At 52.1% G+C, this 71445-nt stretch overlaps 1 long non-coding RNA gene across 1 annotated transcript; it reads right to left on the minus strand.

Annotated features, from left to right (window-relative positions):
- Window positions 1-5912: 5912 nt before the first annotated feature.
- LOC123577548 lies at window positions 5913-21185 on the minus strand. Its single transcript, XR_006701920.1, has 3 exons — window positions 21175-21185; window positions 20798-20800; window positions 5913-6033 (listed from the first exon to the last, which is right to left on the minus strand). It is a non-coding gene; the product is annotated as an uncharacterized LOC123577548 (long non-coding RNA).
- Window positions 21186-71445: the final 50260 nt, after the last annotated feature.

Raw genomic sequence — 71445 nt, forward strand, 5'->3', positions numbered from 1 at the left:
TCCGCTGCAGCATCCTGGGACGTTAGAGCCGGGGGACCTATGTGATCCGAGCCCCAACACCTTAGTCCAGACACTGAGCCCCAAGGGAGGCCAGCTGGCCAGCCCACATCACAGAGAGAGCAGAGAGGTTGTGTCTTCATCTCCGATGTCCTGTTTCCACGGAAAAGCCTGCAGATTCACAGGGAGGAGCCACTTGGTCACGAGCACACAGTTATACCGAGCGTTTGCAGCATCACAACCCGCCGCCTCCTAGCGGCTACATCCTGCCCTCTCCATCTGAGGCAACAGCAGCTGCCCCAGGACAATAGGGTCGTGTTCCCGGTCTCACCTCCAGGAGAGACAGAAGGGGCCCTGCCCTCCTATTCCCAGGGCAGGGCCCCCATTCTCAGAGGGCCTGCAGGGTCCCGGAGCAGTGAGCACATGTCGTCAGCCCATGCTGGAAGCCACTCTCAGACACGCTGCTCGTTCCCGAGGGATGTCCGGTGGGGGGAAGGTGCGGCTGTCGAATCCCTTCAGGGCCATCCCGAAGCTGCCTGCAGGTGTGACCCAGGCCTTCTGGAAGCATCTGTCTCTGAATTAGACATCTGTCTCAGGGCACTGGACCTTGTTCTAGTCGCTTCTATTATATTAATTTACCTTCTGACACAGAAATCCTATGAGGAAGAGGTCGCTACCACAGGTGTGTGTCGAGACTTGAACAGGCCACCGGTTTCCAACCCAGGCTGTCAGACTATGGTCTCACACGTTCGCCCCTGCCTCCCCTGAATTCCTCAGTGCGACCTCTATCCTGCTCATATTATGGCTTTTGGATTTGTGGTCCTTTGGCAAAAATCAAAATCAATTATTATTTATGCAAGGGAATATTTTTATTCCAATAAATTGGGATGAAGCCCCAGACTTCAATCAAATGTGCCACACGTGTTTAAAGTCAGCGGGTAAGCTGATTTCACGTTCATTTATCCATTCCTTAGTTTTCAACAGTGAATTGATCAAAACGGATCATGCTATAATGAAGCTAATAGTATATTTGAAACAGATATGCTATTTTAAAATTTGAACCAAAGTAGCTCTCTAAGACCCTAACATTGTTTTCTGGCTGATCAAACAGTTTTGCTAGTTGTAGCTTGATTTAGGAGGCTGTCTTTACTCAGAGATTTACTGATTGTTTTAACATTTCCAGGAGCATTTCGAATATCAGATATTATCTTTCTGGGGCCGTGTTTCAATCAACTCCAAAAGAGATACAGTACTTTCCTTTTGGCAGTGAGAGCTATACAGTAGTAACTCTCTTGCTGGAAACAATTACAAACCTGTGCGTGTGCGTGTGTGCACGTGTGCGTGCGTGTGTGTGCCCACACCTTATTGCTACAAAGAGATGAAGAGCTGTCAGTGTAGCAGGACCCCCAGACTAATGGCTCTTGGGAGGAGGTGAACACAGGAGAAATCCTTCCACCTCCAAGGACAGAAGGGGGGGAGGTGGAGGGATCAGGAGAGGCGGTGTCCGAGCAGAAAGACAACATTGCACCAGGCTGAGGACACATACTCGGAGTTCAGGAAAAGCAAAGTGGCTGAAAATTAAGTGGCTGACAACCAGGGAGGAAAGACTCAGAGAAGGCAGCTAGAAAACCTCCAAACAGCTTCCTTGCAAATTCTCTGCTTTTTTTTTTTTTTTTTTTTTCAGTATCTCCATTCATTTTGAGAGAGAGACGGCGGGGGGAAGGGGGCAGAGGGAGGGGCAGAGAGAGAAGGAGATAGAGACAGGATCCCACGCTGGCTCCGTACCATCAGCGTAGAACCTGATGCGGGGCTCAAACTCATCACCATGAGATCATGACCTGAGTTGAGATCAAGAGTTGGACGCTTAACCTACTGAGCCACCCAGGCGCCCCGTCTGCTAACTTATAGGCTGTATGTGTGCGGGGCAAGATCTCTAGAAGTGAGAGAAAACAGTGGCTGAGAGGTGAAAACACTGAAAGGATTTTCAGCAGCTGTGGAAAGGGAAAGAGGCAGGAGTTCAGCCCTGCCAGGGTCAAGGGCACCCGCAAAACCACAGACATCAGGTAGGAGCTCCAAAGGGCCACATCTGCAGAGTCAGGATCCCACCCTCTGGGCTGTGGAGGAACTGATAGGTGGGCTACAACCAACCCTAAAACTAAGCAGGGGCAGGACCAGCGTGATCTGAGGATGCCCCACCGGCCTGCCAGAAACAAACTCATCCTCTTCGGAGGAAAGAATCATCATCTAGAGCCCCTAAAATTCCCTGTTATGTGCAAAATCTGGGAAGTCTGACACCCAATAAAAAAAGGTGATAAGGCCTGCTAAAAATCAGTACTAAACAACCAGAAACCAGAGAAACAATAGACATTTGAAAGGGACCCACAGAGATTCAGATTTTGAAGTTCCCAGGAACCAACTGGAAAGCAGCTCTGATGGATATAATTAAGAACCTAGAGAAAAGGGTGAAAGCTTTCATCAGACACAGAATCCACCGGAAAACCGCACAGAAGTTCCAGAGCCCAAGTAACCATAAACAACGTTAACATTTTAGCAAATGAGCTTGGTAGGAGAGCAGACACGAATAACCAGGGCATAAGTCACGTGTACAAAGAGGAAGAAGAATGGAAAATGCACAGAAACGTGTAAGACTCGTGTGGGGCACAGCTCAGGGCTCGGGTCCGTGTCTAGGAGTCCCCAGAGGAAAGCAGAGGGAGGGTAAGACTGTAGCAATAGCACACGCTGGCTGTGGGGTTAGTGAGCTCAGACTACCAGAGGGGACGGACCCCAGACCCGGCGGCTGAAGCTGCTCAAGTTCCTCTTGTCACAGTTCTGGAGGCTGGAAGTTCTGGGTCAAGGTTCCAGCAGGGCTGGTGTCTGCTGAGACCTCACCCGTTGGCTTGCAGATGTCACCTTCTCTCCGTGTTCCTATGCGGTTTTCCCTCCACCTGCATGTGGGGAGAGAGGTCACTGGCGTCTCCTCCTCTCATTAAGGCAAAACCACAGACCAACAAGTAAGAGCTCAAAAGGGCCACACCCACACAGTCAGGATCACATCCTCCAGGCACTGGAAGGACTGGGCTGATCATGACCCCAGTTAACCATATTCACCTCCTTACAGGCCATATCCCAAAGGCAGTCACAGTGTGGCTTAGGGCTTCAACATATCGATTTGGGGAGAACACAGCTCAGTCCATAACAGAAGGACATAAAATCTGGTTAAAGATACCACGACACTGTCCAAATCCAAAGCAGGATAAATACAAAGAAAGCCCCACGTAGGCAAATCATTCTTAAATTGCTAGAAAGCAGAGATGAGAAAATCTTAAAGGGAGCCAGAGGGTGGGGGGAAACATCACTACCTTCGGAGGGCCAACAGTGAGACTGAAAGTTGACTTGTCAATGGAACTGAGATCCAAGAGATTATGGAATAATACGTTTTGGAGGCTTTTTATCGAGATGAAATTTCAAACCAGAAATGGTGTAAGAATAATAAATTATGCCCATCTACATTTTACCCCAACTCACCGACTATTTCCACGTCTCCCTTTATCATTTGTGTGTCTTGTCTCTCCCAGTGATTACAGATAACTCCAAGGGTGTATACGCCCATTTGTTCTAATTGAGAAGTAAGTTGCAGGCCTGGTGTCCCTTTATCTCTGAACGCTTTAGTGTGCGTTTCCTTAGGACAAAGGCATCCTGTTACACCACCACAGTGAATTGTCCAAATGAGGAAATTCTGCATTGATTCACCATTACTATCTCATCAGAATCCTTTTTCAACGTTCTGAAGTCCTTCCTATTATGTCCTTTCAACTTATCTTACTTCCTGCAGCCCGAGACCCCAGCCCGATGCGTCTGGAGGCCGGGACTCTGGTTTCTCCTAATCTAGGGCAGCTAGCCCTCCACTTTACATCCACGCTTTGATGTCTTTAAAGAGTGTGGGCAAGTCGTCTCATAAAACGTTCCTCCATGTGGGTTTGTCTGATGTTTCCTCTTCATTAGATTCAGACCCTGCATTTCTGGACAGAAACAGCCTGGAAATGATTTGTGCGCTCATAAGCGAATCTCAGCAGAGTCGAGGATATTGGTGCCTCCTGCTCTAACTCACAGGCAAACAGGGTGACCTCTGTTTCGATCCCAAGTTCCCCTCCACCCAAGGCCAAGAGATGTGAACCCACACATGAAACTTACTTAGAAAACAAACTGACTAGAGTCTCGTATTTGCTTGCTTTTTTTTTTTTTCCCTCCCTTCATAATCAGGCTACAGGCTCAAATTATGGTGTTAAAAGGCCTTTGATTTAGTTTGTTTTTTCCTTTTCGGTGTGCTTGTGTTATCCAATTAAAATAAAAATTGTGTGGGGCGCCTGGGTGGCGCAGTCGGTTAAGCGTCCGACTTCAGCCAGGTCACGATCTCACGGTCCGTGAGTTCTAGCCCCATGTCGGGCTCTGGGCTGATGGCTCAGAGCCTGGAGCCTGTTTCCGATTCTGTGTCTCCCTCTCTCTCTGCCCCTCCCCCGTTCATGCTCTGTCTCTCTCTGTCCCAAAAATAAATAAACGTTGAAAAAAAAATTAAAAAAAAAAATTGTGTGCATTAGTCCCTGCATTCTATTTTAGGGATTTTGAGTATGTAAAACCTTAGCATGGCTCCCAAATTCCAAACTATACAGAAAGGAATACTCACCGAAGCCCATCCCCCCATCCCCACCATTCACCCCATTGCTACACACCCCAGTAGGCAGCTCAGCTCCCCAGTGTCTGGCTCATTATCCCTGTGCTTATTTTTGCAAACCTAAACCAGTAGATATTCTTGCTTGCTCTTTGTACACACCTTATATTTTCACGGAACAACACATCCTGTTATTATCCATCAATAGAACTGCTCCTTAATCTTTGTTTATACCTGCACAATATTCCCTTGCGTGACCACGTCATCCAGCCACCTCCTGTGTCTTGCCATTTGTGACAGGCTCGGAGCGACTTTTCCTCATAGGGCCTGGCCATCCGTGTCTGTGGCTTGCGGGCGACAGGGCTGCTGTGACTCTTGCTTGGCTCCTCCTTTGTAGTTCAAATCAGCCACGGCTCACACGTAAGCTAACAGACATGGCTGTGTGCCAGCAACACTGTGTTTGGAGAGGCTGGAAGCTGGCAGGTGGCACCTAGTTTGCCAAATCCAATATTGTCATTATTCTGCAATCGCAAACAAGGCTGCATGAACAGCTTCGTTCCTCTATGTTTTTGTGTCTTTGAAGGAGGACTTGAGGATAAACTGATCGAAGTGGGGTTGCCGGTCAAAGATAAGTGCACGTGTGGCCTCCACGCTGCCCTTTTTCCCTCCCGGGGGCAGCCCGCTCTCCGCAGCCTCGCCGTCAGCACGCGGACGCAGACTTGCTCGTTTCCGAAAACCTGATGGGTGAGAAGTGGTCTTGGAGAGGTTTTATTCGGCCTCCTCCTGATGGAGATTGTATTATGCTGTCTTCAACAGGTTTAAGTATAAACATGTCATTGCTTCATGAAAAGAATGTTTTCCATTTTTTGAAATTGAAATTCAAGTCAGTTAACATACAGTGTCGTCCTGGCTTCAGTAGAACCCAGTGAATCGTCACTCACATACAGCACCCAGGGCTCATCCCGAGGGCCCTCCTCAATGCCCATCCCCCATTCAGCCCATCCCCCCACCCATTTCTCTCCATCAACCCTCAGTTTGTTCCCTGGGTTTAAGAACCTCTTATGGTTTGCCTCCCTCTCTGCTTTTATCTTATTTTTCCCTCCCTTCCCCTATGTTCATCTGTTGAGTTTCTCAAATTCCACATGAGTGAAATTATAGGATAGTTGTCTTTCTCTGACTTATTTCACTTACCATTATGCTCTCTAGATCCACCCACATCATTGCAAATGGCAGGATTTCTTTCTTCTTGATCACCAAGTAATACTCCATTGTGTATTCCATGTATGTATCACACGTTGTCTTTATCCATTCGTCCATCGATGGACATCTGGGCTCTTTCCGCACTTTGGCCATTGTCAATAGTGCTGTTACTTGCTTTTCATGCCCAGGGAAATTCTGTGGCCCTGGGAATATCTTATCTTTGAGGCTTTAGTATCATCCCCTGTAAAGTTATCAGAACCTCATATTTTTTGTGGGTAGTTCCTTGATAAGTTTCTAACTTCTATAAAAACTTTTCAGTTTAAACTTTCTATTTCCATAGAGCTAATTTCAGAGAATTCTATTTTCATAAGATATTGTCTTTTCCATCCAGATTTTCAAATTTATTTGTAGAGAATCCTGCAAATAGTCTATGATAGTTCTTAATTTTTATTTTGGCAATTGGTTATTACACACGTGTTATTTTCATGTGTATATTTAAATCCCTTTTCCTAATCAAGGCAGCTAGATGTTTGTCTGCTTTGATATGAAAACAATGAATTTTGATTTATTATTAGGACTATTATTTTTCTATTCTCTACTACATTAATTTCTGCTTTTATTTTCTTTGTTGTTTGCTTTTTTGTGTTTTCTTGTGGCTCACTCTTTGTCCTTTTCCTAACGTTTCCCTTTATTAGTGTTTATACTGATGTAGGTATTTAAGGCTACAGGGTTTCCTCTGCTTACTGCTTTCATGAACACTATAATCATGATCTGTTTTTAGAAATTCTGTAATTTCAATTTGCATTTCCCCTTTTAACTAAAAGTTGTCTAATTGAAGGTTTTGTTTGGTTTTGTTTTTAATTTCCGGGCTGAATTAACTTTTTGCTATTTATTTTAGGTATTAGCTTTTAGTTTTACTGCACTGTAATCAGAAACAATTATTTGCCATTGTCTACCTTATGGGATGTATTGATATTTTCTCTGTGAGCTAATAAATGATCAATTCAGGGTAAGTGCTGCATGTGCCAAGGAGTGAATTTCAAACAGTTAGTAAAATCTGTCTTATTGATTATGTTATGTCTTCCAGCTCCTTACTTATTTCTCTTCACTTCTATATTTTGTTATATATTTATGGAGATTTTTACTGTGCCGTTTTCAGCAGAGTGATTCATAACTGCCATCTATTTGTCGTGAATTGTTTTAGCATTAAAACATGCCCTTCTTTGCAATGTTTCTCACTCAGGATGAGAACATATGCTTTCTTTTTTTAATGTTTATTTATTTATTTTGAGAGACACAATGAGAGAGATAAAGAGCAGAGGAGGGGCAGAGAGAGTGGAAGAAAGACCATCCCAAACAGGCATTCTGCTGTCTGTGCAGAGCCCGATGTGGGGCTTGATCTCATGAACGCTGAGATCATGACCTGAATAGAAATCAAGAGTCAGATGCATAGCCGTCTGAGCCACCCAGGCGCCCCTGTTTTTTAGCTTGTCCATATCACTTTGTTTTAGATGTGTCTTGGGCGTGTGGCATAAAGTTAAATCTTGGTTTCTGGAGCAAATTGGGAATGATTTTCTCTTAATAGTTCAGTTAAACTCACTCATGTTATTTATACGGCTGCGTGTTGGGTCTTACCGCAGTTATATCATTTCACGTTACGATCGCTAGAGTTATTCATGTGTATTTGCTATTTCCTTTCCTCCCACGATGGGTCTTCTCCACTCTTATTTACTTTACTTTCTCCTGTCTCTGGTATTTACTCTGACACGTGTTTGTCCTAAGTTTTTTTCTAGTGTGCCTTGCACCATTTTCAAATCCCCTCATCTTTCGTGTTGTTTCTTAGCATTTTGCAGCCTGTTGTTTTAAAATCAAATTTAGCGGTGTCGTTGACACTCCCCTGGGCCCCCCACCACAGTCAAGATGCTCTTCTCTTTTCCCTGTTTGTTTTATGTCTCTTTTTAGATTTGTTACTTCCATCTTGCTGAATATGTAATCCTTGTATATCACTCCTCCACTCCCACCCCCACCTGTATTACGCTGATCTTAAATATTCAATTACATATTTCAAATGGTCATCATCAGTCTTTTTGCCCAAGTTTCTCCAGTTGTGTTTTGGATGGATGAAGTTCATCCTCCCGCAGGTCCCTTAGGAAGGCTTCACAAAAGCTGTGCTTTGCTGTGGTCAGAGTAGCTGTTCTCGAGCCTGGCCATGGGACCAGTTCTGCCTGAGACTAAATCCTTGGTTCACGTATTCATTACTCAAATATAGTGAAAATCTTTTGCTATTTTTGCCTGGAGATGTCTGATGCCAGACTAATTTTTCTTGCTCTTGTAGGTTATTTTATATTTTTTGCTCTGAGGGTTTGTTCATGTTTAGCTCTTAAAGCCCTACTGGTCTTACTGGGGTAAGATCCGAGGGTTGATCATTCTCAGTAAATTTTCTCCAGTCCCTGTAGGCCATTTATTTATTTATTTATTTATTTTTTCAACGTTTATTTATTTTTGGGACAGAGAGAGACAGAGCATGAACGGGGGAGGGGCAGAGAGAGGGAGACACAGAATCGGAAACAGGCTCCAGGCTCTGAGCCATCAGCCCAGAGCCCGATGCGGGGCTCGAACTCATGGACTGCGAGATCATGACCTGGCTGAAGTCGGACGCTTAACCGACTGCGCCACCCAGGCGCCCCTGCATTTAAAAGTGTAGTCTTATGTATTTTATTTCTGGAAAATATCTATCAACTATGGATTTAAGTATCAGTTATGATCTTTTGTTTAGCTGTTTCTTTTTTGGAAACTCCGATTATATGTGTGTTGGATTTTGGTTTCCCTCATCCATCGCCCATTTCAACCACTTTACCCTAATCCTTTCTATTTCTCTCTTTCTTTTATTTTCCTCTCCAAGTTATCCTGACTTGCCTCTGTGACGTTTAATAGATTTCCATCTACATCTATCCTTCTTAGGGCAAGTTTGTAGGTTTTCCTTCATTTCTGATATGACAGGATCTTTTCTTTTATTTCTTTCTGAGCTCAATAACTGCCATTGGATTTCTTCCCCCTTTTGTGTATTTTTAAGTTTAGTTCCTGAATCTGTGATATCCTCAAATGTTTGCATGAGGACATTTAATTTACTCTGGAGCTTGTGTTAGTTTTGGTCTTCATTCATTGTTTTTGGTGGGTGGATTCATCAGCTTAAGTGCTATGACTTAATTTTTTGTTTATTATTTATGTGGGTGAATATACAGATGCTTCATACAGATGAAGACTGCATATGTCTGTTCACATTGTGATGGTCCGGAGGCTAAGTTTTATATCCTGAGATCAACTTCTGTCATGGTGGCCACGGTTGCTTCTGTAACTGTTTTGGGGGTGAGGGGTGGAAGGTCTGTGTAGCCTTCAATGTGTTGGGATCTATTTTATCTCACAGGATTCTAAATTTTGTTTCTTGCTTTTCCCTTTTCCCTTCCACCACCCAGTCTCCAAGGGTGCCATCCCCTCAACTTTCAGCCTCTTGTCCCCCAGAGACAATGCTTTCTGAGTCCCACTCGATTTAAGGATCTTTCCTTAGTGTACTGATCAAATAGGATGCCTCTTAGATTATTCACATTTAGGGCTGACTCTGTTTCAGGGACATTTTAGTCCTTTTGATTTCCTCTTTCCTTCCTGCTCATTCCCCAAACCCCATTAGATTTCCACAGAGACATTTCCAGCAAAGACGGGTCAGTAATTCTCCAATAGCAGGAGACTGAAGTTTGGGGTGTCCTTTGCCTGTCTGTTATGTGGAGGATGCTTTGTTTCTTTTTGTTTTTCCGCACACTAGTATGGAGAGAGAGATTCTCCATATGAGAGTATGTATGGAGAGATCCAGATTCCCATGATCACTTCAGCTTCCTGGAGAGTCTAGGGTGGCATCTACTGAGTGCCGGGAGAGAAATACCTCCAACCGGGACGTCGATGCCCACTAACTTGTTGTTCAAAAGTGAGGGTGAAGAACTGGGGGCAACACTAATCTATGTGAAGAGGTGAGTGATAAACACAATCTGCAACATTTGCACGATGGGATACTGGGTGTAACACTGACGGGAAACTACTGTTTCAACCATGACTGGCCCCAAGAGCAGTGGCTGTGTGCCAGGAGCCAGACATGGAAGAGGGAATGCTTTGTGGTCCTGTTCATGAGAGATTCTAGAACAGATAAAACTAACATTGTGTTGGAGAGCCTGGGGCTAGATGAATGGTGGCCAGGAAACCCAAATCAAAGGGGCATGAGAGGCTTTCTGAGTGGAGGAAATGCTGCATATCTGGATGGTCGTGGTGGACGGATGGGTACTTTCATCAAAAGTTACTCAACTATTACTCGATACGAGTGTTTTTTTATTACATACAAATTATACCCCACAGTTGATCTTTTTAAAAGCTAAAAAAGGTATTTTTCATAAAGGAAAAACCTGGGAGAATTTATTTCCATGAGAAATGCATTACAAAGTTCCCCACAAAGTAAAGGGAATTTTCAAGACTCTGGGAAGTTGCCCCAGACGGGAGCCTGCGTGTGTGGGAAGGGATGGAGAACCGTCCTCTGGGGCCATGGTCCCCTCTGGCCACCACAGAGATGGTCTCTTGCAGGACACGTCCTCCTCAGAGCAGGCCATGGGAAGAGATGCCTTGGGAGCAGCCCTTCCCTCTAGAGCCACTGTGGGTCAAGCTGGGGCATTTGACCCCATCGTCACTACCGCGACTACCCCAAGCAAGGTGTTGGTCGTAATAGAGTAGGCTGGTGGTTATATAGCACTTTGCAAGTTTACCCATTTTTAACTTGTTATGGAACATTTTAGTTGTCAGTTTAAGAGAATAGTGATAAGTGGAGGAAATATCCCTGAATATGCGTGCAATGAAGGATGTGTTGGTGTGCAGCATTGAATCACACCAGCAGCCCAACTCTTAAGTGTGACAGAGCTCAAGGAATATTGCAACTATACATCCTCTTGAAATATCTACTTGACAACTGAATTTTGAAAACCAGGAGATGAATAAAAATAAAGCTCTCAGGAATGGAAAATGTGTGGTGTGAGGGCTTGTGGTGAGCACAGACCCGTTTATACACAACGCTGATGGGAACGCCCTCCCAGAACAGCCTGTCATACAAACCTTGGCGGTAACAGTCGGGGTAACACCACGAGCTCCCACAAAGCTGGATGGAGGGGAGGAGTGAGTGGGTAACACTCTACACCTTTGAGATGTTTCTCCGGAAAATGAGCCCATCGTTACTGAGCAACACGAAAGCTTTATCTAAACAAAGGACTGAGATCTCCATCTTTTCCATCGTTGTTTTCATTCTTTAACTCTCAGAGGGACCCTGTATGGAATAAAACATAAAGCGAAAAGAGATATTTATCTAAAGCCCAGCAATTTCCTGAGCTTTCGTTTCATTCTGGTAAAACCAATCCTGATGCTTTATTAAACACTAAGGTGGATTGTGATTCTATTATAGGAAATCTCGTTCTCCCTCACCCGTCGTTTCTATGGGTAAAAAAAACTCTGCATTGATGTCAATATAATACTAATAAAGGTTATTATTAGGAGGGAAGATTTGGGGATTTTTTTTTTACCCTTTAAAAGTATTTTTTGCATTTTTACAACAGTAATGAGACTAACAGCAGAGTGTTGTTTAGGGCACCTTGCACTCCAGAGGATGTTCCTGCCACCCTCTGTGGTTAAGCTCCATGACCCTCAGAACAACCCTACCGACTGTACCCTGCTTCGTGGATTAGGAGATCAAGGGACGGACAGGTGTGTCATCTGAGGTCATCGGCAGAGCCTGTGGGTGGGCCTGGGCATCCTGGCTCTGGGACCTGAGCTCCTGCCCACCGCGCCCACCCACCAGGCTTTACCCTCTCAGCAGCCATGGGAGGCTCTGCTCCAGTTGGCACTGGTCAGGAGGCAGCAACGGCGCCAGCTACTAACCAGAGATAATTTACTTATGAGGTCGCTTGTTGGGTGCCCGGCCAGTAGAAGACACTGAAGTGTCCTGGAGGCTGTCGCTTCTGAAGCAGCCACCGTAGGAGAATCAAGGGAGCGGCTGGGTCACTACAACTTTGAGGGAGAAAGTGGCCCCTCAGAGCTGGTCGTAGAGTGGGTGCTGGCCTCCAGGGCCTGGGCTGTGACCCGAGCAGGGCCGCGGGCCGCGGGGCCAGACTGACTGCTGGTTCGGGGAAGCTGCTGGCTGGACCGGCCACCAGGAAGAGGGGCCCCGCGGGGCGAGGACAGGACAACACACCGCCACGGTTCGTGGCTGGCAGCCGCCGCTCTTGACCAGGAGTGGGAAGCAAACAGGGTAACAGGAGGGAGCGGGCCCCTTCCCCATCCCCCAGCCCAGCAGCCTCTCTCGGGTGTCTCCCCCTGGCGAGCCCGCCTCGGGGCCCGCCTGGAGACAGAAGTGGGGTTCTCAGAGCGCAGGCCACGGGGTCACGGAGCAATGGGGAGTGGGGAGAGCGGTGTGACCACGGGCGCAGCACGGCCCTGGCTCCCTGGGCGCTTCCCCATGATGTTAATGGGTCTGAGCTTCCGGCTCACGGCCCTTCGTGGGAACAGAGGTGCTCCCACAGTCCCCGTGCTGCGCAGAACCCTGCTGTCAGCCTGTGTGCTCATGTCAGGGACGCAGGCAGGTGTACTGTCCATCCTGGGCTTGTGCCCACACCCCCCAGTAGTGACAGGCACACAACACCCCAGGACCTCCGATAAGTGACCTGGAGTCCGTGCACGCTGTTTGCAGGGAGGGGCTCCGAGGGCTGTGCGGTCCCCAGTGTTGGCTGGGCCTGTGGAGGCCCAGGCCGGCAGATGCTGTCATGGCCACCAGGGAGGCTGTCGGCCGACTGTCCCTCGCGGCTCAGGCTGGCGATCAGGGCTCTCAGCGATACTGCTCTCCCCATGGAAACCCTGTGGCAGGGACCTTCACAAGACAATGACATCACCTGCAGGAGGGCTGGGAGGGGGAGGCGAGCTCTGCACCCGTCACCCCCACCTCCTGTGCTGCCCCTCCTTCACGGGAATTGAACTCGCTTCCAGGCTCAGCCAAGCCGGTCCCCTAAACCCTGACCCCACTTTGGTTCACGCCTCCTCAGTGCTTGCTCTGCCCTCTCCCGCCCCCAACGACTGAAACCACATCGCTCCAGCAAACCAACACACCTCCTCCAAGAAGTCTCCCTGGATCGACCGGCTTCACTTGCAGTGTGTTGTTTCTCTCCCCCAGAACGTGGCTGCACGTGCACTTGCTTCTGTGACGCTTAGCCGGCCTCATCCAGCTTTCATTCACTTTTGTCCTTGAGCGTTATCTGACTGCAGAGGTAACTCTATGCGCTTTAGGGACACTCCCACGGTATTTATTTCCCACAAACGATGGGGGTGCTGTCGGGGACACCCCCTGGATTAAAGTCAAATGAAGTGACATTCCTCACCTGCAGACACAGTGACAGAACTCAAAATCAGTGGGGCATGAAGATTCTCAGAGAGGAGCCTGGGTGTCTGGGACGAATCGCCAGGTGCCCCCAGACCTTAGCTTTTGTGACTTAGACACAGGGACGCTGCTCCTGGTCCCTCCCTTGCAAAGGACCGCTTGGGTTTGCACACGTCCCGCCGGCTGGCATGGCCAGAAAGAAGGGCTGTTTGATGTGCACTGTTACCTCTGACAAACGCTCGCCTTCTGATTCTTCAGTAGGGCAGATCCTGACACGAGCCGTCTACAGAGTACGCTCGGAGAGCTTTCTCACGGACACTGACCAGCATCCCCAAGTTCCCAATGCCGGTGGCTCTCCAAGTGCGATCCCCCTTGGTCCTGAAAACAGGACAAGATCCCCGAGCGAAACAGCCGGACTTGCTGGGGTGAGATGTGGGCTGCTCACCTTGCAGACGCAGGACGGGCACGTCAGCCGCGGGTGTGCAGGCGGGAACAGGATCCGCCACGCTAGGACCACCGGCGAGGGTCCCTCTGTCGGATCACGCCTCCAAATGAAGCACACGGTTTTATTTTTTGGACCTGGTGACTGCAACCCAAGACCGACTACAAGCTACGACCTCAACCGGAACGGCACTCGAACGTCCCCATCCCATTTCTAGCTGCCGTTATTTTAAGGCCCCAGACCTCAGGCGTTGTGGCCTGAGAAACCACGTGTACACACACACGCTGCTCCCAGTCTGCAGATTGCAACTGGGAGCCACGCAAAGATGATACGCAGCCAGTGGTAACCGGGTCCAGCAGGGTGGGCGGGATCAATACCCCTTCCTCCAGCGTTCACACGGCCAGGTCATGGGGGCGGACGGTGGTCTTGTTGGGGACGACCGAGCAGGCCAGGTGGCGAGACACGGGGCAGTCACACGTGTGCGGGCATGTGGGTGAAGGTACAGACGACTGGGCGCCTGGTGATCAAGGCCCCAGGGGGTCCGACTGTTCTGCCTCCCTCAGTAACACCCAGAAAATTGACGGTGATCAGGCCGAGGCAGGCCGGGAGGCCTTGCCCGTTTTCACCTTCATCTTCTCTGAGCCTATTCCTGAACCTTCTCCTGAGGCTGCCAGCTGCCTGCCCCCTCCATCCCTGGGTCCTGCTTTCACGGCAGCCTGGGCCTGTCCTGTAGGGCTCTGCATGGAAGCCTTGTGTCTCCAACAAGGAAGAAAGATACAGGTGTGTATCTATGTCCCTGTACTAAAATTTCCACCTGCAGAAGAGTCTGGAAGGCTAATGCAAACGGATGGCCCCACATGGGACCCTCAGCTGGAAGGCCTGTGTGGGGGCGACGTCCCCAGAAAGCATCCCGTGGACAATCCAGGGGCGTGGCCGGGAGTGAGGGGTGAAACGGTCGCCGCCCTAGGGTTGAGGTGTCGTTCTGGTCCTGGCTGTGCTTCTGGTGGTTCCCAAGCCAGTCAGCTCCCCGAGCTGCCATGTCTGCCGGAGCTGAGGTGGGCTTCGTGTGTGCTACCGACTGTTCACACACATTCTGAGCCCTACCTGGGAGAGGCGTCACCTTCCCACAGACTGACCCGCGCCGGCCGACAGCCCGTGTGTCCCGGCAGCGAGAGCCAGTGTCTCGGCATGCTTCCCTCCGTGTCCTCTTGTCCCCTGCCACTGCAGCCGGCGATGGTCCCAGGCCCTCGAGCGGGGATGGTGTCGACCCTCCTCGGACACGCAGCATAAACTCTTGCAAACCCCTGGCGCACGCGGGATGCTCGTTACCGCAGCACCGACGGGACTGTCCTGACTGATGCACGTGTCCTTCCTTAATGGGGCCGAGACTCCAGGGATCCATGGTCTGAAGTTTCTGGGCCTGGGGTCCAGGCTGTAATCACAGAGACTTGCACTTTCTCATCTGTTAAGAGAAGCAAGTGAAAGGAAGTATCTAATTCAAGGAGACAACAAGATTCAGAAGAAACAAAAGTGATGCCCGGTTTTTAAGGGTTCGGAGGAAATGCAATGTGCCTGTATCCTTTTCCCCACTTTGGTTGGAAGTTAGACAGCAGACGGGACGCTTTACAGATTCCTACTGACAGACGAGAGGCGCTTATCACAGGTATAGTTTTCTGCCAAGCGGGATGGGAACACGGTCTTATTTACATGGGGCAAGGCCGCCAGAGGAGTCTGGGGTTGGGGACACTGCTGTCAGTCATCACAACGAAAGAGACGACCTGAGGGGGGACGTTCCTCCTGGGGTCTCAGGGAACCACCTGAGGATCATGGGGCCTGGAGAGCGAGAATGATTGGCAGCATTGGTACAGGTGGAACAGGTGAGCAGAGGGCTCAAGACACAGAGTTGGGGGCACCAGGAGGCGGGGACTGAGGACGTGAAGCCCCGGGAGTCCACCTGGGGATAATGCTGTCTGGTGCAGGTTGTCACGTCCTGGAGAGTGACAGGCGAGGACGGACCCCTACCCGGGAGAAAGCCCATCATAGGAGAAGGACTGAGTCCTAGGGATTCAGGGCGCTGACCCAGTTTCTGGAACTGGGCTTCTTGCTGGTGGCTCATCCAGCAGAACAAGGCGAGGGACCGGCAAGGGGACCCCGGGTTAGGGGGCAGGCCATCAGCTGGGGTCTCCTAAGGGGGTAGGCAGAGTGGAACTCGTGGAAGGGTGGCCAGCAGGAGCCGCTGGGGTCCCTTCTCAGCCCGGTTTTCCTCACGCGCAACAGGGCGGGAATCGCCCGATGCCATAGTGCAGAAGTCTGACAGAAATTGCTCAGTAATTGTTACTCATAATTGGTCAGTGATTCTCATGCTCTAATTCCGACCCTTGTCCTCCAAATGGGGGCAGGGTGGTGGCAGGAAGCACATACAAGTCATCAGGACAGACACTGGTTCGCGTCCAGCATTTCAAGAAGAGGCTCTCTGATCTCACGTGGGCTCCGTGGAAGCACGTTGCTTGGGTTCAGTAACCTCCACGTGACACACACAGTCTGCACTCCGAGCCCAGCATGTGGTACCCAATCAAATCCAAGAAGCGATGTCTCTTGGCGATCAGAAGTGCTCGGTTCAAATACAGGTTGCACCTCACTAGCTGTGTGATCTGGGAGCCGCCTAACACCCCTCGTCTCACCGCCCACGTTGTTAGAAGGGGATCTGATACTCGGGTCCACTGTGGGGAGGGCTCGAGTAGGGCAGGACAGCGGATTCAGGACAACGACAGGCTCGTGGCCAGGATTCAGCATAGGCTGATTTTTTTTTTAATTTTTTAAGTTTATTGATTTATTTTGAGAGAGAGAGAAGACAGAATGCATAAGCGGGGGAGGGGCACAGGGAAGGGGACGGGGAATTTCTGCACTGATGGCACACAGCCTGACGTGGGGCTTGAACCCACGAACCGTGAGATCATGACCTGAGCCAAGATTAAGAGTCAGATGCTTGGCTTGAACCCACGAACCGTAAGATCATGACCTGAGCCAAGATTAAGAGTCAGATGCTTGGCTTGAACCCACGAACCGTGAGATCATGACCTGAGCCAAGATTAAGAGTCAGATGCTTGGCTTGAACCCACGAACCGTGAGATCATGACCTGAGCCAAGATTAAGAGTCGGATGCTTGGGGCTTGAACCCGCGAACCGTGAGATCATGACCTGAGCCAAGATTAAGAGTCGGATGCTTGGGGCTTGAACCCGCGAACCGTGAGATCATGACCTGAGCCAAGATTAAGAGTCGGATGCTCAGGGTGCCTGGGTGGCTCATTTGGTTGAGCGTCAGACTTTGGCTCAGATCATGATCTCGTGGTTCATGGGTTCAAGCCCTACATCATCAGGCTCTGTGCTGACAGCCCAGAGCCTGGAGCCTGCTTCTGATTCTGCGTCCCCCTCTCTCTGCCCCTCTCGTGCTCTGTCTGTCTCTGACTCTCAACAAATAAATAAATGTTAATAAAAATTTTTTTTAAAGAGTCAGATGCTTAACGAGCCGAGCCCCCCGGGGGCAGCACAAGCTAATTCTTACTCTTGGATTCCCTTCTCTCTGTAAAGTAAAACCTTTGTATAACATAAAGAGCTGCCCCAGTGTTCTGCTGTTTGAACTGAAAAAGGGACAACGGGTAGTAGAGAACCACGTAATTGCCACCATTTATGAAGCTCTTAAACGTGCAAGATTCACTTCCTTTCCTTCTGAGTGTGACGCCCGGCGCCCTAGCTCCCATGCCTCACTTTGTCACGGATAAAAATGTTGGCTTGAGGGCTCCCACCTGCTGGAGTGTTAGACATTGGAGTCAATAATTTGTGCTGAGACCAAGCCCAGAGCAGGCATCCAGTGGGTTATTATTGCTGTTCCTGCCATGACCCTGAGCCCCGAACACTGTCTTACAGGAAGAAGACGCTTCGCGTTTCCGAAGCAGCGACGAGGTTGCAGGGTCCACACCACTGGCTCTTGGCCGGGCTTGAGCTGAAGGACCACGGCTGCCCAGCGCTCGATCCGGACGGGGCTTCAGACGACTCTGTCCGGCGTCGGGACCCAACGTGGTAACGAGGAGCTGCCAATTCCTCCGTCCTTGCGGGATTTGACGCTCCAGAAAGACGAGGGGTCCAGATGCTGTTTTTGCCGGCTTATGACCCTCTGTCCGTGCGTGCGTGAGATGTTGGTGTGAACCAAACCACGAGCAGCTGCTGTGAGGCTGCTGTCAGGAACGCTGGGCCAGCAGGAGCCCACGGCCGCCCACGCCTGGTGCCCCTGTGTCCGCCGTGGCCGGGGGACGCGGGGTGGGAGACCCCGCACTCCGGGTCAGGTGCCGGGGGGTGGGGCGTGGGCCATGGGTGACGGTCACCGCCCCCAGGTCAGCTTCGGGCTCCACGCCTTCCACGCAGTGGCTGGCTGCCCCTGAGGCCGCACAGAGATGAGCCCACGGGAGCTGCGTGCAGGACATCAGGACAGATTGACACCAGCTGCTTGGACAGAGGGCTCGAGAACTCCTCTGGACGGGAGCATGAATCTGCGTCTGAGGCAAGTGACCGTGATGCAGCGTTAGGCTGTGTCGGTGCGAACTCCACGTGAGCAGGTGTGGGCTGCCATCACAGACAGGCAGCCAGGCCCACAGCCAGGGGAGGACATGTGGCAGAACGTGATTTATTTCCCCTGCTTCGGGTCCCCTGCCCTTCCCCATAGGTTCTGTTTGCACGGCCCAGAGGGAGGATTTAGGGAACAACTTAGAATGTCCCGTTCTTCTCTTGCCGCAGGGCGGGCAGAGGTGGCCTTGCCAAAGTGAGCAGAGGGAGGGCCGCCTTCCAGGCCTGGCGCTCGTTCCCGGCACAGCACAGCCACCGCCAGACAGGACAGAGCGTGACACCCAGACCCAGAGAACGAGAGGGAACGTTTGCATCTCAACATCAAGGGTTCACCTTCTGAAGTGTATTTCTTTGCATGCACTGAACATATTTAAAACAAATTGTTTTAATGAGAGAGAGAGAGAGAGAGAGAGAGACAGAGCAGGAGTTGGGGAGGGGCAGAGAGAGGGAGACAGAATCCGAAGCAGTCTCCAGGCTCCGAGCTGTTAGCACGGAGCCCGATGCGGGGCTCGAACTCACGAGCTGTGAGATCATGACCTGAGCCGAAATCGGTTGCTTCACCGACTGAGGCCCCCAGGTGCCACGCACTGAACACATTTTAAAGGGAACATAAATACAGTTTTCCACTGTTCAATGGAAGACATCTGTAGGTTCTTTTCAAGGGGATCACGGGGGACGTCACTTTGCATTACAGCGTCTTCCTTAGAAGCGGTTAACCTAGGCTCATGTCTCTACCCGCCCCCCCATTCCCTGATGCAGCCCACACTGCCATCTGCTCCTGCCTTGAGGGACACAGGTCTCTTCTGGCTTTTCCCAATGACACTTCTCAAAGCAGGGACACAGGAGATCCTTGTGACCAGGAGCTGCGGCCTCACTGGCACTGTGTCCACACACAGAACCTCCGTGTCTCTGTCTGCTGCCCTGTTGGCCTGGGCTGGCCTCCCCTCACCCACTGGTCTGTCTGGAAAACATCCACCTCCCTCCCTTTGATCCAGCTCATTGCCCTGGGGTCCCCTCAACCCCTCCCGGGGGTCATGGCTCCAGGTGGGTGACTGCAGGCGGCTGGCCAGGCACTGTGCACGGGTCGGTTAGGGTGATCAGTTCACTTCAGTGGCATCTTTGCCCAGGGGGTCCCTGCACCTGCAGCCCACCCCTGTCCCACCCTGTGCCTTTGGGAAGTGCTGCAGGGACATCCTAGCAACCGGCCAGCCCGTCAGTTACGGTGCATTATTCTCCAATCCAACTCACCTCTGCTCGGTGCATTGATTCTGGGTGGTGCATGGTGAGGGTCACATTGGGAAAAAATGCAGGTTTTCTCTGGGAGCTTTCTGCTCAAGGAGGACTGTCCATCAAGGGGGACTGTCCCATCTGCTGAGTTCTCTGCAGTAATGGCCACATCATTAAGGGCGGGGTGGCCCCAGCCTTGTCATGGAGAGAGAGCATGACCCACTGAGGGGCTGGGGTGCCTGGTGCAAAATGTTGCCTTTACCTTAAGTAATGAATTGGGATTCATTTGTAATCATGAAAATCAGAAGCCACAGAAATATCTGGCAGGTGACAGTTAAGACTATGGTCCAGCCACAGACGGTACAGGAAGTGTCCAAACAGGAGGAGCTCGCGGAGGCTGGGAGGTGGCAGAAGGGTTCCCGTTAAGTGAACACAGCACCCTGTGCACACTGGGTCACATGAGAGTGAGTCTGTGCATTAAAAAATGCTAACGAAGAATAAACTACCACTAGAAGTTAATCCTTATGATGCACAGAACAGCGGGTTAATTAACGCGGTCGTTTTGATGACATACAGAGTAGTAGTTGTTAAAACACAAAAACTCCACAAACAATTCAGTTAAAAAATGGGCAAAGCACCTGAATAGACACTTCTCCAAAGAAGACATCCAGACGGCCAACCGACACACAAAAACATGTTCAACATCACTCACCATCAGGGAAAGACCAATCAAAACCGCAATGAGATACCGCCTCACACCGGTCAGAGTGGCTAAAATCAACAACTCAGGAAACAACGAATGTTGGTAAGGATGCGGAGAAAAAGGGACCCTCATGCGTGTTGGTGGGAACACAAACGGGTGCAGCCGCTGTGGGAGACGGTGTGGAGGTTCCTCAAAAAGTTAAGAATTGGGGCGCCTGGGTGGCGCAGTTGGTTAAGCGTCCGACTTCAGCCAGGTCACGATCTCGCGGTCCGTGAGTTCGAGCCCCGCGTCGGGCTCTGGGCTGATGGCTCAGAGCCTGGAGCCTGTTTCCGATTCTGTGTCTCCCTCTCTCTCTGCCCCTCCCCCGTTCATGCTCTGTCTCTCTCTGTCCCCAAAATAAATAAACGTTGAAAAAAAAAAAAAAAAAGTTAAGAATAGGACTACCGTCCAATCCAGTAATTCCACTACTGGGTATTTATCCAAAGGTAATTAAAACACTAACTCAAAAAGATACATGCACGCTGACGTTTACGGCATTATCTACAGTAGCCGGGGTATGGAAACAGCCATGTGTCCTTGGACTGATGAATGAAGAAAGAAGATGAGGCACATACATGTGAGGGAACATCTTCAGCCATGGAAAGGTTGAGATCTTGTCGTTTGCAACAGCATGGATGGACCCAGGGAGTATGACACTAAGTGAAACAAGTCACTGGGAGAAAGACAAATACCGTGTGATCTCACTCATGTGTAATCTTAACACACAAAACCGACACAGAGAACAGATCGGTCGTTGCCAGAGGCAGAAGGGGGGGGCGGGGGCAGACAGGTGAAGGGTTTCAAAGGTACAAACCTGCAGTTATACCCTAAAGCACACATAGGGATGTGCAGCACGGTATGGTCACCAGAGCTGATAACGCTGTGCCGCAGAGTTGAGAGTGGCTAAGAGAGCACATCTTAAAGGTTCTCATCACACGAAAAAATTGCGGCCGTGTGTGGTGACGAACGCTAACTGGACTCACCGTGGCTGTCACCTCCCGGTTCACCAAATACCTAGTCGTGTGCTGCCCCTGGAAGTAACACAGCAAAGAGAAACAGAGGAGGCAAGTATTGTGCAGCCACACGGTAACACGAAGTGTGACCTCACAAGCGGGAACCTACGGCAAGAGAGTCCTCCTAACAGACCGCACGCCACCCCAAATGCTTTCTCAATGTCCTCTTACTTTTAGGTAGAGAATGCTTTTATTTATTTATTTTTTGACAGGGTGAGAGGGACACACACACACACACACACAGGGAGAGAGAGAGAGAGAGAGAGAGAGAGAGAATCTTACACAGGCTCCACCACGCTCAGTGCAGAGTCTGACGTGGGGCTTGATCTTACGACCTTCGGGTCTTGACCTGAGCTGAAAGCAAGAGTTGGACGCTCAACCGACCGAGCCACCCAGGCTCCCAGTAGACAAGGCTTTAGTAGAACAGTCCAACATGAGGCTTAATTCATATACGCTAACCATAGCTATAACATACAATAACTATATACAGTTAACATGATAGCATATAATAAACTATAACATATATAACTAATAGACGTGCTTAAAATCATTTATGAGCAGAGCTAGACTTTTTAAGACGACCAGCACTCAGGTACATCTGGTAGGTCACTGTCATCCATAATATTCTATTTCCTTGTCTAATCCTACCTGGTTTCCCCTGAGTGGTGTTTGCACACTTAGACGCATTCTGGATCTTTTTCCTCAAGTACAGTGTATTTGTTTGCCCGCCTAAAGCTCTTGTGTATATTTAATTTCCGTAAATAATCCACTGCCGAAGGAAGAAGCCGAACATTTTCCCTTCTGACCAGTTCCCGTGAAGGTGTCGTAATAGGCGTCTGGGCAGACGGCCCTGGTGGCAGCGGTGGTGACGGTGGTGACGGCCACGGCAGCTGGGGCTCCCTGCCCCCTCCCGCTATCCCCACACCAGCCTCCCTCCCTTATCTGTTTCTGTCCCCTCCTGCCTCCTTTGAATCTAAACTGGTGGCGGTGCAACCCTGCAGCTGCAGAGGGGAAACTGTTTCATCCTTCTCGCTCCCTTTGCTTCCCCGTCCGATCAACGACCTCTTCTGACTAACGTTGCTTCCCGAGTTGACCCAAGCCTCATCGTCTCCCTGGCTCTGGGCTCCGTGGTGTTTATGGCCACGGCCTCGATCAGTCTCCCCGCCTCCAGCCTCTCCCGGCTCCAATCAGTTCTCTGTGCTTCCCTCGGTGTGTCCAGAAGAAGTATTGTTTCACCCCCCAGTGTGCACTCTGGCAGTTTTCCTCCCGCCACAGCATAAAGGCCAGTCTTCTCCGGGAGACACGCAGGCCTTTGCACCTGACTCCAGCTTGCTTTCTGGTTTCATCTCTTGCCAGAACACATGGGGGCCCCGGCTTGGCAGACACAGTAACCAGACTCTGCCCCAGGGGCACGTGCCTCTGCCCTTCAAACACGGGCACACAGACACTCTTGTCCACGACTCTCCCCGCCCAGAACCCCCTGCTCCTGCCCCGGGTCTGGAAAATGTTGATTCAACCATCAGGACTCAGCTCAACCTACACTTCTTCCAAGAAGCCTTCCCTGAAATCCCTGGAGGAGTTTGGGCGGCTGGCCCTGGGCTGTGTTACTTTCTGCTTTCCCTCCGGGCTCTGGAAAACCCAGGGCCAGGCCTCACCTCGCTCAGCCTTTCTCCCCTCTCTGACACTGAACTTGGCATGCAGTAGCCATTCCATAATGTTTTCCTAAATGAAATGTGGACAAAACACTCTCCATTTGAAGCTTCTGTTTGTTTGTTTTTTGTTTTTCTTTTAAGCTTGTTTATTTATTTTGAGAGAGAGAATCACGGAGAGGGAGAGAGAGAGAGAGAGAAGGAGAGGAGGGCAGAAAGAGGGAGAGAGAGAATCCCAAGCAGGCTCCACACCATCAGCGCAGAGCCCAACATGGGGCTCGAACCCAGGAACCGAAAGATAGTGACCTGAGCCAAAACCAAGAGCTGGACACCTAACGGACTGAGCCATCACGCACATCTAACTCGGGAACACTAATGTGAGAGGAGGTATTCACACAGTCTTCCCTGGGAAGACATGACTTCTAACTTGGGACTGAACTAAAACCAAATTAGAACCAGTATCTATGTGGGACTTGGTCTTTGTCCAAGAATATAAGCCATGATGTGGATGAAAATGAACTCATATCTCTTAGAATAAAAAGCTCATATCCTTTCAAAAGGGAGGCATGTGTGAGCAGGTGAGTGGTGCCAGCGTAAGGCTAATCACAGAATTTTTAATGAGTACTGGCATGTTATCGATGAAGGATAGCACACTGCTTCGGTTTCCCACTCCACACTGTTGCGCCATTTCTGAGAATAGTATCTTAATTGGAGAAACAAACTGTGATAAAGAAAGGAACATACATGGGCCTTCCATTCCCTAGTTATTTATATGATCAGTTGTTCAGGAAAGAGTAACCTTTATTCAGCATGCACTATGAGTTATTGCTCTGAGGCTGGAGGTGAGGAGAAGGATAAAGACACAAGACACACGTCTCTTTATCAAAGGTTATGTGGAATGTGCAACGGAGTGTTAGTGCAGTGGGGGGTAACTGTCCAAATATTTGAGTCTTGCCTGGTCTAGCCAAGAGTGGTTTCTGTTTGAGTGTTTGATACAGTCCAGAAGCCACCTGGAATTTAGATCCTGGTTTTCACTTTTCCTAAAAAGTAAAATCCAGTGGGCATGCTTTACTATTTTTGAAGGCTCTGGGTCTTATACCTGGAGTCACCCGAAATGAGTTATCATCATAGTAATCTTGCAGGAGATGTTCATTTGTAGAACTTCACGGTGAGCCGAGTACCTCTGCTGCCAGGGACCCAGAGATGAGGAGGCGGGGGAGAGTATGACACATGACACACACCTGCAGGAAGCTCGGGGCTCCAGGAAGACAGTTGCCAATGATGTGAGACCATGTGGGAACACGAGCTGGGATTTTCTCACTTTTCAGACTCATGCTGAAGCCCGGGAAGTCACCTTGACTGGACTCAGGTGCTTGGACACCTCCTACCTGGTTCCAAAGGGGTGCCCATCGATACCCCCTCACCCTATCTGGGGCCCATACTCTGGCCCCCATTCTCGACATTTCTGGCCTAAAAAATAAGATACACCTCTTCCATCAAGATGATTTCAGCAGTTTCCTGATGGGTCTTGACCTGGCACACTGTCGCTAGAATTCTCATTGAAAAATGAAAATCTCATCCTTTGTTCTTCTACTTAACCCCCTGAGAAGACCCTCCGCCATCTCTGAGATGAATCTGAACCCCTGAACATGACACAGGATGCTTCAGGCCAGCAGGATTACCTTCTGCCACCTTCCTTGAACTCCTCCCTGTTCTATACCCCATGGCATTGAGCTCTTGGCACTCCTGAGCGAGCCGTGCTCTCCCGAAGTCCCCACTGTTGTCCCTGCTAGTCCTTCTCCCCTCCCTTGGGAGCCTGGGAACACGTACCGCTTCAACCAAATATGTCACTGGCCAGCCAGGTCCCAACCCCTGCTGAGGTCTGCCTCCATACCCAAGTGTACTGCTTCCCAAACATCCAGCCTCTGTCTCTTGTCCCTTCTCCATCCCAGGGTGGGATCTGCTTCCTGACAGTATGGCTTCTGTGATACTCAGCATTTCCTGTTTGCCCTTCCAGCCCTCCACTACCTGGAAAAGGAGTCTTCATGTGACGTTCTCCCTGCTACAGTACCTTCTCCTGACTGGAAACTGGCTGATTTACAAATGGTCACCGGGAGTGGCCTTGGGAAACACACACTCAAAATGGTATCTGGGGGTTCTTCTGGTCATGTCCTTAGATTTGAACGCGTGGCTGAGTTCCTTGCAAATGGGAAATAGGACAGTAGCACCAAAGCATGCACCAGCATCATTATTAAGTTATCAGCTGCAGTTGATGGGTGTGAAGTGGTTATGGAAAAAGCACATTTGAAGGACTCTAGTGGCATTAAGGATGTCTACAAGGGCTGGGGAGTAGATAATTGCTGCTCCTGAGGGCCAGGAAGTGCTTCTAGAAAGAAGGTGACAAACTTGACTTTTAAACTCTCAGGTCAAGTCATGGCCAGAGTAAAGCAGAACTCTGGTTGCTGTATGGGAAGCTTCTAATCCACCTGGTTGCAGGGCTGACCTCTCTCAGAATCAGAGGCCGTATGAGCTGTGTAAGCTGCAGAATTACAGTGTAGGTTGAATTCACAGCCTCAGCAAATCATGCGTGTAAATTGGGGTATTGATGGAGCAGGAGGGGACCCTGAGACCTGGAATGGGGGTGCATGGGCAGATACAAACGCAGCTGAGAACCTTGAACCCATAAACAACCCCAAGACTCCTTTGCCGGTAAAAGCATCCCAACTACCCTGCCACATGTCTAAGGATACCACCAACCTTTGATTAAATACCCTGACGTAACCTAATCTGGGACAGTTGCCATGGAAGCACATGCCTGGTTCACTGAGTCCCCGACCAGCTCCGGCTGCCCCTAAACGAGCAAGCAGGGCAGATCTGGGCATGTGCCTGGGAGAACACACGGTCTGACTCAGGGAGAGGCCGCTCATCCTCTACAAGGAAGATAAATGTTTGTTAATTTATATTGCAGAACCCCCAGATATGTGTATAGTGGTGCATTCTAAGATATTAACCCAAAGGAGACAGACTCCAACACGAGGAGGCAGGTGGATTCACGTGAGAGTGCTCCCCAGAGAGGCTGCGCGGGATGAGGTGGCTTGTGTGGTTGAAGGTGGCGTCCCCAGCTTATTAACAGAAACTCCAATCAACTACACTGCATACAGTGAAGTTGGGGTGTTAGAACTCTCCTGGTGTTTTATGAATGTCTACATGGATCACAACTTTGGAGGGTACTCACGTGGGAAGGGATTTATTCACGAGTATTCTGCACAACCACACACCTGGACAAAGCCTGCGGAAAGAGTGTTGTCCTAGAGCATTGAGAAATGCCTTTGTGAGGGAAGCAGCATGGTCCTGGCTGTCCTTGTAGGCTGGCAACCACAGTGGGGGTTCTGCCACAGAGCCCCGCTCCCCCCATCTTGTTGGGGTGGGGTGGGGTGGGGTCCTCAGCAGCAGAGGCCAAGTGGCTTCTCTGCCAGAAACGAGGTGCTTGTATTTGCCGTAATGGGCGTCAGGAACAAGGTGGTGTTCCGAATGGTTTAACCCAGGGGGCGTTTGGGCCGTGTCTAATGGCTCACGGAGTCCCTGGGAATGAAGAAGAGAAGAAGGTCGCCAAAATGTCACCTGATTTATAGCCACATGGCAGGAAGAACCCCAGGCTGGTGGCCAGAAACCAAGTTGAGGTGGTATGTGGAGAAGTACTTCCAGATTCTAGAACTAAACCAGCTCACAGATGCAGCAACCTTGAGGAACTGGGGGGCTCAGGGTACCTGAGGAAGGACCCCACAACGCTGCCACCACTGTCTTCCTCACAGCTGTTCTGAATGGGCCTGTGATCATTAACTGAGGTGGCTGTGTTCTGGGGGAAAAACGCCCAGTCGCTTCAGGAGTTTCTAGATGACGTCTAAGAATCTATACCGCTCCTAGAGATCCTCTTTCCCCTGCAAAAAAACCTTTGTGATCTTACCATTCACAAAGTGGTTAATGGCAGTCAGGTGGTAGGCAGTGTTTTGGCCCAAGTTTGAATCCTTATGGTCCCAATGGATTATATACCACCCTGAGATCATTTTCCCAAGCTCTAGAATTTATAAGTAGAATGGACATAATTCACAGTGGAAGGATCCCCATACCAGCCCCTGACCCACGAAGAGAGGGCTATTCGTGACAGCAGTGGACACGTAGAAGACCCTGAGAAACCCCCCATCTACCAGAAAATGAAACAGAAGCAACACAACATCCTTTCAGGAGTTAGAGATTGGATCATCACCGAAGCCTTGAAAGATACAGAGTGGAGACCGCATTCTGCACTCCTGTAACAACCTGTTCTGACCTGTGCAGAAGCAGGCGGAGCTCAGGGACTAACCCCGCATTATTATAGATCCAGTCGACTGGTAACTTGAATTGTAGCCGCTGTTCTACGTAGTTCTCTTTACTGGAGTAAAGCAACACAGCCCGGAACACGGTTGGTAGGTGTTATTTTTCCTCCACGCCATTTGCAATTGCTCCCTCCTGGAAGGTTTGCATTACCTGGCAGGGACAGCCACACACCCGTGAGCCCTGGCTCAGAGCTACCTCTTTTCTCCTGTTCTCTGCAAGGTCGTCCTTGGCGATCCAATTACTGGACATTCCAAAGCAGCTGGCACTGGCTCTCTGGGTGGTAAAATCACGCAATGGGACCTGGTGAACAGGAAGAGGTAGATACTTTCGATGCCTCAGGAAGACGAGAGGTGAGAGAAAATCCCAGGGAAGTGTAGAGGTCCACCACATGCTGATGTTTGGAGGAGATATGCGCACAAACAGAAGACAGGAACGCCATCACATGCCACACGCTCTCGCCCATTTCCTGAACAGCCTGTGAGACTGTGTGTTTGAGTGGGAGCAACAGCGATTTTGAAGGAGTCCAGGCTCTAGTGTAGACAGACCTGCTGGAGACAGAGACACACGGACCGTCTGCAGCACGCAGGGCTGCGATCTAGCGCCCCTGGCCCACACAGATTGGACTTTCCTCGAAGGCAGTGCTTGTAAGTTGTAGCAAGTGTAAAACTCACCTGGAAGGCTTGTTTGAACACAGGCTGCTGGGTCCCACCCCTGAGCTTCCGACTCAGTGATCTGCGGTGGGGCTGAGAAGTTACGTTTCTCGCAGGCTCCCAGAGGCTCCTGCTGCCAGTGCCCGATCTGCGTACCGAGAAGCCTGCTGTGATGTTTTAGGGTAAAGATATTCTTTCTTTTGAAGATAACTGTTTTCCTTTGGATAAATGCTCTGGGATTTGTCAGGCTGCCTTAACAAGGTACCGCAAAGCGGGGAGGGGGGAGTTAAAACCAGATACATTTATTGTCTCACAGTTCTGGAGGCCAGAAGCCTGAAATCAAGGGGGAGGCAGGGCCATCCTCCCTCTGAGACCCACAAGAGAGTCCTTCCTTGCCTCTTCCCATCTACTCGACTGTATTCTTCCTCTAAGTTGACACAAATAACTCATGGGAGTTTCTTTTTTTTTTTTTTTTTTTTTAATTTTTTTTTTTCAACGTTTATTTTTTTTGGGACAGAGAGAGACAGAGAATGAACGGGGGAGGGGCAGGGAGAGAGGGAGACACAGAATCAGAAACAGGCTCCAGGCTCTGAGCCATCAGCCCAGAGCCCGACGCGGGGCTCGAACTCACGGACCGCGAGATCGTGACCTGGCTGAAGTCGGACGCTTAACCGACTGCGCCACCCAGGCGCCCTCATGGGAGTTTCTTATGGCCATTGACTGGGGAAGGAGAGCTAGCTCATCCCTGGGTTACAGATGGTCCTGCCTGCAATGCTGACCCCAACCAGAAGAGGACCACCAGAGGCCGATACACAGAAGTCACAGTCTGCGGGACCTTCCAGTGTGCGGACATTTGAGCTCACTGAGTATTGACTCAGAGATGTCCAGAAGGACGACTCAGCACTCATCATGGATGCTTGCTAAGGATTTTCCTGGATGGCCCTGGATTTAGAAAGAATATAATTGGAATATTGATGACAAGGAGTTTTGGGGAAGAGGCAGGGAGATGCTATTCTTGGAAAGGACACAGAGTATAAAGATATTTGTGTCCCAGTGTATGCTCACAAAAGTGTATCCACTGCAGAGTTGGTTATCAGTAGATAAGCAGGTGATGTGACTCATTCTGTAGATCTTAGAGACTGAAATGTTACTATATAGTGATCATGGTGATGGTGGGGGGTGGCTAGGGCTGGGCCCAACAACACGGACGTGCCCTGCTCAGGATGGCCTGGCCATGTTGCCAGTGGGTGCCTAACCAGCCAATAGCCCCATGGGCACCAGCTCTTGGGGCAGTTGCACATTGACTATAGCAAACCACCTCTGTTCTTGAAAGGTAGAAATCGTCCTCACCGATAGACACATCTTCCAGATCTGGGTTTGCATTCCCTGACTGCGGTGCTTTCTCTGGCACCCCATGTGTGCTGTACTCACTGCCACAGTTTCTGCACAAGTTTGCTTGTGACAACGGACTCACATCCCTGACATTCAGAGGGTTTACCATGCATGGCATCACCCAGGTCTATTAGAAAGATTTAATGAGCAACAAAAAACTCAAAGCACTATTTCCTAGACAATATCCTGAATGGATGGAGTTTTATATTATACACTTGTACATATAACAGTGCATATATAGATCATACTTGTGTATATAATGGTGGGTGGAACCATTTCTCCTGGAGCCAACACACATTGGTGGAGGAATCAAGCAGTGGAAGTAGAAATTGCTCCTTTTGATGTTATACCTATAAAAATACCTATAGATTTTTTTTTTTAATCTTCTTGTCCCTGTAAATTTGAGTTTTGCTGGTTTGGAAGTCTTGAATCCCCTTGATGAGAAAGCTGCCATCAGGGAATGTAGCAGTGGTTCCAGTGAGTTGGAAGGTGAGCCTGCCACCTGACCATTTGGGATTTTCTATGACATCAGCATGACATAACATCAGCAAAAGGGGGGATACTCCTCAAGTTAAGCTGGTCAGTATCCACAGAGGGGAGACTGGGTTGGCAGGTGCACCATGAGTGCGGGAGGCCTTACTCCTGGAACCAGGGACCTTTCTGGGGCATCTGTTAGTACTTAGTTCTGCCCAACAGCAGAAGTTAATGGCAAACTATAACAATAGAAGAAGATGATGAAGCAGTAGTGAGGGCTGCTGAACGTCCACACTCTTCAGGAATGAAGGTTTTTGTCACCCGTGGAGTAGAGCACACACCCCCCCAGTAGTTGAGGGGGGGTGAAGAGTCGTGGAATGGGCAGTGGAAGAAGGAAGAAATAACGACAAACCATGGCATCAATTACAGAAAGGAAGCCCGTCAACTAGACATCACATCTCCTCTGCTTCTTTTGTAATCAAGAATCCCTCCACTGCTGTCTTAGAAGAGCCTTTGTGACAATATTGGGTCTGCCTGGAAAATCCAGGCTACTCCCCCTGTCTCAAGATTCTTAACTCAGTCACATCTGCAAAGTCCCTGTGCCAGTAAAGAAACATGCACAGGTTCCGGGGTTGGCATATGGACCTCTTCAGGACTGTTATCTGCTGACCACATGTACTCTGAGATGTGGTTGGCATGATATGAAGAAAAATGGAAGTGGCTTCTAAAATTTAAGAAAGGCAAGGAAGCAGAAATGTTGCTGAGTCTTCCAGAAGACTTTCCCACACCTTGATTTCAGACTCCTTACCCCAAGACCTGTAAGGGAAAAAGGTGTTGTTTTCAGTCACTAAGTTTATGGTTATTTGTTTCAACATCCACAGAAAAGTCACATAGACAGATAATGCGAATGTCTTCTAGGTGATTCCTGGGACTCCACGTCCCCTCATTTTGGGACCAGAATAAGAGCATCTTTGTGTGGAGGTTGGTCGTATTTAGTGAGAAAAAGCTCCCCATTGCTGACATTGTATGGAGGTCCCAATACGCATAAGCGTAAACTTACTGGATGGTCAAGGGGTGGACTGTGCCGATTACCAGTTTATGGTCTCCCAGTTTCAAATGCACTTCTTTTTTTTTAAGTTTTTTCTTTTTTTTTAATTTTGAGAGGGAGAGAGAGAGAGAGAGAGAATTTTAAGGAGGCTCCACCCTCAGTGTAGAGTTTGAATCAGGGCTCGATACCATGACCCTGGGATCATGACCTGAGCAGAAACCAAGAGTTGGATGCTCAACTGCCTGAGCTACCCAGGCGCCCCCCCCCCCAAATGCACTTCTAAACTATGCTTTGGAAGCTGCAGTTGGAGCTCTGCAAATCATCTTTCTGTGTGCCAGTTGCTCCCCACCAGCCATCTGGGATCCACAAGGTGGGAGGGAGACAAGATGTGAGCCTTCCCACTTTGCTTCCTGTTGTTGTCAGGCCAGCTGGGCGCTGACCCTCCTCCCTGGTGGCTAGTTTTAGTAGCCACTGCAGGCTCTAGCTTGCTTGTATTATTCCTTCACTCCCAGAATTCACCACGTGAAGATGCCAGCCCCAGCTGACAGCACCTCTTCTTTGGTTATCAGAGTCTCAGAAACTTGAGCCCCTGGGGTATCAGCACCAGCTGAATGACACCCATTCTCTGAGAACCATCTCCATGGACTTCCCCAGAGTTCTAAGTTTGATGACCCTGATATCCACCCTTCATCATCCCAGCTCTTGCTGCCTCTTTAATTTACCTTCTGTGCCACCTCAGTTTCCTTTTTGCTTTCCTAGTTCTCCAAAATCTAGTTTAACATTATTTAATTTATCTCTACTAAATAACGGTGCGACTCTTGTTTTTTGACTGGACCCTGACCGAGACACTCAGTTTTCTGCAGAGTGTCGATGATAACCCTCAAGGACACTGACACAGAGCCCCTGGGGATGCTGAGTTGGCACACAGTTCTCTGCAGCATGACCCATGGCCATGGCAGCTGATGGCTGTTAACAGCTCACGTTCATACTAGAGCTTCCGGTGAACACCAAGCATTGTTATCACTGCTTCCAGAGGTCGTGAGCAATGCGTTCATGCTCACTGGCCACTGCTGGAAGATGCCAAGCCAACTGCCCATGCAATAAACCCCAGTTACAGTGATGGTCATCCACGATAGACACACAGCTGATGATTTTATTAAAGTGACTAGGAGACACCAGATTGCATGAGGGAAGATGTGAAAATTGTCTTTTGCTCAGTCACAACCAAGAGCAGATTTAGACAGGGACAACGACTTGGTTTTTGTTTCTGAGCTCAGCTGCAGTTTTTGAAACACACCGATATCTAACATAGACCGCGGCCACCGTGTCCTCCTATGGTGATTACGCGGCTTCGGTATTCAACAACCACAAGAATAATGAGACATTTAGTGCTATCTTCAAAAGCAAAGTAAGTTATTATATGAAATGTATTCAGAATTCAACTCTCATTTTTTAATAAAATGAAATCATTTCTATTGCATCATAGGCTGTTGATACTTTCAAATATCCTTATACCGACTTGATGCACCGATGGCTGATCACTTCCTGGGAAGAGTCGAGTGTCTTTGAAAGATCATCCCTAGGGATAAGAACACACAGATCCAGTGACACAAATTGTCCACTGGGGACAAAGCCTTCACAGTTTGCTTAATATTCTTACAAACTGTAGAAGAGAGAAAAGTTATCTGAGTTTTTAAGAGATGAATTTGAGAAATTCCCATGTTATATTAAAGAAAAATGATCCCTTTACCTCCTTCAATTGAAGGGGTAGAGAGAAAAATTCTTCAAGTCTGTGTTTAGTCTCAAATCATAACTGGATTATTTGTACTAATTTAAACACAGCCTAAATGTAACACTCCATAGGTGCATCTCTTTAGAAATCATCATTTCTACCTCTGCGAGCATAACATGAGACCGGGCATACCTTAAACGTGTGTTCTATTCTCTTCTTCACTTTAATGTTACCTGGGAATAATGTTTGCTCTGTCCTGGAGAGAAACGGCCCAATAGATCTGGAGGAGGAGCCCAAGGGATAGGCTTCCTGCTGGGCTATGGGGCTCATCGATGGTTGTTTTATGTCCTTTGAAAACAGGGCATTGAGGTTTAACATGTGGCTGATGTCCCTCGATAAACACAGATCTACTGTGGGTAAGCTTCTCTCTCCAGATGGATGGTGTTTTGCCTTTATCTAAACAGTCTCTATTTATAAATCTCTTTTATTCATTTTACTAAGCCATACAGTGTGACTTCCAGGCAGGAACGCCAAAGTAAAACCTGAGGTGGAAAAGCGGACACCAATGCCCACGGGGACACGCTGTGTTAATCACATTTTACTGAGAATGTCTGAGAGAGACGTAACGTTGTACAGAATTACCGACACCATTAGTAGCATATTAACTAGAAGGTGAAGGAAGGTGTACTACTAAGGTAAGAAAAACCCAGGGTGGTCCTAGACTGAATTCTGATTTGCACTCTTGGGTTTACCAAGTTCCAAGAGCCGGCATTCCTTCTGTACATTAAACAGCCCCCTTGCTCCCAGTGGTGTCAACCAGCCGTATTCTTTCATCCACATGCACACACCTTCCCTCAACCCCCTCACGACACCTAAGCGTGTCTCCTGTGCTGGGTAGAAGGGCGGAGAGATTTGTAGGTAACGGTAGTGATTTTCTTGTTCACTTTTATAGCTTCCTTAATGAGCACGTTTTCTCGGTTATGTTGCCTTGATGTTTTCCTCCCCTGTACTGGAAGCTGCTGTCTTGGATATGAAAACTCGGAAGCTGATAAATCTCATTTCACATCGAGAGCAATCTAAATTTCTAGCAGAGCGGACATCAATATAATGTTCATTGCCACAGGCAAAGCTCTTTCCTAAGGCATTTAAAGATTCTTCTTTTCTCCCCGTAAAAAAAGGAAATCTTGACACACGTCAACTTATGCTCAGCTGAGATGTCTGACTTCACAATTATTCAAGAAACCTAAATGTCGTATTACTCCAGCAGACTTAGTGCCTTACCACATGCCCCCTCCCGCTTAGCCTTGTGCCCTGGGGTCCGGGTGAGCAAACCCCCCCGGTCTGACAGAGAAGCGTGGCTCTCTGGTCGAGTAGAGGCGAGTAGAGGACGCCGCAGCATGGGGAAGCGTCCCGGCTTGCACCACGGCTAACGCTGCCTGTCTTCCCGCTTGGATTTCCCCCTTGCTCCTTCCTCCCAGTGTCCTTTGCTTGCTCAGATGGTTACACTGACGCCAGGATTCCACAGAGAAGCTATTTTCAGCTGTCGTGGTCACGAAGAGTCCTTCAGCACACAGTCCTCTCCTCTCCCTGTGACTGCGATCTTTCGCCAACAGCCCGACCACAGCGCTCACGGAGTCGGCCTGTCCTGCTACCACGCAGGGCGCCGCCTCCCAGGCCCGCGCTCAACTCACGGAGTCTCAGCCGTGCTGACGGTCCTGTGGTCCCCGTGCCATTGGAAGGATGTGCCCTTCTCCAGTGCGTGGTCATTGTCCTGGCTCCATCGGGAGAGCAGTGACTACCCTGGGTCGCTTGGCCGTCCACGTACAGCAAGTGAGCACCAGAGGACAGTCGTGGCGCCGGTGGCTGGACTGAGCCAGTGTGGTAGCCACGACCCCGGGGCGCAGAGCAGGGGCCCGGGCGGGTAGGCAGGTCTCCACGCCACCTCATCCCGGTGGAAACGCTCCACTCGTTTCCCCACGTTCCCTCAGCTCATCCTCAAACCCTGAATTCTTTACGCTCTATGTTGTCCGTGCCTCCTCCACAATTGCCCTACTTTTTACTTATCTCAGTGAAGGTGCATTGACCTCTGTATGACCTGTATAGATTTTGTTCTACAAATTATATGGAATCACTCTTCTGTATTTCACCAATGCCGCTACGTGCTTTGGATAAATGTGTCTGTTTTCTGCTCCTGACCACTCCCTTCCAAGTATCGCTAGGATATTGACACGATTTATTCCTTATAGCTTCCATTTCTTCCTCTGAGCATATAAAAATGACCCAGTTTTTATTGTAAAATATAGTAGGAGGGATAAACAGTCTTCAAATTCCACTTATTCCACTCGGAGACAATCATTTGTGACAAACTTCTCTACTCACAAATTGGTATTTTTCCGTGTTTTCTTATAATAAAATAGAAAGCAATTTCACAGCCCCAACAGGTTATAAGCAGCAATGTTTTGGCACAATGAGGGAAGTCGTTCAAAGAATCACGTAGTTTTAGCCAAACCGCACAGGTGGCAATCCATAGCGACAGCACCCAGCGCATTTGCAGAAACATTTCCAAGGGTATTAGCCCACAGTCTGAGAGCTTTTTCAGGCTAGCGCGAAGGTCCGTGCTGTGTGTGATCGTGAGTCCGCATCTCCTGTCCTGGGAAGCCCTTTCCTTCCTGTCGTCTCCGAGAAATAGTATCACAACCGTGTAATTTTGTCCGATCAAGCCACATACTGAAAGGAGGCACTGAGAAAAATAATCAGTCATGTGATCTGGCACTAATGTGGTTCTCAACGACACAGGAAGTAAGGGCTGGGGGGAGAGGGGGGTCCTTGGGTCTTACCTACGTGGGCCTTGATCTCTGAGGAGGCCAGAGAGGGAGAAGGGGCCTGGCCAAGGTCGAAGGTCATTAGGGGAAGCACAGGGAAGGTGGCCGGAAATTTGAGACCACCTTCTTACACTGCACTTCCTGTCCCGGAGTGGACCCAGAGACCCCGGCCTGTGAGGCCATCCTTTGGGAGGACGGCCATCGGGAAACTGAGTGCTATCACCTTCTAGATTTCCAAGTCACTGGGGACCCAGGGAAGGAGACAGAGGCTAGGGGACCTGGGCCAGCAGCCATAGCATTGGTGCGGTGTCTGCACACAGGACTCCCTGACCAGGGGAGGCGAGCACCAGCCGCGGGCACCGCTCAGCTCCCTGCTCCCACTGTGCTCGTGGAGACGGCCTCGGTCTCCCCCGGCCCTCGTGGGTATGGCCAGAGGCAGTGCCAGTGAATACCGCTGGACTTCTGGGAGACAATTAAAATGGCTGCACAGCAGAGTTTGGGGGCCTGGGCTCAGCAGTCAGACATCAGACAGAGGTCTGGGTAAGTGATTCAGGCTCTCAGAGCTTCCTTTCTTGTTTGTCGGGTGCTCGGCACGGGGTCTGGCTAATTAGCTCTCAAACAACATCAATTAGCATGATTATGCTTACGTGGGAGGCTTTTCTGGTGCATTTAGGGTGTTTGGAGATTTTGGTTTGAAGAAATTGTAATGTGTGAGGAGGGTGGGGAAGGAGAGGGAGACTGCAGGAAGCAGTCACTCTGCTCCTCCCCTGAGGTCCGTGCTCCTGGACGTCCTCCCCAGGGCCTCCCCCGGGGTGCTGCACAAGCGTCCTGTTTCCCGGCCCTTTGTGATGGTTTTAGGGAGAAAGGCCAGGTGAGCAGCCCTGGGTTTGTGTCTGAGTAACCACCGCCCCCCCCCTGCCGCCGGCTGCCTTGTTGCAGGGTGACCCTGACCTGTGGGCTCCCCGGGAGCCCTGTCCGCCCGTTAGATGCGATGAATGAGGGAGCAAAAAGTGAGCGAAGTTGTGAATTCTAAAGCCAAGTGCTGACACCTCAGGGTCCCTTGGGACGGGGTGGGGGCTCCTGCTGTTTCCTTATTGCTGCACCAGGCGAGCCAGCAAAGCAGGAGGGTTTTAAAACCAACCAACCAACCAACCAACAAACAAACAAACACTCCCCAAATCAGTCTGTAACAGAACGCGGGTCCGTCTGCCAGGTCGGCAGCAAAGCCCTCCACGGAGGCAGGGAGACCACAGGAAGGTAAGGGCTTGTTCAAGAGGCAGCCAGGCGAGCGGGAGGGAGGGTGACCCGTGTCCCCGAAGGGGGAGGGAACAAGTTTTCTGTAATCACGGGGGCTGAGGTCACATACATGTTGGTGAAAGGGCGGGGAAGTGGGACTGTTTGTGAGGAAAGAGGGGGCACACACATGGCACGCATGTACGGAACACACATCCCGCGTTCACTTTGGTGTGGAGCCCACCCCAGGATGAGGCAAAATCCCGCCCCTGACGTCGGGAGGAGGGGCTGCGGGTGTGCTCCCAGGGCTGGTGTAAGCCGGGTGGGGTCTTGGGCTCCTTACTTTAGGAAAGGAACACGGGGCCCTGCTCGTCCTCAGGCTGGACCAGAGCCGCAGACCTGGAGTCTAGGCCTCTGTAGACACAGCAGGTGGCTTTGTTGGTGGGGTCTGAAAAGACACAACAGCTGCTTAGGGGGAAGCAGTTCTCTAGAAAACAAGCTTTACATTTTCTGCTGGTTCAAACCACATAAACCCGATGGGGCTCAGTTTCAAGCACAAGCTGGGCCAGTGCCAGAGGGGGCTGGGGGGTGTCTGACTCAACGGGGTCTTAAAGTCTGGTTTTAACAAACATGCACACTTCAAAATATCCAGTTCTAAGAAAGGGAAAGAAAAGTTCGTATCTGGTTCTTCAGCGGGCCCCAAGCTAGGAAATCGTGCCCCTAGAACCGAGTGAAGGGGCCGTAAGGAGCAACAGAGCATGTGAGGTGGGGGCCCTCCTCCCGGCGGGTCTGCGAAGACCGGAGACCCGGCTCCGAGACCTTGCTCTCTCCACCGGCCACACGTCCTCGTCCCGTGCGTGAGTGCATCCGTGGGTGAACGCACGGCTAGGATCCGAGTCCCGAGTCTGCCTTGAGCGACACGGGAGCAGATGTCCAAACTCAGAGCCTCGATTTGTGAAATGGGAAACCGTCAAGCACCGTTAGAGCCGCTCACGTTAGGTGGGCAGCACGTGGCAGGTGTCTCTGGAGCACCTGACGTTGGGCGGGGCTGGGAGACTTGCTTCTTCTCCATTGAAAGCCCTCTCTCTGCCACTGCTGACTCTCCAAGCCAGAAGTGATGCATCCGTCCGGAGCCCGTGAAAAGGGCACACGCGTTATCGCCAGACTCCCGCCGGCTTCTCCCCTGTCGGGGAGCACACGTTCGTGTCTCTCCTCCTGTGCACTCGCGAGACTCGGGATGGCGGCCACCACACGCTCCCCTCACGTGTCCCCCCTGCACACTGGTCCCCAGGCCTGCACAGTGGCCTAGATTGGCCTCAGTTTCCAGGCATGCTGGCCTGGCTGCGGGGTGAATGGAAGATGACGCCAAAGCCACCAACTCAGGTTCCCGGGAGGGACCGAGGGGTCTGTGTGTGCGTCGCACACAAATGATTGAGACGTGCCGCCCCTCGCCGTGTACAGATTCGGGTCCGCCCAGTGCCGGCTGGTCTGAGAAACGGCAGCCACAGAACACAGGCCGAGGCCAAACTGCGGTGTAGCTGTGTGGGCTCCTTGGCTTTGAGTCACCAGGGTTAGTGCCTTTACTTACTCTTTTAAAAGAGAGAGAGAGGGTGGGGGAAGGGGGAGAGAGAGAGAGAGAGAGAGAGGACCCCCAGCAGGCTCCACACTCAGCTTGGAGCCCAACACGGGGCTCAATCCCACAACCCTGGGATCATGCCCTGAACGGAAATCAAGAGTTGGACACTCAACCGACTGAGCCACCCAGGCGCCCCCTCCTAAAGTATATTTTTACGTTTTTAGTTTGCTTTTATCTTACAGAAGAAGGCAAGATGTTGAAAGCAGCCTTGACTTGGTATTTGAATTGGAAGCCGTACCCTCCCATGCATCAGCGGCTGTAACGCGTCCACTCTGAGCACCCTCTCGCCCTGTCCTCCTCCAGGGAGGGCCCTCTGCCTCTCGTCCACCATCGTCCGTGAGGCTCTGCGGGCCAGTGTTGACCAAGTCTCCCCAGGTGTGCAAAGGTCCTGGATGCCGTGGGCCAGGCAGGAGCCCTGTGGGACGGTCGGGTGTGTGTCTGCAGTTTCAGGAGATAATTGCAAACCGTTTCAAAGCGGATGTTTTGTGGGAGAGGCCGGGGGAGCTCCACTCGTGTGACGCCCTGTGAGCTCAGGCGTTTCTGCAGCGGGCTGGGGACAAGCCCTGTGCCCTGCGGTCCGGTCAGCGTCCCCTGGCCCCGGTGAGGGCAGCGGGGCCTCCCTGACCTGCTCCCACGTGCTTTTCGTCTCCCGCTAAGCATCGGCTGTGCCCACTCTTCTGGGAGGTTTGTGTTTTCCTTATTGATTTGTGGGAGTTCCTGACTTACTCTTGACATAAAGCCTTTGCCAACGTTGTGAGTAATTTCTCCCAGGTTGTAACTTGTCTTTGCGTTTTCTTATTTCAGAAACTTAAAAATCAATTCCATGTGCGCTGTAAATTGTGTGGAGCTCATTTTACCCGATTGTGATTCCTGGCGGGAGGGCAGGGTGGCCACGTGTGTACTTGTTCTCACAGCCCCGAGGGGCCCCGGGAACACCCGGCTGTCACCTCCCCACCGGCTCTCCGCAGAGGGCAGGGAGGGCAGTGTCAGAGGCAGGGACTCACAGTGGGCTCTACGGAGGTGTCAGGTGCAGGGACTCACAGCGGGCTCTACAGAGGGTGGTGTCAGGTGCAGGGACACATGCTGGGCTCCTTGGGGGTGGGGGTCTGTATGGAAGTTGTTGTTGTAATTTGTTACGCATTCCTGCCCCGAGCCACGCACACACAGTCATGGGGGCTTAGTTGGCTTGTGCTCCGTATCTGCCCTCAGGATCAGAACTGGCCCTGTTGTTCCTGAATACAAGAGGGATTAATGTGCCTCAGTTGCTCCTGGAGGGGACAGGCTGGCCCCCTGGGATGGATCAGGGAGGGAAGAGGAGTTTGCAGACGCCCAGGCTGCTGAGATTGTAAGAGAAACCGAGAAAAACCAGCGCTTAGGCTGACTTAACGACCGACCAGAGATCACACCCGGGCAGTGGATGGCGGAAGTAGCTAGTGGGAAGTCCCACGTGAGGGGAAGACTGTGCCCTGGACCCTTAGTCGGGACCTCAGCCGGGCTGTTCACCGCGGGGCTTCCGCAGCTGGGAGGCTGGGTGTTGTGAGCACCCGACTTGATGTGTGAACCTTCTTTTATTAAATTAATAAAATTTTCCTCCACAAAACTGGAAGTGAGGCTATCGTGAATTACTATTATTCAGAGCAGGAGGGCAGGGAGGGCAGGGTCAGGTGCAGGGACACTCCGTGGGCTCTGCAGAGGGCAGGGAGGGCAGAGTCAGGCCCGTGGGCTGGAACCCCTCCTGGAGGTCATCTCCGTCCTCCCTGGAGCCTGCAGTCCTCAGCAGTGCAGGGCCTCTACTCAGAGACCTTGGGTGCCCACCTTGGGGGCCACCGACTGTCTCCACGTAGCACATGGCACAGAACTCTGGACCAGAGGGCTCAGGTCAGCACCACGACCTGTCGTCACCTGAAGTTACACTGCAGACCAGCCCTGCAGAAACTTCCTGGGACCCTGGGTGCCTCTGCTCTCACAGTAAGACTGAGGGACATGTCCACAGCCCCTCACGGCTCCTCAGCACTCCCTCCGGCCACGAGGTGGAGGGAGGAACCCCGTGGGGTGCAGCCTCCTTCCTCATGGTCCGGGGACCTACATCTGACAGCCTCCAGGCCGTCTGGGCGGCTCCCTGGGAGAGTGCCCCTGAGCGTGTGTGCATGTTCGTGCGTGTGTGTGTGTGCATGTGCATACATGTGTGTGTTCGTGCATACGTGTGTGTGCGTGTGTGCACGTGAGTGTGTAGGTATGTGGGTACAGGTACATGAGTATGTGCACATGTGGGTGTGTGGGTACGTGCATGTGGGTGCTGTGTGTGCCTATGGTCCTGTGCAGACATCTTTATGTGGATGTGTGTGTGTGCATGCATGGGTGTCCGTGTGTGTGCGTGCATGTGCTTTCATGAGTATGCGTGTGTGTGTGCATGCACTTATGTGGGTATGTGCTCACGTGAGAGACGTGCACGTGCATACATCTGCATACGTGCCTGTCACCCCAAGGGGCGAGGGGCTCCTGAGGACGTGATCACCCAGTTCCAAGCGTGAGGAGAACAGAACTCGAGTGTCCATGGAGCACGCTGAGGTCACAGACAAGCCCCGAGGCTGGTGACGCCGCAGCCCTGGATGAGCCTCACTCAGGATGTTTCCACCTGCTGTTCACTTTGGGTGACACGGACTCTTCTGGGCAGCAAGGCAGGGGCGTGTGCTGGCAGCGTGCTGAGGCCACGGCTGAGTGTGGACTCGGGGATCACTGGCCCTGGGGAGCACTCCCCTTCTGGAGCACCTGCTCTTGGGACCCCCGTCCCTGGGGAGCACTGACCCTCAGGAGCACCCGCCCTGGGGAGCACTCGCCTTCTGGAGCACCTGCTCTTGGGACCCCCGTCCCTGGGGAGCACTGACCCTCAGGAGCACCCTCCCTGGGAGCACTCACCTTCTGGAGCGACTGCTCTTGGGACCCCCGTTCCTGGGGAGCACTGACCCTCAGGAGCACCCGCCCTGGGGAGCACTCACCTTCTGGAGCGACTGCTCTTGGGACCCCCGTTCCTGGGGAGCACTGACCCTCAGGAGCACCCGCCCTGGGGAGCACTCGCCTTCTGGAGCGCCTACTCTTGGGACCCCCGTTCCTGGGGAGCACTGACCCTCAGGAGCACCCGCCCTGGGGAGCACTCGCCTTCTGGAGCGCCTGCTCTTGGGACCACCGTCCCTGGGGACCACTGGCCCTCGGGAGCACAGACCCATGGGTCCTGCCGGGGGCTGAGAAACGTGCCCCTGGCTGGTGCAGAGTCACCGAAAGCAGTTCTGCCCCCATGCTCCAGGCTGCCCTCTGCAGAGCGCAAGCCCTGGGCTGGTTCCTCCTGCAGCCAGTGCCCTGGGGCAGCGAGGTCCCTTCCCTGCCCTGTGAGGGGATGTGGAGGGAGGGGCTCGGCCCGGAAGCACGTGCCTGGTGGTTGGTAGATTCTGAGATTTCATAATGAAAATATAAGCTAGCCCTTAACTTAGCATCTGTCTAAATAACAGACTAAAAATCATACTAAAGAAGATGTATCTAAATGATTCCTAAGCCATTATAACTCAAGTAATAACCATACATTATGTGCTGAGGAGAAATAACACAGTCCCACACCCCGTGGCCACTGCAGCGTTTCATCTTTCCATATTATTTGCTTCCTGCACTGATAATTCACTATGTACCACGATGGGCACCAGCCCGGCCGCTGCCTCTGTGCCTGCTCCCTCCCAAAGCGCAGCGGGTGTGAGAGCCGGGGCCGGGGACCCCTGGGGTACCCCCAGTCGCCCTCAGCCTGCATCGCCTTAGGAAGCCAAAAAAGTCTCCTGCTGAAACAAAATGATCCAGGGCCCCCCTCTACATCCTTGTTTCTCACTGAATTCCTCTTGTCCTTAGCAGTCAGAGAAGGTGGAAAACATCAGACCACGCTCCGTCACAGTGTGGCCAAACCCGGTGGTGGGGACAGGGAACCAGGCCAAACCCAGGTGGTGGGGACAGGGAACCAGGGCACAGACAGCACAGAGGAGCTGCCCTTGGGGTGCTCCCAGGCTTCCATGGCCACTGTGGCTTCCTGTTCTGACAGTGGGGTCTGCTTGGCTCACTCTAAGCAGAAAACGTCCCACAAAAAGTGGGTCCCTCTCACCCTCAGTCTGCATGGAAGGTCCCGACCACAGTGCCAGGCCCTGGTGCGCCTCACACACGCATGGCTGAGCCGTGGTTCAGGGTCTGTGCTCTCATCTCCCGGCTCATGCTCCCCTGCTCCCCTGGCAGGCGCCCTGCCCTGCCACGTGCCCTGTGGCCCCACCCGGCCCTTGGGAGTCATCCTGTAGCGTCTTCAACCAGTGGTCTACCTCCTCACTGTGAAGTACAAGCTCAGCGAGGATGAAGTTCATCACGTTAGCTCTACTCGTACTGGGTGCTAGAACTGGGCCCGGCACACAGTAGGCAGCTCGGTGAAGGCCATCACATTAGCTCCACTTGAGTCGATCCTAGAACTGGGCCCGGCACACAGTAGGCAGCTCGGTGAAGGCCATCACATTAGCTCCACTTGAGTCGATCCTAGAACTGGGCCCGGCACACAGTAGGCAGCTCGGTGAAGGCCATCACATTAGCTCCACTTGAGTCGATCCTAGAACTGGGCCAGGCACACAGTAGGCAGCTCGATGAAGGCCATCACATTAGCTCCACTTGAGTCGATCCTAGAACTAGGCCAGGCACACAGTAGGCAGCTCGATGAAGGCCATCACATTAGCTCCACTTGAGTCGATCCTAGAACTAGGCCAGGCACACAGTAGGCAGCTCGATGAAGGCCATCACATTAGCTCCACTTGAGTCGATCCTAGAACTGGGCCAGGCACACAGTAGGCAGCTCGGTGAAGGCCATCACATTAGCTCCACTTGAGTCGATCCTAGAACTGGGCCCGGCACACAGTAGGCAGCTCGGTGAAGGCCATCACATTGACTCTACTTGTACTGGGTCCTAGAACTCAGCAGAACACACAGTAGGCAGCTCGATAAAACATTATTGAATGAATGAGGGAGGGACAGATGAATAACTGAATAGACATTCCTGCCCATGTTCCACAGGGTGGGGGGATGAAGGGACACCCATGGTCCCGGTGGTGAATTAAAGATGGTGGACAAGCCAGTTAGAGTAGAGGCTGCAGTGCACGGGGCTCTCAGCGGCCCTGGACCTTCTGCAGGGTTCTCTGCTTCACTGAGCTGTGCTTAGGGAGATGCCACTCAGGTCAACTGCAGAATAAAGCACGAGGACCTCCCAGGGACGGCTTCCACCGCACACTCTATTTCCTGGTTGAAGTAGGGTGTTCGGGCTCCCAGAGATGGCTCCGTGATGCGGTGTTGGAGTCCCGTCATCAGGCCTGGGCGGGGGGGGGGGGGGGGGGGGCGGTGCTGGTGCTCAGTGTCTTCGGTAGGACTGCCCACTCCCAGGATGCCCAGACTCAGCGAGGGTTGGAAGGCAGGTGCTACTACCCAGGCCTGGAGATGCCACAGGCGGGGTGGTGGCTCTGATGGTCCTGTTCCGCCCGCTCTGTGCGACCCCAGCCGGCTGTCCCCTCCGTGGCTGATGTGAGTGCTCCTTCGCCTCAGCTCCCTGACAGATCCCCGCCCGCCTGGAGCGGTGACGGGCATCAGGGGTGCACGTCCTGGTGCCAGCTCTGCCACTAAGGATGAGAATGGGGGGGGGTGCACGGCCGCTGTGACAAGCTGTCAGTACTAACCCCTTGGTTTTGACGGACATCCCACGGTCACCTCAGCGGCCGTTACTAGGAGAAGCTGTGCGACGGGTGTGTCGGCACCACCCGCATTATTTTCACAACTTTGTATAAATTCGCAACTACTCCCAAATAAAAACTCTGTTAAAAATAAAGGAGTGTGTGAGCACATTCAGTGGGGGGGCGGCGGACCGTGACGGTGGTTCGTATGCTGCTGCTTTTTCTAGATCGGGCACGTCGGCGCTTTCACGCTGGCCGCGAGTCTGGCGGCGACGGCGTGCTCAGTCCCACACCACGCTGCTCGGTGTCCCGGCGGGGCCAGCGTGCCCTTGCTCGGAACCTGAGGTGTGAGTCCTGGGCAGGAAGGAGCTGTGTCTGCTGGCCGGGCAGCAAGTGCGCTCCGGGTCCCCAGGGCCCAGTGCATCTTATTAAAGTGGAGGAAGTTCAGGGGCCTCCACGAAAATGGCCTTCGATTAACACGCTCGCCTAAGGGGCTGAGGAAAGACACAGTCCGCCACAGGCTGCGGACGGATGTCAGCGCGGATCCCGCCAACTCGATCCAGCCCCGCAGCGGCTTCGGCTGAGCCTCCAGAATGTTTGCAGGAACCACAAGAACAACTCTACACGATAAAAAGGATCGGTGCTCTGTCGAAACTTGGTTTCTCCTTATGACTATTCCCGCTCGGGAATATTACTTCTCCTATCTGCCACTGATTAAATAAAGCTTTTTTTTTTTTTTTTTTTTTTCCTAAGCATTTCAAAGTTTTCTTTTAAAGCTGTTCTCTGGCTAACGGATGGCTGTGTTTACGCAACGTGACGTTTTTGTGGGTCAGTTCTTAAACTGGACAGATGTCTGGTAGTATTGAGAACCAAGTAAATATTTGCATGCTCTGGTTTCTGTAGAAATAGCATGAGCTAAATGAAAAACTCTCTCTTGCAGATGCCAGAAAAAGACTCAAACCAGTCATTCTCTCTGCCTTCCCTTTATCTGCCTTTCCCTCTGACATCAGTCAATCTGGGCCGTTTCTGGAAAAAGTACAAAGCGGAATGGGGGCAAGGATATTTTTCTTGGCTGACGGGAGCTGACGACTGTGTCTCTTTCCTTCCCCCCAGATGTGGAGGGCCAGGAGCCCAGGTTTTGGATCACAGACTCCCTGCAGATGCTGGAAAGGAGTCTTTTCGGCTTTGGGCATCGAGGCAACCCCTCGGGGTAGGCGGCCCCTGGTGGGGGAGGCAGAATTGTTGCCGTGGCAGAGAAAATGTATTCGGTTTTTGCTCATAAGCCACAATCATGGAGACTGGAACAAGCCGTCTTCATCATGTCAGGGCAGAGGAGGAAAGGAAAGGAGCCACATTAGTAATGAGGGGCTCACAGGGCAGGGCAAGGGGCCGGAAAAATCACCTTTGGTGGGAATCTTCATCACTTTGGGTCTAGATGTGGTCTGTGAGATGCTGACAGCTACAAGGGCGGGGCAATGGATGGAATCCAGGAACCGACAGGACCCTGGTGGCTGCAGGAACCAGGACCTCCGTGCTTTCTGCTTTTCTGTGCCCTGGGATTCGTTTCTCAGCTCAAGGGAGGTCTCTGCTCCTCCTTCCCATCATGCCTGGGGCTCCTGATGGGGCCGCTGTCCTCAGCCTGTGTCTCTCTCTGCAGCTGTTGTGATGAACTCGGGCTGGGGATCAGCGAGCCCAGGACTCTGCGAGCCACATCTTCAATGCCACGCCGGGGTCATGAGTCAGGCGATGGGAATGTTTGTTTCCCTTTGGCCACGTGCCAACAAATCGCGCTCACCTTCCCCAGGTCTCAGGTGGCCACTGGCCCCTGCAAGAAGACACTTGGAATTGCCTCCTGTGTGCAATTCCAGCCCAAAGAGCTGATCTGCCCCCCGTTTTTGTCATTCTTCATTATATGAATATAATCTTTGTATTCATTCCTCAGAGAATTCCCAGCGTGGCAGGACTGAAAATATGGCTGTGTCCTAGCGCAAACAAAGGTCTTTGCAAGATTGAGCCACTCCCGGACGGAGTGCAAGGCCCTCTTTCGGCCGATGGGCTCTGCCCGTTTGCGTGTCTCATCCCTTGTGGGGAAGGCGCTGGGTCCTTGGTGGCCGTGAGAAAGGTGTGGAAGGAAGGTGACTGATACTGTGTTTTCAAACAAGCACAGCTGGGCGGTTGGTCATAAGCCTTTCTTCGCAGTAAATACAAGCCAAGGTGTCCACGGATTCTCAAAAGGTACACCTATACCTTGACAGGAGTTGTACATCACCGATTTAAGGAAAAAAAGGGACAAATCCCCAGCCCCGAACACCCCTAAGGACTGAGTGAGTGTTCCCAGGAGTCCCCGTTACCGTGATGGAGCTCGAGGCGACTTTTGGTGTCGCACACCAAAGTTTGGAGGCCACGGACAGAGCACAGGGAATTAAAAACGCCTGGTGGTGAAACTCATAACTTGCGTTTGATGAAAAGATGCAACTTTTCAGAAAACCTAGCTCACTGCCGGGAGAGGCCCAGTGCCTTGGCTGGGCCGTGCGCACCCTGGCCCGAATGGAAACCCCGAGCGGGGTCCGTGCTGGGAGAGGTGCGCGTGTTCCGAGAACAAGACGTGGGCAAAGCAGCCCGGGAGCTGGGGCTCCACACCAGGGAGGGCGCCCGCTCCTCCTGTCCCATGGGGAGTGGTCCACGCGGACTGTCACCAGCCTCAGGCTTGCGGGGCTCAGACCACAGGTCACTGGACAACGATTCAATGCGCTCGCCAAGCACGGTGCAGAGTGAGACTCTACCCCTGCCTCCGTGAGCGCAGTCTAGGGATGATTTTACTGAAATGCTCTGAAACTACAAGCCCACCTGGCCCCTCCCTGCACGGTGGCTCTGTTCACAGACACCTCCCCTCTCCAGTGTTGCTCTCTTCACTCGGCTGCCCCGCTGAGCAGTCCAGCGAGGGGACAGCGGGGGCTGCACTCTGACCACCGGTGGCAGGGGACACATTTCAGGCACAGGCAGCAGTGAGAGAGCATCCAGGGATGTGAACCTGGGATCCACTCAGCACGCAACGAGGCGTGTCTGCTGGAGCCCAAGTTTGTGGCCAGGAGGGGGGAAGGGGCGTTTGGGGAAAGTGACCGAGACAACACGTGGAGGCCCGCACGTGGCCATCGGGAGCCACGGGAGGCTTTAGAGAAGCAGGCTGCTTCGGGTCCGATGAGCGTTAGCATACTCAATCTGCTTTCCCGGGACAGTGGCACGTCCCTGCCACCCGCCCCGAGAGGGCTCAGGGCCGGGCCTCCCGGTGCCTTGGCCACTTGTCACAGCAGCCTCTCTCGGGCATTCCTGCTGTGTCCCGACCGTCACTGCCTCCCGCTGGTCGCCGTGCAGGGAGCTCTGTGCCCAGAGCCTTGGGTCTGCCCATTACATATACTGCACTTGAAAAGATCTTGTACTCAGAAGCAGTTTTTATTTTCAGTCTTAGCACATGAACCAATGATAAAAGGCCTTCAGGCCTCTGCTCCACCAGCACGAATGTGATCCTATGTTTTCATTTTCGCGTGTGATGACAGATGTCTGTGGTATGACTTGAGTTACAAAAATGAAGCTGTATTCTACTAATTGCAATTGCGTGTAAGGGAAACTCAAATCTTAGCACTCTTTGGAGGGATGCTACGGCTGCATGCGGAATGGGGCTTTGGGTTAAGACATGAGATCTCTTTTTGCTTTCTCTGTCATGCGCAGGAGCACAGTGAGATTCTCCCGGTCTCCAGGAAGCCTCGTGTATGCCCCCTCCAGCTCTGGGGACTGGACACGATCAGGAGGCCCACCAGGGTCAGAGCTGGGGACAGGAGAGCCTCACACCGTCCTCGGACCGACAGACGGGGCCACGGGGGCAGTGAGCCAGCATGCAGAGGCCAGCCTGGGGGGCCTCGCTGCCATGGATCTGAGGCTCACGGGCCAGAGGTCAGCCCACCCTCCCTGCAGGCTGAGAAAGACCCAGAGACGTCTCAAGACCCAGCCAGACTCCCTTGTGGCCAGCAGCGGTGGTCCCTGACAGCACAGCAGCAGGAGAGGCTCCGTGTGAAGCTCTCACTGGGCCACCTTTCTCACGAGCTCTCCTGGCGACGCCTGAGCCCCGCGGGGTCCGGCTGTGCCCTCCTGGAGGCATCTTCCCCAGTGTGTGTCTGAACCAAGGGCTGAACGGCCAGCAGGGAGGATGCACTGGAAAGTACCCCTGTTTATCCCAGGGTACTGACAGGCTGGGGAGGGGGCTCCCAGCCAACAGAGGGGGTTTGGTCCAGTGAGGGCTCAGGTCACTGAAGGGCACCAGGCCAGGGGTGTTGGCAGGGGAGGGTGGCTGTGTCCCACCGGCTCAGAGAGGTCTCCCTGGCCACAAGCTAGCAGAGCCTCTCCAGACCCTGGGGACACACAGCCTCTTCATCAACGCTCTCCATGATCCACACGACCTTCCTGCTCACCCTCTATGCTCTGGGTGTCCCCTCAGCCCGGCCAGCGCCCGGTCTTGCCCACCTCTGCCTGCGGGACGAGGGTGGGGCCCGAGTGAGCAGGACTGGGGGTCTCCACGTTGGCCCCTGACACCCACGCCCGCCGGCATTGTCCAGGCACCCCCTCCCCAGTGTGCACACAGGCATCGCTGTCTAATCTAGTCCCTGACCAGGCTCCATAAACCACTACATTTTCATTGCTGTAAGTCATAAATCCCAGGGTTCTACCCCTGGGGCCAATAGGGTTTCTGCGTTTAGAGTAAGAGGTAAACACATTTGAACAGAGATGTTTCTTTGCTCTAAGGGTTTTAAAACCATTTTTAGAGCGATAGTCATCATGACTGAGGTTCCACAAAGGATTTCCAAATCCCAAGCAGCTTTAGTTCCCACCGAAGGCAGGTCGGCCTGGGAGCCCGCAGGGCACGGAGGTTTTGTTCTAAAGGGAGGGTAAGGGCCTCGGGCCGCGACTTAAGCCGGGGTTCTCAGCTCAGGCTGCGTAAACCGCCTAGCAGCCTTCAAAAATGCCCACACCCACCTCTCCTTCCAGGCCAATTAAATCCATCACTGGGGTGAGGCCGGGGCATCCGGTGGTTGAGAAAGTTCCTCAGCCACTTCCAGAGTAAAGCCAGGGTTTAGGACTGTAGCTTTAGGAGTGGTCTTTCCCACGGGCCTGGAGGAGACGGGGGAGGTGAGGTCGGAGGCCAGGTCTGGAGGTCTCGGCTTGTACTCAGAGTTCAGGCTGCAGGAAATGGTGGGCCACGGCTGGGTGGGTGTGGAGGCTGGCCGGACACCGGAGGCCCTTCAGGAAAGTCCCAGGAGCACCAAGGCACAGTAGAGGCCGGCTTAGAAATAGCCGAGGCGCATTTCCAGGCCAAAGGGCTGAGTTAGTGACCCTCAGGCATATTCCCTATGTCTCTAGTGGAGGGTGGGGGGCTCAGTAATTCTCACCTGCCACATATTGGGGGTGGGGGGGGGAGGGCTGCCATGGAGAGCAGGAGCGGGGGCGGGGGGCAGTCCTGGCAGTGCTGGGACCTGCCCGTTCGGCCAGAAGAGCTGCCAACAGGAAAGCTCCCGGAACAGGGGAGAGACGGGAACACGTTCTGGATGGAAGCCGAGGGCGGAGTGGACAGCAACCAGCCCCGCTCTGGTGATCCGGAGAAACACACACACCCCCACCGTACCCCTATGGCTGGGAGCGGCCCCCACCAAGATCTGACACCTGGGAGCCACCCCCGCAGAGACCCTGTGCCCGGGAGCGACCCCCTACCACGGCCCTGTGCCTGGGACACAGAAGACACAGCTCTGAAGAGGCAGAATCAACCTGAGGAGCACTCTTCCATATGCTGGGAGAGTCACCAACACCTTTCTTAGGGAAGATTATTTTAGTTCTGGTCCCTTCCTGCCACTGGCTACGATGGGGGCCCATGAGCAAGCTGAGAACCGTCCCAAGAACAAAGAAGGGTCTTACACACTCTCACTCCCCCTCATCGATGGTGTTCCTCAAATGTGTTCCAGGGACCTGACCACCCACATCGGCATTCGTGTGCAGGCCAGGTGAAAATGCAGATTCTCAGGACTGGAGTCCCTCGGGATGGGGTGTGTAAATCGGCCTCTCAACAGGGGGTTTGCAGGCGGGCAACTTGCACACGGTTGCGGTGACCCGGGAACTGCAGCACCCTGGACTCGTGAGGAGGGTCTCTAACCCCCGGCATCGGGCCGTGCCCGCGACTGCACCATCTGAATGTCGGGGCAGAACCAGGCGTCCACCAGCATTTTCAAAACTCCCCAGGTGATGTTGACGCGCAGCCGAGGTCGAGAATCCGCCCTCCGCTTCAGGGCCTCTCAGACGTCCCGGGCTCGCAGAGCACCTGCCGGTCCTGATAAAATGCAGATCCCGGGGGCGCCTGGGTGGCGCAGTCGGTTAAGCGTCCGACTTCAGCCAGGTCACGATCTTGCGGTCCGGGAGTTCGAGCCCCGCGTCAGGCTCTGGGCTGATGGCTCAGAGCCTGGAGCCTGTTTCCGATTCTGTGTCTCCCTCTCTCTCTGCCCCTCCCCCGTTCATGCTCTGTCTCTCTCTGTCCCAAAAGTAAATAAACGTTGGAAAAAAAAAAAAAAACAACAACAACAAAAAAACGCAGATCCCGGCTCAGTGGGTCCTGGGCGGGGGGCGTGAGTGCTCCCTCCACCAAGCTCCAGGGTGGCTGCTGCTGTGCTCCTTCAGGGCTCTGCAGACCACCGTACAAGCAGCAGGTGGCCCTTGCTTCGGACAACAAGCTCTTGGGAGAGTCCCTCGCTAGGAGCTGATTAGGACCCACAGATGGGGACAGTCTTTGTAAATGATCAAGGACAATCAGGGTGAGGTCCTCACGTCTGGGTTCCAGGGTCTGAGCCGGGGCCCATGAGAGGCCATCAGGACCGACGTGCACAAGGACGTGCCCCCTGTGCGCCCCTCTTTGTGCTGATGACCGACTCCGTGGGCTCGTTGGTGGGCGAAGCAGGAAGCCTCCATACCCCGCTGGTGTTTATTCGCTCCTTCTCAATGTTCCCTTGCTGGCTTTTCAGGCTCTGAGAAATCTGATTCCCACTGGGAAAAAGATATTCTGATTTTAGGAAAATAGTCAGTGGCCAGTTTTCAGATTCTGTGACCGAGGAGTCTTGAATTTTCTTCTGTGCTCAGAGACCCTGCAAACGGCTGGTGTTTTTGTACGCTCGGCAGGATTTGTTCCCAGAAGCAAGTGGCTGTGAGCTTTGAAGTGAGTAGATGCACGGATCGGGGGGTGGGGTGGGGGGCTGAGACTATCTGTGAGCTGGGGAACAGATGAACCCATGGCGTTATGAACAGAGAAGTGCTTCAGGAAATGGCTTTACAGACTTCCTTTTGCATGCACTTGCAAACAAAGAGGAGGTGGCCACAATAATGGATTCCGTCTTTTCTGGAAATATGCTTCATTTCTATGGGACCCCCGAGTCTCTGTGTGCCACACAGAATCAATTTAGTTAAGAATTCTGCTACCACGTCCTGATACTATCAGGTAAAACTACGTTGTTTTGCAAGTCGGGTTGCAAGGCGAGTGTTCCAGTCTTTCCTCTGTCCAAGCTTGCACGGGTCCTTCTGCACAATCTGCCATGGCTGATGACTTCCGTTCGGATTTATCAGCCCAGGCTCCTCTGTCCTCCCGGCTGCTCCTCTCCGAGGGATAGCCCAAGCCGTTTGGAGGGGAATCCTGCAGCGAAGGCTGGACGACGGATGGCCTCACAGCCGATTTTATAGCCGGCACAGGAATGTCTTCAAGGGTGACACTAAGTTTCCCGTCCTTGGGTGTCGTAAAGGGAAGCCTCTTCCCCCACTTGTGCTGGGGTGGGTCCCATGCTGCCACTTGAACTTAGCTTCTTACCAGATTGTGGAACTTCCGGTAAAGCAGCAGATCTGTGGGCTGGCCTCGTCTGAAGGTGGCTCGGCCGGGAGGGAGCTCATTTTCTTTTCATTGTGCCTCTTTGGTTTCCCTTAAATGCTTTCTTTCAGCAGGAAGCACGTGGAGGCCACCTTGAGGACCACCTCTGTGTGATGTGCATAATTGCGGATCAGGCGGGGGGCCCTCCATTCGCCTCTGGGATGAGCCTGGCTTTCTGGCACCGGGAGTTGGAGGCAACTCAGGCAGAGGTGTGTTATTTACGGTCGTGGGTCCTCTCTCAGCCTGCGGAAACTCCTGAGAGTGCAGCCTCCTCGCTGGTTCCTGGACGATCTCCGCACGGACGCTGAGATGGCTTTGCGGGGATGCCCGGGGGCAGCGGCTCGTCGAAGAGCTGACCAGGCCTGCCCTTGGCCTTTGGGAAAGACTTTTCCCAGGAACACTGGCTGATGAGCTGCAAACCCTTGATATAAATTCTGTAGCTCCTCTCAGGCTGAGACGGCTCTCGGGGCTCAATTCCTCCCTAAGGCAATGCAAGCTTTGCATAACACGGGGAGATAGAAATGATTTTTAAAAAGGGCATTTTCCAAATTCTGCAGTTTCTCTAGATTGGCAAAAATGACAAAAGCGAAGAATGAAATGATGATATGAGGGGGACAACAGCCTTCTGATCACGGAGGCAGGGCGGTGGGCGGAATCACTTTCCACTGTGAAGTCACAGACCTGTGACGTCTGTGACACTTACTGGCATTTCTTGTATTAAAAATGACCTCGATCAAAGCCCCTGACCTGGAGGGACGTACAAGTCAGCGGCCACAGTTCTGAGATCCGTCTCGGCCTCCGCCATCCCATTTCCATTTTCTTGAGGTTACATCCTCTGGGGACCTGCTCTCTGCTAGGATTTCTAGCACTTTTCCTGGCTTTACCTGCATCGGAAATAGAAAGCAGATACCATTTTTGGCAACCATTTTCTACGGGGATTTTTAAGTCCTGAACATACCTTGAGCCCAAACAAGCCAGTCTGTAGTAGGATTTGGGAGATCGTGAACGTAAGAGCCAGCTCTTTACACATGAACTCCTGAGGGACGACGAGTCGGAAAGCATGAACTTTGCTGAGGTTCATTTTAGTGCTCAAATGGCTGGTTTTCTGCACCAACGCCATTCTGTCATAAATCAACTTCGTATCACAGTTGGTTAAGACAATCTCTTAAGCAACTACGTCGGGGGGATTTGTCTGCTGGAGAAGGCTTTGAAACAACAGTTCGCAAAGCACGGTGACGTGATGAAAACACGTGAGTCTCCAGTCCGTGATGGGCAGTATGACTTTATCGTCCTCTAGTCTCCGGGATGAGGGCTCCTGTTCCGTTAGGAGGCTGCCCCGGCTTCCACGCAGGGGACATGACACGTCAGCTTCTGGGCCCACGGATCTCCCACTTGCAGCTCGATAGCTCTGCCCCCCTCACCCTGGCTTTTCACACCCTTTAAAGCCAGGCTTTCCCTGAGCTGCTGACTCCTCCCCGATGACCTCAAGTGCTCCAGCCAGAAGCCCGCACTTCCCATCCTCTGAAAGTAAACTGGTAAACTGGGGATACAATATCCTGGGGCAGGACCGGCCCTCCCTCTGTCCGGGCTCCAAACTCTGAGCACATCCCCAGCCGCTGGACCACGGGCTCCCCGACCCAAGTCAGTCCTCTCCATTGTGACCGTGCTGGGCCGCGCCCCCTGGGCTCCCGCTCTGGGGGACCCCTCTGTTCCACGGAAGGTAACCCCAGCCGTTCTGTCCCCGGTGGCCTCTCTTGCATACGGCTCACCTGCACAGGCCAGAGCCAGGCAGAGCCTGCTTCCCTGCAGGTGTCTCATGGGGATGGAGCTGCAGGGGGGTCAGGGCAGGACAGAGGAAGGGGGGACTGTAGGGGGCCCCCTCCCCAGTCTAATTCCAGCAGTGCCTCTTCCTGGCCGGTGAGGCTTCTGCAGCCTGGCTTGGTGCTTCTCCTGGAACCCACCTTCCTCCCTCCGCTGCCTGATGCTGCGCCTGCCGCCGTCACCCCTGCTGTACCTGCCCCCCTCACCCCTGCTGTGCCTGCCTCCTTCACCCCTGCTGTGCTTTCCGTCCTCACCCCTGCTGCGCCTGCCCCCCCTCACCCCTGCTGCACCTGTCCCTCTCACCCTTGCTGCTGTGCCTGCCGCCCTCACCCCTGCTGTGCCTTCTGTCCTCACCCCTGCTGCTGCGCCTGCCCCCCTCACCCCTGCTGTGCCTGCCCCCCTCACCCCTGCTGCAACTGTCCCTCTCACCCTTGCTGCTGTGCCTGGCCCCCTTATCCCTGCTGCTGTGCCTGCCCCCCTCACCCTTGCTGTGCCTGCCCCCCTCACCCCTGCTGCACCTGTCCCTCTCACCCTTGCTGCTGTGCCTGGCCCCCTTATCCTTGCTGCTGCACCTGCCCCCCTCACCCCTGCTGTGCCTGCCTCCCCTCACCCCTGCTACACCTGTCCCCCTCACCCCTACTGTGCCTGCCCCCCTCACCCCTGCTGCACCTGTCCCTCTCGCCCTTGCTGCTGTGCCTGGCCCCCTTATCCTTGCTGCTGCACCTGCCCCCCTCACCCCTGCTGTGCCTGCCTCCCCTCACCCCTGCTGCACCTGTCCCCCTCACCCCTGCTGCGCCTGAGCTGACTTGGATGCTTATATTCATCATGGGCTCCAGGCATTCAGGACCGATTCCACAGGGGTTAGCCTGACAGTGACCCTATCCCCACACCCCACAGCCTGGCTCTGCTCCCTGCCCCAGTCTCAGTTCTCAGCTGTGACTCCTGCCAGGGCCATGGCAGGCTGCCTGGATCCCCCGCTGGCCGGCCCCCTTCCCAGGATCTAGGAGTCAGGACGCCAGACGCCCGGCTGGTCCACGATGCACAAAGAGTGAGGGAGACGTACATTTCTGTTGTCTGAATCCCCAATACCTAGGACTGCTAGTTCCTGCCTCGGAAGTTGGCCTCCTCTGACCGAGACCCTCTCCAGAATCAGCCGTCAGGGGGTTTGGGCTCACGAGTCTCAGCCTTCCCTCTGAGAGGCCACTGGGCACCCAAGACAGACAGCCCTTCCGTCGTGGACCGAAGGACCTGGACAGGACAGAGCAGGGCCCCTGACATCCGGGAGCTCCCAGTCTGACTGCGAAGCTCCCGCAGGGGAAGTACTGACTCCTGTCGAGGCCGGGAGACCATGACCGGGAAGCGTGTGACTGACGGCTATGGAAAGGCCGCAGATGTGCCGTGTTCGGGGATCCGTGGAGCGGAGCAGTAAAACCTGGATGACAAGCGTCGCTCCTCACCCGCTGTTCTGGGCAAACGCCGTCCCGTGGACCCAGGAGGCGTCCCGCGCTGAGTTTCAGGCCCCACATTCCAGTGGCTGCACCATCTACCGCCTGAGGATTTGGCCACGTTGTCAAGCCTTCTGGCAGGTGCTTTCTTCGGTCCGCGGGATGGCGGGGAATAGGCTCGTCCTTGACACGTGGCCCTCACGCAGGGTGACACAGGGCTTGTGTTTCTCGGGAGATTCTACGTCTGTGCACCTGCCCTGCCTCCGCGGGAGGCTGGGCCGTCAGGTGTGGGGATGTCGGGACACGGGGACCCGGCTCGGCCCCACCTCCTCCTGCACTCAGTGCTGGGCTCGTGGGCGTTCCCACCCGCTGGGGTGGCACCGACAGCATGACGCCCCTCTCTGTGGTTTTGGCTGCGTGACCCGCACAAAACTGCCAGCGTAGAGCAGCACGTGGGCTTTGAACAGAAGTGAGTCGCTCCCTGCGGGTGGAGAGGTCCCCAGGGACGTGCCGGGCCGCCGGCCAGGGCCCCGCAGGCACCCCGAGGCCGCTACCCAGCCAGGGCAAGGCCGGGGAAAGTGTGCCGGGTGCATTTTAAACAGGGTCTGATCTTTCCTGGTTTCATTTTCAGGACGAAGGTGCCGTGGGGTCTGCTTGTGAAACCCAGGACTGCGTCCTTCCCGTCACACCCTTCTGGGTCTGTGTCTACACTCCGTCCTGACTCTCTCCATCTGCATGAGGTTGAAGGGCTTCCCCACTGCTGAGCACCGATTGAATACTTCAGGAAATCTGTTTTCCTTGAAAGTCTGACCCTAAGGAAAGCAGCCAGCTGCCTAGTATTTGCACTTGAACTTTTTGCTGTTTTCCTTCTGTGCCAAGTTTTCATTTTGCTAATCGGATGGATGAACAGAACGGTATTGGGGGGGAGTTATGTTGCATTTCCTTTCTTCTCTTGGCTCCAATCAGATTTACTGACGCATTCTTTGCACACAGTGAGTCCGTGGTCTGGGGTGCCGTTGCGTGAGGGTTTACAAGTAAGTGCACGCAGCCACGGCCCCCGCCCCCCCGTCCTCCCGTTTCCCGGCTTGTCTCCTCGTCCACGACCCTGGGAACTACCGATTCCGGTCCTCATGCTTCCCCCTTCGCGGAATGTCCTATCAACGGAATCATATGTAATATTTTGAGTCTGGCTTCTCTCACTTCGCAAAATGTGCTTGAGGTTTGCTCACGTCTCCGATTCTATCCCTAGTTCGTTCCTTTGCACTGGTCAGTAGTGTAGCGTCAGGACGTCCCAGCCTGCTTATCCGTCACATCTGGGTCGTTTCCCGCCTCCACGGTTACAGATGAAACCACGGTAAGTGCTCCTGTGCAGGTTTTGTGTGAACACATATTTTGTTTCTCTTACGTGAACCCTCTACAGGCGGGATTTCTGGGTCACACGGTAAGGGTTTGGTTAAGTCTATAAGAAACTGCCGCCCACTGCTTTTTACTATAATATTTATCCAAACTTTCATAGTGCACACACATTTCTCCATAATCAATAAGCTAATTGATCCCCTAAGAATCGATTGTTGGGGGGCGCCTGGGTGGCGCAGTCGGTTAAGCGTCCGACTTCAGCCAGGTCACGATCTCGCGGTCCGGGAGTTCGAGCCCCGCGTCAGGCTCTGGGCTGATGGCTCAGAGCCTGGAGCCTGTTTCCGATTCTGTGTCTCCCTCTCTCTCTGCCCCTCCCCCGTTCATGCTCTGTCTCTCTCTGTCCCAAAAATAAATAAACATTGAAAAAAAAATTTATTTTAAAAAGAATCGATTGTGGGAAGGCTTCTGCAAACTTGACTGACATCCAGGTTCTACCTCTGAGCTATTTTTTGGTTATTCCTTCTGTCGTCATCCCTGAGAACCCCCTTCTGTCCCAGCTAAGCCTCCCTTTCGGTCCCTGCCGGTGACAGGCAAGCTCAGTCCTCCCCGCCTGCCCCTGGCGGTCCAGGATCCCAGGAAGTCGCGGCAGCGCTTTCCCTCTACACGCTGCTTTTCCTGCACCCGTGAGTTCTGCCTTGCTACGTCTTCCTCCTCACTCACCCCAAACATTTTCTAACGTCTCCTGTGGCTTCTCCCTTGACCTGCTGGTTATTTATGAGTGTGTGACGTAATCCCCACCCCTTTGTAAACTTACCAAATTTCCTTCTGCAGTTGATTTCCAATTTTAGTCTGTCGTAGTTGGAAAACATATTTGTATGATTTAATTCCTCATCAATTTTGGGGGGCTTCTTTTATGTCCTGACATACACCCTGTCTTGGAGACTCTTCCATGTACACTTGAGTTTTAATAAATTTCACTGGATAAAGTTTCCTCCATTTGCTGTATGTTCTTATTCAAGTACACCTTTAGCTCCTCTCTCTCTCTCTCTCTCTCTTTCTCTCTCCTTCTGGAATTCCTATGATACGGATATTGTTCTGTTTGATTGCATCACTTAGTTCTCTAATTCTGCCCTAGTGATCCTGGATTTTTTTTATCTCTCTTTTTCTCAGCCTCCTCTTTTCCCATAATTTTATCTTCTAATTCACCTATTCTCTCCTCTGCCTCTTCAATACGCACTGTGGCCGCCTCCATTTCATTTTGCACCTCATTTGTAGCATTTTTTAATTCATCATGACTACTTTTTAGTCCCTTGATCTCTGTAGCAATAGATTCTCTGCTGTCTTCTCTGCTTTTTTCAAACCCGGCGATTAATTTTATGACTGTTATTCTAAGTTCTTGTTCAGTTATGTTGCTTAAATCTGTTTTGATCAATTCTTTATTGTCACTTCTTCCTGGAATTTCTTTTGAAGAGAATTCTTCCGTTTCATCATTTTGGCTAGTCTTGTGTCTCTCGTGAGTTTTAAAAGCTTGTTATGTGCTCTGCACCTGCGAGCACTGCTATATTAAAGGGGGGGCCATACACTGCCCAGGGCCTGGCCCTTCAGGAGGTGTTTTTTGGAGAGTGTTGCTTGCTCTTTGTTGTTGTGACTTTGGCTATTTTATTTCCCTGCTCGTAGTGATGTTTTGGGCCCTCCACCAGGTGTGCTTTGATTTGTTCCTTGAACTAGCCTTTAGGGGGATTCCCAGACTTTAAATATATATTTTTTATTTTTTTATTTCTTTAGAGAGAGAGAGAGAGAACAAGAGTATGAGTTGGGGAGAGGGGTAGAGGGAGGAAAGAATCTTAACCAGGGTCCACACTCAGCATGGAGCCTGACTTGGGGCTCAGTCCCATGACCTTGGATCATGACCTGAGCTGAAATCAAGAGTCAGATGCTCAACCAACTGAGCCACCCAGGTGCCCCCCACCCCCGCCCCGAGACTTTAAATGGTTATTTTAGAAATAATCTCTCAAATTGTGATAGTCTTACTGGGGAAAGGTTTTGCTATTCCTCCAAACTCAGTTTTTGTCATTCTTTGCCATGAGATTTTCCATGGCTCCCCATTGACTATGGACATTTTAGCTTTGCTTTGGACTCTGCGGCTTCTATTCGGCTTTGTTTCCAAATTTCTGATGCTCTAGAAGCATGAACTTGCCCCATTACACCGTTTCTGTGGGTTTCATCGCGCTGCACGCTTTGGGGTCAGTTGCGTCTTCTGGCGTAGACAAGGAAAGCCCGAGTTTGCCTGAGGCTGTGCAGTTGCAGTGTGTGTTCTGCTATCTTATTCCCTCCATCCTACATAATTTATTCCCCAAACTCTTGTCCAAGCAACCTGGCAGAGTTGCAAGGACATAGGCGTGGCTGACAACTGAGCAGCTGGGTCCCGGTCCCAGCTCTTCCCGTGAATATTTGAGCTGTGTGTACATGTCTAGTCCGCGTCGCCTGCTCACAGAATGTAAGCTCCACACCACCAGGCATTTGTGTGCTTTGCTGAGCTGTTATATCCCGACACATAATGAGTCCCCCTTGAGCAGTGGCCATGAGCGGGTAGGCATGGATATTATGACTCATCGTGACCTTGTTTTAGCTTTTCAAATACCTGAGCCTTGCTGGGCAGCTGTCACTGTGCTCTTCTCCTATTGCACAGGCGTCCGGGACGCCACTGGCACCACTGTCTGGGAATTGGCAGCAACAGGGCTCCGACCTGGGTCCCCTGGCTCTTAGCCCAGGACTCCCCTCGTGGGTTAGCAGCCTCTCAGAGACAGACTGTTTGCTTACTCATCTTCGGGGGATTCTGATGGCCTCACGATGGGAGCCTGTCACGTGGGTGTGTACAGAGTAAGGTCTGAGAGCATGTGACAGAGATGCAGACCCTCCCGTGCTTGGCATTTCCTCCCAATTCCACGTCGTGTCTTTCCACTCACCTTTCTCCCTCCCTGCTGCAAATGAGCCTGTATAGAGGGCTTCTCGGCATTCTGGGGGACACAGTAATTGGGCACTGAAGGCAAATGACCACGGGTGTTGTCAGACATTATGACACAGCCACCGGGGGCTGTGGGACAAGCAGTTTCCCTGCACTCCTGCCTCTGCTCTTTCTCTCTCTCCCAACGAGGGCACCGTGAGACTCTCTGAACTGCCTCATTTTATTCCAGGTTCCCAGGTAGCCTTGAAAAAAACAGAGTTGGAGTGAATCGTGCTGAAGTTCTCTGTGTTTCTAATCAGAAACTTACCGCAGGGTTCATTTTGTTACTGTTGTTGATGTCAGATTGCCCACTTCAAGTCCCCTCTTTCCATCCTTTATGATGCCTCCCCACCCATGGCTTCGTTTTCTTTCATCGCGCCCTCTTCCTGACTATACCGCTCATAGATTTTCTCAAAAATTAAGGTGTGTGCCTATTTTTGTTTGTGGGATGCATGCATTCATCTTATTTACTATTTTCGTAAAAGCATTCACCTCCTTGACCAGAAGGGTTGGTGAAGGCATCTGCCTCATCTGATTTACCCTCAAGCTCCTCGTTCCCAGGACGGCATCCGGCACATAGTTGTATGCAAAGCACCGTAGTCAAATGGATGAATGAGCTAATTACCAGTTGCATGAATGTGGCAGCTGGATGTTGCCAGGAGTGACAAGGGACTTCAAGTTTCATGTTGAGAATGGTTGGGGATGCCTACAACGTGGACAGATTAGTTGGTGGTGTAGACCATAAAATATCAGGAACTCCTCAGAAAAAAGTACTTCAGAAATGCCAAACATCAAGAACTATTCCAGGAAAAGCTGTCTTGGTGACCTGGTGGGGGGGGGGGGGGGGTAGAGATTGTACTATGGTTAGGGAGACAGGATCTGTAGGTCACCCTGATATATGGATGGTGGTTCATCGTTGAACTTTTGTAAATGCTCCCTCCCTCTTGAGCTGGGCTGGAGGCCTGTGGGGCCATGGGATTAAGGAGAGTGAACCTTCCTAAAGTTGCCAAAGAATTTGCCTTCAAGATCTAACACTTTGCCCCCAGGATACTTGACCCAGAGGAAAGTCCTGGCACAATGAGACCAAGGCTCCTCGCCTTTGGTCTGTCCAATGGGTAGCTCTAGTGAAAGAACCATGCACCCAACAGTCAGTCTCCACGCTGGACTGGAGTTCATGTGGAAGGAAGTGTGGGCTCTATGAATGGGGTCTGCATGGGTGGTGAGCTCCCTCTGGGCAGACCAGGCCAACGAGCAGGGCCCACACTGGTCTGCTGGTCACTGTGTTGTCAGGGCCCCACGCCCCTCAGAGACCCCCGGCTCAGGGATGTTCCTGCACGTTCCTACCTGGGAAGCCTTGAACCAGGCACCCTGGGAGCTGGCCTTGGCCTCCTTGGACGTGATGTGTGAATGACGCCTGAGGCTTCTCTGCCACCCCCATGGCTACTTCCAGACTCGAAAACAGTAAGCAAATCCATCAGAAATGTCCTCAATGCTCTCCCCCAAATCAGGCATGTGAACCAGAGGCACAACTGACATGATTTATGGTCCAGATCAAATATGGACCTGAAAGCTTTCCATGTAGAAAGGACTTTTTTGATCAATTACAATGCACCTGCAGCACCATAAAAATACTGTCTGTCTCAACCGTTGAGACGTTTCATCAAAATGGCACAATTTATTTGATTTTTCTCTCATGTGGAAGCTATATCTCTGCCTTCCTGATTTTCTGCCGTATTCAACATCATTTTTTCCTGTGTCACTGTTGAGATGGCAGCTCCTTCGGCTAGGGCTCAGGGGGGATGCTGCGTGGACTGGAGCTTCGGGTTTCATGTCCCACAGGAATGAACTCTCCCCAGACAGTGGCTTTTAGCCGGACATCACACTTACTTTGTTAAACCTAAGTGTCCAGTGGGTGGTGGACACGGCCTCACCTCACCCCTTGCGCTGTCTGATCCCTCCAGGTCCCCTCCTTAGCCCGGGACCCGGCGGACTTGAGGCTCTCAACAAATGGCTCACGAATGGACGAAGAAAATCAGTGACCCAGTGCGTGAATCCATGCGGGGTCACTTAGGGTCCCTTACAGAACGATGACCTGAACCTAGAGGGGAGTTTCCTGAAGGGTGAGGGGAAATGGAGTCCTTGGGAGCCATGAAGCCGAGCAAGTAGCCTGGCAGAAAGCCCTGGTGGGGTGGCTACCAAACCATCATGAGGAGCGACAGAGACCCCTCATCGTGCTGCTGAATTAAGGAGAAGACTCAACCCGGGTGATCATAATGAAGAAAGAGTGCTCGAGATTCTGGCCCAGACCGGTACAGAATTTTCCACCTGCCTGTCTGCTCCCCAGCGCACACTCAAGAGAGTCACCAGCATCCTTAAGGACACCCTCATCACATGTCTGAAACGCACGAAGGAAATAGCAAGCCAACCCAGAGTTTCGCCCCCTCCCTGCTGCCCCCCAGGCCAGTGCCAGGGCAGATGCATCGTTGTCCTCGAAGTCATGCGGGTAATTGGCTCATGGTAAATATGGAAGAGAACACGTGTCTTCCACGGAATCCTCTGGGCCCAGCTGCACAATCAAACTATAGCCAAGCTTCATGTTCTTTTTAATGTAAGGAAAACAAAACTGTTTCAGATGTACTGTGAACACTTAACATATGCCCACATCTGTGCCGTGGGCATAACTTACACCAGCTTGGTGAGGTTGTATTTTACAGAAAGGCAACTGAGCTCGAAGAAACCTGGTGTTGTGTTGGCAGCAGGAGGCCCAGACCCGGGTGGCATGGGGCCCGCCCTTGAGTCTGCACCGTGGCCAAGGGGATGCTCTCCCTCGCTCTGAGCTCAGGGACTCCATCGGTGGGCGGAGGTGTCCCCGCACAGAGATGCAGAGGTGCAGGCTGAGGAGGGGGGGGGAGCACCAGACGCTGTGGGTGACAGCACAGTGCACTCGGCTGAGTTAGAACATTCTGGAACCACTGCCAGATGGTTGGCTCTACAATTCTGAGTGCTGCTCACTTCTGGACGACCTCTAGTGAGCCAGGCTTGTTTATAGGACGGGATAGCTGGTTGCCTGCCTCCGAATCTGACAGGGAAAGAATTCACTGCGCTAACCATCCCTGAGACGGCTCCTTGGGGGGGAGGGGGCTCAGACACAGCGACATAAGTTGACTTTGCTTTTAAAACAGTTTTAGTTTCACAGACAAATGTGAGGACATCACTGCGGCCCCCCACACACGAGATAGTGCACCGTTTCCCTATAACTGACATCTTGTGTTACTACATTTGTTACCACTGATGAAAACATGTCGGAAATGTATTATTAACTAAAACCCACTTTATTCAGACTCCCTGAGTCTTGGCCTAAAGTCCTATTTCTATACGAGGATGCCATCCGCGATCCCACATTTCTGCTTAGTTACTGTGCATGACCTTGACAATTTTGAAGAGTACTGATCAGGTGTTTTCCATGTGCCCCTATATTAGGGTCTGCCTGGTAGTTCTCACATGATCAGACTGGGGTTATGAGTTTGGGGGTGGAGACCATGGAGACAAAGTGCCATTTCGTCACAGTGTGGTGAAGGGCACACGCTGTCAGCGTGATCCACAACTGTTTGAGCTGCCTCTCACCTGGCTGGGCTGGCGTTTGTTGGGCTTCTCACTGCAAAGTCACCTCTCCTTCCGTTCCATGCTGTGCTCTTTGTGCGGGAGTCACGTCGGGCAGCCCGCCGTTCCGGAGTGGGGGCCGTGTAGAGGGGAAGGTAATGTGATGACGGGGCCCAGGCACGTTTGCAGGTGCTGGCCTTGAAGGCTGTGGTTCCTGGCAGTCACCAGGAGCTGGGGGAGGCCGTCCCCAGAGCCTGTGCAGAGGGAGTGGCCTGACAGCACCCTGGTCTCAGCCCAGGTGGTACTGATCTCAGACTCGTGGGCTCCAGAACAGTGGAGAATGCACTTCTGTTGCTCCAAGCTACCAAGTCTGTGGTGATTTGCTAACACAGCCCCTGGAAACACTCATTTACGTTGGTATGAACACATGAATATTTGATTCTATGGGATGGATTATAATTTCCAACTACTCAGTTTTACTGCTTCCATTATTCAAGTTTTGGACAAAGGGATCTCCTTCATTTGGTGCCTGGTCCCTTTGGCCAACCCCATTGTCTGTCCCCTGGGGCTGCTTCTGCAAGACTGCTGTCCGCTGCCCACCTCACACAACAGACAGTTATTTCCCACAGTGCGGGAGGCTGGGCATCCAGGCCCCAGGCGCCACAGCCCTGGTGTCTGATGACGAGCCCCCTTCCTGGTTCATAGACGGCCATCTTGCTGTGTCTTCACATGGTGGAAAGCACTCTGGGGTCCCTTTTATAAGGTGCTGATCCCATCATGAGGGATCTACCCTCATGACCTCATTACTTCCCCAACCCCCCCTCCTAATACTATTGCATTGGGAGCATTTCAACATGTGAACTTGGGGGGCACAAACACTCGGTCCATAACACAAGTCACTGCGAATTTTTTCTGAACATCTCCTTACTTTTGTCGCTACGAGATGCTTCAGGCTGATCTTGTGTGTGTCCTGTTCCACGGACTCATCCACTCCTCCAAGGAAACTCGATTCCTTGTAAGAGATGATGGTATTAGAAAGAGAGACACAAACCATAAGAGACTCTTGAATACAGAGAACAAACTGAGGGTTGCTGGAGGGGAGGTGGGTGGGGGATGGGCTAAATGGGTAAAGGGCATTAAAGAGGGCACTTGTTGGGACAAGCACTGGGTGCTCTGTGGAAGTGATGAATCACTAAGTTCTACTCCTGGAATCATTATTACGCTGTACATTGACTTGGATTTCAATACAATAAAAAAATCTAAACAAATTTTTTTAAAGATTAAAAATATAAAATAGTAATTTTTACATTAAAAAAAGAAACAAAGACTTGGGTATGGGGTGTGCTCGCTGCTCCTGGAACATCATCGCTTTTGGGCCTCCAGCTGACAGAGAGAGGAAACATATGTGTGTATCCTCACCTACGTCTACATGTCTACAAATACTGCAGACATCCGCATCCACGTGAGGTGGAACACGTGTTCCTATGATGTCTGAAACTCCAGTCCGCTGTTCCCTCACCAATCATTCTAGCCACCTCCCCTTCTCATGTGGGGTTCCCTCCTCACAAAGACAAGCCAGTCACTGAGTGCCCCGATTGTTCAGTCCCACTGTGCGCAGGTAACATTGCTTAAATAGCCGGTGAGTGTTGTGGGACACAGACTCATCAGGCGCAGCCCAGCGCTCACGTGAAGTCCGCTCCTGTGTCTGTGGTCTCACGGATTCCACTCACTTCCCATGTCGCTTACATCCATGCCTCCCTTCCCACCTTCAGCGAGGTCGTTTCCTGCATGTGTAACACAGGTAGACCCTCTTGTCACATCCGCACGCCTTCTTCGGATCCCTAAATCATGATTTTAATTTGCACACATTGAGGATTACTCTTTGTTCTGTAAAGCTCTGCATCTATTAGAGAATATAGAATATTCCACTGCCCTCAAAATCCCATGTTTCATTCAGTCTGCTCCCCTTCCCAAAACCCTAGCAACCACTGACCTTTTTTTTTTTCTGTCTCTATAGTTTTGTCTTTTCCAGAATGTCATATAATTGGGATCATATAGTGGGTAGCCTTTTCTTACTGACCTCTTTCACCCCGCAAAATGCATTTACAGTTCCTCTTTGTCTTTTTGTGTCTTGAGAGCACATGTATTTCTATCTGTGAATGATATTCCATTGTCTGGATGTATGTAGTTGGCTTATCCACTCACCTATTGAAGGGCACCTTGATTGTTTTCAGTTTTGGACAATCTTGAATTAAGGTGCTGTCACACCCACATTCCCAATTTGTTTGTTTGTTTGTTTGTTTGTTTTTTAGACATAAACTTTCAAATAAGTTGGGCAAATACCTAAAAGCTTGATCTTAAATTTTATGGTAAGACTATATTTAACATTCTAAGAAACTGCTGAAGATATTCTAATGTGTTTAGTGGTATCTCATGGTTGTTTTAATTGTAATTCAATAATATCAAAAGATATGGGAGCATCTTTTCACAGGCTTGTTTTCCGTCTGCGTATCTGCTTTGGTGAGGTGTCTGTGTAGATATTTTGCTCGTAATTGGGTCGTTTTCTCATTGTTGAGTTTTTAGAGCTCTTTGTATATTTTGGACACTCATCCTTTATTAGATATATGTTGCAAATACTTTCTCCCGTCTGTGGCTTCATGATCTTAATAGTATCTTTCAAAGAGCAGAGTTTTTAAATTTTAATAAAGTCTAACTTATCCATTGTTTACTTTCATGAGTCAAATGCTTTTGGTGTTGTCTAAAACCCTACAGCTAAACCGAAGGTCATATAGATTTTCTTCCATGTCTTCTTCCATATTTTATAGTATTGCCCTTTATATTTATGTCTATCGTACATTTTGAGTTAATTTTTGTAAAGTCATAAGGTGTACGTCTTGATGCTTTCTGATGTTCAGCTGTTTCAGCCCTGTTTGTTGAGAAGCCTGCCCTTTCTCTGTTGAATGGCCTTCTCTTTTTTGTCAAAGATCAGTTGTCTGTGATTGTGTGGTCTTGTTTCTGGGCTTTCTGTTCCATTCCATCGATCTATATCTCTGTTTTTGAACCGTGCTGTCTTGATTTTTCTCTTGTCCGACAGGTCCCCACTTTCTTCTCCAGCATTGTGTTGACCAGTGTTGATCTTTTAACTTCTCATACAGACTTTAGAACCGGTTTGTCAATATCCACAACATAACAGGCTGGTGTTCTGAATGAGATTGTGCTTTATCTGTAGGTCACATTGAGAAGAGCTGACATCGTGGCTGTGTTGAGCCCTCTCATCCCTAAAGAAGGGATATACCTCCATTTATTTCATCTTCACCCATTTTCTTTATCAGTTTTGTAGTTGCCTGCATGCAGATCTTGTACACATTTTGTTAGCACGATCAACTTTTAGAGGGGTCTGCGACAGTGCACCTGTGCAGGACTCTGGACAGTGGTAGCCCCCTCCCCCTCCCCGCCCCATCCTGGCAGAGAGGCGAACCCTCTGGACAACTGCCCTCACCTGCAAGGCGTGCCCTTCTGCCCTCAGCCCCCCAATCAAACCGCTTATGTGGCCCCTCTCACACGAGAATGTGCTTGCTTTGGTTTGTTTGTCCATCTAAATGGCAGCCCTGAGCTTTGTGAAAAGAGTGACTTTGTCAAGCCCATTTCCATGCCCCCCCAGGGGCCGCCTGAGACCTGATACAGAGCGTGAGTTCACTCCACCCTCTGCAAATCTCAAGAACTTCTAGAAACCACAACTCTCTATCTCAGGCCACCACAGGGCATGTGCGCAAGGAACTCAGAGCTTCTAGGAAACTCACATGCACCCACGGCCCGTCTGCAACTGCCTTTGGAGAAAGACGCCTCTCCTTTTATTGCATCTTGCAAATCTCTTGCCGACGTTTCTCTTAGGACAGTTCAAGTCCAGGACCACGTGGAGAAGGGCCCTTGGGAAATCCCTGCAGTTTCTGGCTTTGTCTTGCTTCACAGATACGACCCTTCAGAATGAAAGGCCGCAAGGTCACTTTGACAAGAGGGTCCTGCCATCTTCCACATCAGGGCCGATCCGTAAAGCCATGGCGTCTGCAGATGGTCTTTGCCCAAACGCGCCCGTATCACTTGCAAGGAGAGGCAGGGCCGCTGAGGCCATGTGGGCTTGGAAGTGGAGCTTCTGGGCTGAAACGAGCCCCCGTGGGGCTGCTTTCCTCCTGCATCTTCTTTGTCCCACCTTCCCCACAAACGGAAATTCTGGATTGTGACATTTTACATTACACGATAAGTGCTGTGTTTAATGGCAAAGTTTTCTCTCCGAAAATTATGACTAAAAGCTATGTGTGTCACAGGCAGGTTCTATGTAAAATTTGCTAAACTATCAGACCGTTGGGTTTTCAGCAAAAGCAATGATTTTTGACTCGTACTCCCTTCAGAGAGCACTATCATTTTCATAAAGAAAGAAAAAAAAATCCCACGTTGCTTACATTTTATTGTCTTTCAGTTTTAAATAGACACGTTTCTTTCAAGTATCAGAAATCGAGTGAGTGTTAGTGCCATAATCTGGAAAGCAGGATAAAGTTGACCAAGTTCTTGGAAAACATGATTTCCTCTGTAACACCATTGTCAGTAGGTTAACTCTGACTTTGGAAGCACTTAATATTGCAAAAGCCCTATGCTGTTTTCCACGTTGCTCTCCTCCAAGGAAGTCTACACTCGAGACAGAATGTGGACTCCAGGGAGGCCTGTGGAAAGACGTACCTGCTTTGTGTAGTGCACATGGGGGGAGGTGTATCTCCCCTTCGGGTGCACAGTGCGGAACAGGGTCGGGTCGGTGCGAGCTTCCAAGCAGCGCTCTGATCAGACATCGTATCGCTTTCCGTTTAGAGCTAGCGGGGTTGGTAACATCATCTCCCCTCGGCTCTAACGGGAGGCGTTTCCTTCAGTGGGTGTGGAGGAATGTTTCCACCCCGGGAGCCTCTCCTTCCCACACTGCCGCACACGTGATGTGACACCTGGGGTCCAAATCAGCAGAACGTTAGTGACGTCAGAGTTCGGAAATTCTCGTTGGGTTTGGAAGGCTGAGCTACTGAGACGCGTCCCGTTGCACCGGGATCCCTGACACAAGAGAATGGCCAGTCTGACGGGTATGAGGTCGGCGTGGGGCGCGGACGCACCCGGTACGCGTGGCTCCCGGGTGGACAGCAGGTTGCTGAGGACACTGCACAGGGGACAGGAGGAGGAACAAGCTAAGAACAGGGCAGGCGTGTCCCGGTGCATTTCAGGCGTGCCCTGCCGTGTCAGCGGGTTTCTGCTTCACGTGACAGAGACAGACGAGCCCTGGGAGGTGTCAGGATTCGTGACAGCAAGCTTCTGCACGCATTTCCCGCAGCTTCTGAGGCTCACACGCACTCCCAGCCGGGCCGCCTTCCCCGAGCGAGCGGTGGCCGCCAGAACCTCTCAGACTGGATTCGGGAAAGCCGGGCGGGCCGCCACTGGGGTCTCTAAGGAGCGCGTGTGCTGTGAGCCCGAGAGTCCCCTCCGGCGCCCCGTTCCCGTACCTGCTGCTGCCCTTGGGGAGACCAAGGGCTCCACCAGCTGCTGCTTTTCTGGAAGGTTCTCTGGGGTTTTAGCCCCACTTCAAGCTGCTTTACTTGTTCCTTTCAGACGGCATTTATGTTGGGATTTACCTTCTTGGTTCCCAGGTCTCTCCCTCCTTAGGTATCTGCTAATCAAGCCGGGCACATAAACACACACCTCACGGGAACCACTTACAGACATGAAGGGGAGAGAAGCCACGGAGGTGGGTATCTTGCGTGCAGGGAACACAGTGGTTCCCTGCGACAGTGAGGTGTGGGGCCCCTCTGGAGCAGGTGATGCCTGCACAGGGCTTGTTAGAACAAGACAAAAGCACATTAACCCACAAAGAAGCCGCTAGGTGACGAGGTTTCGAGGGGAGGTGAAGCCTCCTCTCACCCCATGCCGCAAACGTGTGGCACGTGTGGCCACCAGGCTCACTGGACCCGGGAGCGTGGTGCGTGTCCCTGAGTTTGGCCACACACACGGTAGCCACGCTGTCAGGTATACGGTGGCCAGGTGGCTGATCGTACCTGCCGACGTTCAGGACGTTTCCGGTACTTTCCTTTGGCCACTGTCTCTAATCCCCGAAGAACCAACACCATTCAGCGAATGTGATTCCAAGTCCCATCCTGTCCAAGCACCTCCACACAGAGTATCTCTTGGTTCGGTCGTCGCCTAAGCCTGTGACTTACCGGCCAGTCCCCCCAGGATCCCCCGGAATGTTGATGACTTAACACAGATACACCTTTGTTCATGTTTCATGCCTCACGTGCTGCAGGGAGCGCCTTTCTTCCCCTTGTCGCTCGGGACTGAGCCTTCCTCTTCGAGATGGTGTCGGTCACTTCAGCCGTAGAAGAGGCCCACGGAAGGCCCACATCCCCTTTCCTATGCCTCATTCTGGACGCGATCGCCAGCCCGAGCGTGTCTCGTGTCCCACTTCACCGCGAGGCACATCCTGCACAGCGTCTGGGAGTCTGAACGCCTCCGCCCCTCACGGCCTGAGCAGTCTTCGCAAGGAAAGGTGATTCTTCAGCTACTCTTGGCTGACGAAAGTTTCTCCTTTACCCGCGAGTGACTTTTCCCGCCGAGTGCGGGTTCTGGTGAGGTGGTTTGCGGATAGGAGAGATGCTTGGAGGGCATTTCCAGCCACCCAGGTCGGCTAGTTCCTGCCTTAAAATTCCTGGGACTGGCGGTCACTGATGTGGCCAAGTCTCCTTCCATTGCATCATAACGGCATAGAGTTGTTTCCACATATGAGACTCCCCCCAAAGAGTCAAGGTCCCAGAAGGAAACAGAAGACACACTGAGTGGAATTTTGAAGAGAATGTGATGAATAAACTATTAGGAGAAGTGAGAATACGGTTAACGGAACCAGCAAGAAACTGGAGGCCGGCAGGAATGGGCAAATGTAGGAACCTGTTACCCTTTCCAGACTGGAAGGGAACTGAGGAGAATGGCTGATTTCTGAGGCCACAGAAGAGGGAGGCTGCTCACGGGTGCACAGCATGGTCGTAGCAGTGGGGCTGAAGCAAGCACGTGGGGGCCATGGTGGATTTCCCTCTTCCTGTCATCCTGTGTCACCTCAGTGTTGGCCAAACTCCCATGGAGGGGAGGGGGGAGACAAATGGACGGGGAGGGAAGGAGGGGGAGGGAGGGGGAAGGGGGGAGTAGGAGGTGGGGCAGATCCCGTGAGTGGCTGACAGGGGGTCTGCTGGCCCAGTCCTCCATCAGGCATGTGGACATTCCATTCTCTTTCATAACAAGTGCTCCATGATCCCCTGACGCAGAGGGGTTTCCTGTCCCACCTCGGATCGCCGCCTCTGTCTCTGACGTCCTCCCTGGGACACTGCCTGGCAGGGCCCAGGTGCACTGAGGCCCCCTCCGTGCCTTTCTGGTGCCTGGAAGCACACCTAGCAGGGACACAGAGCCCCCGAAGTGTCCCCCTGCCCCCCAGCTGGACCACGCACACCCAGCCATGCAGTCACTGCTGGGAATGGGACAGGAGCAGGGACCCCGGGACGCCACACACTCATTCCTCCCAGTCGTGTTAATAATAGACATCAGATCTCTGCCGTGCAGGCCGTGGGCTCTGGAAGATTCTGCCGCTCACTGGGGCAGAGCTCGCCGTTCATAAGGAAATTGTGTGGCCCTTGGATAAAAGCTCTGGTGTGCTTCCAGATGGCAAAGGTTCGTGTGCTAGATGGGTACGTGTGACGCGGCCCCTCCGCGCATGTGGGCTGCTTCTATAAGTGCAGAGGTTGGATCTCTGGCCCCCAGGGCTCCCTCCTGAGGCCAAGGAGCCGGCAGCCTCCGCAGCTGCCCCCAAATCCGTAGAAGTCACTGCCCCGACGTCACAGCAGGCCCCGATGTGGCCATGCCCTGAGACCGGCGGGCGGCTCGGCCTGTCGCGGGACAGGCTCCATGCGACCTCCGCACCGGACCCGCTCTCACTTTGTACAGGTGATTTCAGCAAGTGTGGCTAGAGCCAGGCTCGCCTGTGGGAGGTGGGGACCTCCCGGGCCGCCCTGGAAACAGGGCGTCCACAGACCGGCCCACCCTCGGAACACCGGCCGAGCGCCACATACACGCCATCGCCTTCCCTTCGTCAGGCAAAGTGGGGAGCTGGCGGGCAGTGCAGAC

The sequence above is a fragment of the Leopardus geoffroyi genome, chromosome D2 (genome assembly GCF_018350155.1).
Source record: "Leopardus geoffroyi isolate Oge1 chromosome D2, O.geoffroyi_Oge1_pat1.0, whole genome shotgun sequence".
NCBI lineage: Eukaryota > Metazoa > Chordata > Mammalia > Carnivora > Felidae > Leopardus > Leopardus geoffroyi.